The sequence below is a fragment of the Meriones unguiculatus genome, chromosome 3 (assembly GCF_030254825.1).
Source record: "Meriones unguiculatus strain TT.TT164.6M chromosome 3, Bangor_MerUng_6.1, whole genome shotgun sequence".
Lineage (NCBI taxonomy): Eukaryota > Metazoa > Chordata > Mammalia > Rodentia > Muridae > Meriones > Meriones unguiculatus.
The window spans coordinates 14,308,112-14,366,682 of NC_083351.1; the positions used below are offsets into that span (position 1 = coordinate 14,308,112).

The following is a 58,571-nucleotide window of genomic DNA, read 5'->3' on the forward strand; positions in this document are numbered from 1 at the left end:
ATTAATTATTAAAATACAAGAAGAAATGAAAACAAACCCAGACATTCTTGGGGTTTGGCACCCGGCTCCAGTCCTGGCCCTGAATTCACCGATGAGTCACATGCACTCTCTGGGCCTTGATTTTCCTCCTGTACAATGGGCTCAATAGAGAAGGTTCCTGAGCCTAAGACAGGCTCAGGCTGGGCTTGGTCAATGCTGGGGTGTAGGTGCTGAGGAAGAAAGGGAAACCTGTGAGCCTTGCTTTCAGATCTCTGGGTGTTGGGGATTAAAGGCAGGAACAGTTATTGGCAGCCTCCATTGCCGGTAAGGAGACCCTCCTCTTAGGAGGAAATGAGGAGGCATTCAAACGGGCCTCCAGGAGCTTTCGGCAGGAAAAGGATCAGAACTTTAAACTCAGTCTGGCTCTCACGGGAAGGGAGGTGGTGGTCCCTGGGGGACGGGGTGAGGCCCGCAGGCACCCAGCGGCTGCCTTTCCTCTCCCATTGATCTAGAATTTGTTTCCTATTCATTTTCCAAACCCGGTCTCTTATGATTCCTCCCCCCTCCACACACACAAAGGCAAGGGAAACCGGGGGAGAGTGTCTGCCTGTTACAGAGCACTGGCCAGCCCCCGAGGTCACCAGAGCAGTATTATCGGCCTGGACAGTCTGGCTCCGCTGCCTGGGAAGTGGTCTGCCCCGGGCAGGTCCTGGGGCCTCTGGCTGGGACAGACAGAAAGTTCTGAGTCCCTGTGTCTCAAGACAATAGGAAGGGCCCTGCTTGAGGGGTCTCTCTCTGCTTTCTCCTACCTGAGCTAAGGGCAAAAAAAAAGGAAAGTGGGTAGAAAAAGGGTAGGGGTGTGAAGCTAGGAGGACATGGAGGTAAAGACAGAGAGACACATGGAGACTTAAGGGAAGCCAAATGGGTACACAGACTCCCAGATAGACGCACAGGGACAGGCGCAGGAAGATAGTCATCCAGGGACAAAGACTCCTACTGAGAAATCAAAGATAAAGGCGGCAGCCGGCTGCTCCATGAGGCCAGGATCAGCGATAGGGAGAGAGAGAGAGAGGGAGGGAGGGAAAGAGGAAGAGAGAGAGAGAGAGAGAGAGGAGAGTGGAAGAGGGAGAGAGGAGAAAGAGAGAGAGAAGAAAGAGAGAGAAAGAGAGAGAGAGAGAGAGAGAGAGAGGCAAGGCTGGCCACCCTGCCTGCCTACAGCAGCCCCGCGGGCCGGGTCGAGCGCCGCGTTCCCGGCAGGGGGCGCCCTGGCAATGCAGAGGCACCGGCCTGGGACTTCGCGGCGCGGGCCGGGGGCGGGGCGGCCGGGGGCGGGGAGGCCGGCGGGTGCTCGGGCCCGGCCGCCTTCATAAGCTGGCGGGGGAGGTGGCCGCCAGAGTCCGCTCCCGCCACTGCGCTCCCCAAGGCCGCCGCTCGCGCGCCGGGACCGACCCTCCCCACCGGTGCCTGCAGGTAAGGAAAGCGTGCCGCGCTCGCGGCTGGCCGGACTCCCGCGCGCGCGCTCCGCTGGCCCCGCAGGGACTGTCCCAGCCTCGGTGCGGGGACATATGGAAGGTTAGGCGCCCCGGGACCCACGACCACTCGCCCCGCTCCGGCCCTCCGCGCGCATCTCTCGGGGCCTGGCTGGATGATGGACGTGGCGCCCGCGGAGCCGCTACCCAGGACCTCACCCTCGAGGCTAAGCACCTGCTCTCGGTGCCCACGCGGCGCCGTAGCCACAGCTGCGCCCTTCGTGGTTCCAAGCCACTCTGTTCCTTCGGTGTCCAAAGTAGTTAGGGAGCAGCTTGGGAGACACGTGCTGGGATCCTTGGCGGGAGAGATTGGAGACCGCGTGCTAGTATCTGTCTGGGAGTGGGGGAGCCCAGGAAACGGAAGGAGCCTGCAACCGGCTCCGGCCTGCCTGCGGGTTTGAGAGCGGGGCTGCTGCCATACCCAGCCTGGGTAAGAAAGGGTTAAAGGCACAGTCACAGCGGCGGCAAGGACCCGAGGCGGAGGAAAACCTCATTCTCACCCCACATTGTCCATGGTAATCTTTTTCAACCTGTGATGAGTCTGGAGGAGGAGGCATTGCAAAGGACCCGGGTGTGCCTGTGAATCCCTGATTTAAAAAGAGAGGGTTGGCGTGATGACGCTGGCAGTCTGGAAGCTGAGGATCGCTGGGTTCGAGGCCGCCCTGGCTACCTAGGGAGACGGTATCTCAAAATCATACGTGCATACATAAATAGATACATACATACACACATACATGTCCGTGATGGCCCCATCTCTGTGTTAGGACCACAGTGAACCAAAAGACCCAGCAGGCCAGAATGGTGGGTGCCTTCAGTCCGCCCAGACTTACCCGGCATGGCCTTTGTTCTAAGCACAGTAAACAGCGAAGTCCCCCTCCTGAGGTAACACTGGCATAACAATTTTTTCAGTCTCTGAAAGTTCCAGAGTCACAAAGCAGAATGAAAATGAAGTAATTCCCAAAGAAAGGGCCAAAGATGTAACGCGTTCTGTCACGGCGAGCAGCCTGCATGTACTTGGTGGGGTACCTAGCTGTGTGACCAGGGCACAGCCCTGGCCTCCCGCTGTGGCTCGAGTTCTCTGTGGGGTTGTACAGGAGGTCGTGGGTCTGTAGAACCTCCAGGTAGGGAGGACTCTCTGAGTGCTCCCAGGTGTTAGGCAGGTTCGCGTGCTTTAGAATGGTGCATGCCTGTGATCCCAACACTCAGGGAGGCAGAGGCAGGCGGATCTCTGTGAGTTCAAGGCCAGCCTGGTCTACAGCGTGAGTTCAGGAGAGCCAAGGCTACACAGAGAAACCCTGTCTTGAGGAGAAGAAGAAGAAGAAGAAGAAGAAGAAGAAGAAGAAGAAGAAGAAGAAGAAGAAAGCAGCTGCTGTTCCCAGCTCCAAACCCCACAGCAGCTGCCTCAGAGCCTGCATACTGAGTTATGTGATTGCCTCTGAACCCTGCGAGCCTGTCAGCCACCTTTGCCCAGGCTCTGCTCATTCCCTGATGGGCTGTGCCATGAGGGAGTACACTGCCCTCCTTATTGTTACTCAGATGCTGCCTTTTCCCTCCTGAAGAAGGACACATCCCTTCCCTCCTGGACACATCCTGGGAAGGGAGCCTGGAGCTCTGGGCTGGGAACAGCCCTGGAATCTTTCGCCCATCACCAGGCCCTATCCTGTTCTATCCTGCAAAGATAGGAGATGTCATCCTTCCCTGCATGTGAAGAAATTTCTTGAAAGGACAGTGACTTGCCCTGGGGACATACAGAAGCCACCTGGGCATCCAGGGCTGGGCTCAAGGACCTACAATTTCAGGTTCCGTGATCTTCCTGCCATACCATCTGTGGGCTTCAGGCTTCCGGGGAAGGGTCGATGGGGTGAGAAGGCAGAATCCATGGGGGTGGGGGGTTGAAACTCTCAGCATGAAGTCTATCTGACTGGGCTTCTTAACACAAAACCCTGGAGCTTGAGAAGAGCCTGTGGGAAGTGGAGTTAGCGGGGCTGAGAACTGGTGCTCAGAGTTCTCCACGTGGCCACAGGAATGCTGACTGAGCTCCCCAGCACAACAGCCCCATCGTCATTGGCACACCAGGGCTGGGCTGTGTGGTATCTTTGTTATTTTGGCTTTTTTTTCTCTGCTTCTTTTTTTGGAGCTGTTCTAACCTTCAGAATACAGTGGGAGGCAGTAGGTTGAAAATTCATTATCTGTGCTGCTGGGCGACCCTGGACAAGCCTCTTTCCTCCCAAACCCTCAGTTTCCTCATCTGTGACGTGGAGTAAACATGGGTACCAATTGCTGAGGGCCATAGGTTTGACCTATATGGATTGTAAAAGAGTCAGTGCCTTAAGCCAAACTGTGGTGGCGCCTGCTTTAATCTCAGCATTTGGGAGGCAGAGGCTGGTAGATCTTTGCGTTTGAGGCCAGCCTGGTCTACAGAGTGAGTTTCAGGGCAGAGACAAGGCTACACAGAGAAACCCTGTCTCAGTGCCTCCCCCCACCCCCATAACGATCCTCGGCTGTGTGACTTGGAACAAATTGCTTTCCCTCTCTGAGTGTGGCATCAAGGTGGGCATCATTATTGATGTTCCATGTCCAAAGAACACTCCAAAGCGCCCTCTATATTTATCTGCCGTCTCATGGCCCCTCCTCCAACATTTTGTAATTGCTCCCAGAAAAAGCCCATGCTTAAAGTTTTCCATGCTGCAAAACCCCAGCCTTGCTGTGGCATGAAATCAATTGTTTGCATTTGATTTAACTTCTCAAATGAAGGGGTAAAATTTAAGATGAGGGTAGGGGCTGGGTGGGGGGAGATGAAGTTAAAGCAGATGTGTTTTTGTTTAACTGTAGGATGGTGGTTAAACGCCCCCCCCCCCCATGTTATTACCATGGTCCCTTTTGAATTCCAGTAACCAAGAGTCGGGTTTCTCTAAAAACTGTGGTGTTCTTTCCTGGCTGGTGTGGACTTGCCCGCCCAGTATTATTATTATTATTGCTTTATAGTCGTCGGAGGCCGCAAAGTGCTGGCTGTAGGGAAGACCTCAGAGATGCCTAGAATTGTAGGCCAGCCAGGCCTTCAGACGCTGGCTATGCCTGTTGGTAGTGTTGAGGCCCAGGGAGGGAAGGAGGCTTTCCCAGGGGCACACAGCTGCTTAGGCGCAGCCTCCTGACTCTTCGGATTTTTCAAAGTTGATCACCTCCAATACCATGTCCCTCTTGGACTCGGTGTGTTACTTCCACGGTGTGTCCTTAATTTACTTTTATTTATTTACGTATTTATTTGAAGCAGGGTCTCATGTAGCCCAGGCTGGCCTTGAAACTTCCTCTGTAGCAGAGGATGGCCTTGAACTTTCCTGATCCTCCTGCCTCTGCCGCCCGAGTTCTGGGATTACAGGTGTGCACCTCCAGGCATGGCTCCTGTGCTGGGCCTAGAACTGGGGGCTTCCTGCACCCTGGACAAGCACTCTACTGACTGAGCCACAGTTACCTTTGTTTGGAAAGCTGTAACCACTGGAGGGAGGGTGAAGTGTGAGGTGGGAGAGATCTGTGCTGATAAACCATCTGGGAGGCCTTGGACAAGTCACCTCTCCGGCCTCACTTTCCCCATCTGTAAACCAAGATGTCTAAAGAGGGGGGAGGATGGGATTTTCTTAAACTTGCAATGGATCTCACAGAGGTCCCTGACATCTGGCCTGCTGTGTCCTGGGAGGTTGGCGGTCAGGAGACTTGGCCCATACACTGAGTTAAAAGCTTCAATTTAGTTGCTGGTGATGTTAAACCCGGGTGGTTTCGTTTTACATAAAAACACTGGTTTCTGCCTTCTCTGGAAAGATCAGAAGATGTAGGCTCTACAGGGCCACACCCCAGCCTGGCCACAAAGGCCAGAGCTGAGTGGCAGCTGCTCCAGCCATTTAACTGCAGACCCTGAGGTCCTCCTGTCCTCCAGACCTTGCCTCACCAAGGCGACCAGCTGCCTCTGAGGTTGTAGTGTAGGGGCAGAGTTAGAGAGGCATCCTATTTGAATGACTATGGGTGGCTGGGGCCAGCCTGCAGGGGCTGGGGCGGGGCCGTGGATACATTCCCAACTGGTCCGGTTCTATGGCCTAGATACTTTTCTGAAAGAAGCTCGGCTCCTGGCCGTGAGCGGCACAGAAAGGGGCTCCTGGTGGTATTTGTCACCTCAAATCGTCTCTGTTTCATATAACCTTGCTCACAGCTCTCTTTATCCCTTTGCTAGCACCAACAAGTCTTTGATGACAGGTGGATGGCAAAGTGGCCTCAGTTGGAGTCTCAGGATCGCTGTGTGAGCTAGAGGGCAGCATGGAGGCCTTGGGGCCTGGTGGATTAATATGGGGTTCTTGGGGTATACCCAGGCACGAGATTCTAGGCCTGCATGAATAAGCTGTTGCGGGGACACACAGTGAACTGGGAGGTGTTAGTATTTATATGAAAATGCCATGTATACAACTTATCTTACATGAAAGAGGTTTATTGAATGGAGATGGAGAGAGAGAGAGGGAAGGGGAGAGAGACAGGGAGAAAAAGAGAGACAGAGACATGGTGGGAGAGGGGGTACCCCAAAAGAGAGAGGGAAGAGCAGGAGAGGAGGAGAGAGCGAGAGCAAGAGGGGGGAGGGGAGTGGCGGACCGGTCACTATGTACCCAGGCCAGATGATGTCATAGGTCACAGATACTGACATAGGACCTTGTCAGGACCTGAAAGTTCCCTAAGGAAAGGCCAGTCGAATTGCCTGCACAGCACAACGGGGGGGGGGGGGCACCTCAATTCTTTAAGTGATGTCAGGTCCCTGCTCCTTGCACTTGCAGAGGTTGACACACGCCTTTGTGTGTAACACCATGCTTTGATCCACCCTGAGCTCCCATCATGCACTACTCCATTCTCCCCTCTGGCTGCTGCTGAGGTTCAGGTGTTGTGAGCTCTGGGCAGAGCCCCAACCCAGCTGTGGAGACCCTGCTGTGTGTGTGTGTGTGTGTGTGTGTGTGTCCCATCTCTCACACACTGGCAACCCACAAATTTGCTATTGTTCTGGTTTGGTTTTTTGACACTAGGCTGGCCTCACACTTTTGGCAGTCCTGCCTCAGCCTGCCAAATACTGTAATTACACCAGCCTCACCTGGTCTTATGTCTGAGCCTTGTCTTCACCCTCTGGGATGTCTGGGTGGAAGAGTGAGGTGCTGTCACTCAATGGGCTGCTGGGCAGACCTCTGCCAGCATTTTCATGGACCTTTAGATATCTTCAAGGGCCAGGGCGAATTGGTTTTATTTGGAAAACCCTAAGTGCGACATTTATAAAGATCTGCCCGGTAGGTTTATTTTACTTTATTATTTTGCAGGACAGGGAAAAGGACCCAGAACCTTATTCAGGCTAGGCCTGCCCCAGCTGCTGAGTTCCACCCTGGCAGCAGGTTCCTTTGTCAGCGACACAGCAGGCATCCTTAGGTGAGACTCTTTCCCTTGGAATCTCTTCAGCCACTTGGCTGCGGCTCTGCAGGCCAAGCTCATCTCCTCCCTCCCTACCCCAGCATGACTTACCTGACTTTGGTGCCAAGTCAAGGCTCTGTCAGTGCCTCAAGAGTCCGGCTCCCTTTCCCCAACGCCTTCCTTCTAGGCATGCCCATTGCCGCATCACCTGTTTCCTCCAGTCTCCACCAGGCGGGGGGGGGGGGGTGTCTCAGTCGGTAGAACGCTTGACTAAGATGCTGGAAGGCCATCCTCAATGCTGTGTAAACTGTGCGTGGCAGCATGTTGAGGCCAGCACGCACAAGGTCAGGGTTCCCTTAGCTATTTTGAGGCTAACCTGGGTTACATTAAAAGAAAGAAAGAAAGAAAGAAAGAAAAGGGCCTGAGGTAGGCCGATAATCCCAGTTAAATTTGGAGCTGAGGCAGGAGGATAGTAAGTTCAAAACCTGCCTGGACAGTAGGTGAGTGGCTGTGTTAGAGTGCTGGAGCTTATCTCAGTGAGAGAGAGAGAGAGGGGTTTTCCTTAGCATATGTGAGTCCCTGGATTCAGTCCCCAGGAACACACACTCCCTCCTTCCCCTAGTCCCTAACTGCTGATGACTCCGGGGCACCTCATTTGGTCCTGTGACAGCCTTAGAGATGGGTAGTGAGGCACAAATTGGGAAATGGAAAACAGACATCTCTCCTTGTCACTGCAATCTACGCATTCAAGCTGGTTGGCTCTCTGAGCCACAGTGGCCTAAGTCACCTTGCTGGAAGAGTCGGTTCTTTCTTTATGCTGAAATAATGAAGTTTGGTACCTCAGTGCCTGGCCAGTGTGGCTGGGCTATCAAGCGCCCCTTTTTGCAGCCTGTTCAAGCCCTTATCTTCCAGACCATATATCTTTTGCAAAGAATATTATTTAGTGTTTTTGACCCATCCTTATACCTAATTGTAAGGGCTTATTCTGGGCCAGAAGCTGGGCTAATTACCTTACCTATCTTCATTGTATTTAACTTGCCGTTTTGTCTCAGAGACAAATCTGAAAATCAAGGTTACAAAGTGTCTGTACCACGTGTTTAGGTTTCACACTTACTCAGATTAGGAAACTGACTGGAGTTTTTAATGTTTAGATGCAAATCTGCAGGGGACTTACCTGTCCGCACTATTTTCGGTTGAGCCATCTGTCCCTGGGGTTTGCAACACAGGGTTGGGGTCCCCAAAGGGAGGGAACCCAGCACCACCCAGACTTAGGTCTGCAGCCGCATCTGTTCTGCCAGACAAATGATTTCAGCCTGGTCACATCCCTTCCGGGTCCAGAAGGCCAGTGCAGTCTTAAGAGGAATCATCATCCTTAGCACCCAGAGGGCACGGATTTGAATCCTTGCTGAGTAGCCTTGTTTTTGTCCTGGTGTCTCTGGCTTCTAGCATGTTTCCTGAAGACCATCATTCATGCAAATGAAACAGGGTCTTAGGGCTCTCCGAGTCCCTTGGTGACACAAAGCTGACACTCCCCTACCCTGTACCTGTCTCAGACATCATTAATCAGCCGATGGTCTTTTTCCTGCTGAGGTTCCTTGAACCACACCGTGGTACTCCAGACAGCCGTGAGTCACACAGGAGGAAAGACCAGCCCAGAACCAGATTAACTTAGCAATGTCCTGAGCCGGGAATGGGAAACAGGGCAGGTCCAGGTGGGGCAGGTCCAGGTGGCGCCGGCCCAGGTGGCGCCGGCCCAGTGTCATGGTGCTTCTTGGTCAGAGTGCAGGAAGGATTCCATGGCAGACTGTGCCCAAATTGGCTTTTGGTGTGGTGGAAGACCTTTCATGGGGCCACGGTGGGTCCCCACATTTAGCCTAAAGAGGGATTCGGGTTTGTGGGCCTGGTAACTCTCCCGGCTTAGGTAAGAGGGGTAACGGAGGGGCTGTTTCAGGCTTTCCTGGAAAGAGTTGAAGGTTCCCTTCCCCTCCCGAATAATAGCAACAAAAGTAACAAGAATAGTAACAGAGAGGATCACCTACTGCGTGTCTCATTCTCTGCTAGCCTTGTATACATCCGTGCTCCTAATTATTAGAAGAGCCCCGCACTCTAGCCAAAAAAGTGTGTAGCTACATCCCAGTCAGTCCTGGGACAGCCACGCTCTATGCTAGCACTTCCTGGGTCACCAGTGTCACTACTGAGGTGACATTCTTTGTAAGCAGAGGGGAGTGAGTTCTACCGTTGGTGGAGCTGGGAGCAGAACCCAAGGCCTCACCACATTCTAAGCATGTGCTCCATCTCAAAGTTACACCTCAGTCCAGGCCCCTCCCCGGACTCACAAGGAGACCCCTGCAAATGAGGAATTGAGGCTTAAGAGAGGGAGTATGGTGGGCCAGGGGTCACATAGGGAGTGTCCTGCTTGTCCTTTGAGTCTGGGGTTGGGTAGGGGTTCAGGAGGGTTAATTGAACAGGAGTGGGGTTGGGCCTGCCCAGTTGTCTGTATGGACGCATCCCAGGTTTATTTCAGTCTACCGTACAACATGGATTTGCCACTTTAACACCCTTAGGCTCAGTTTCCTATCTCTTACCATATTTTAAAGACATTTCTTCTTCTTCTTTTTTTTTTTTTTTTTTTGGTTTGTTTGCATTTGAGACAGTGTCTCACTGTGTAGATCAGTGGACTGACGAGATCCGCTTGCCTCTGCCTCTGGAGAACCGCCATTAAAGGTGTGGCACTATCCTGGTTATTAAAGCCATTTCTTATTTATGCGCTCTGAGCACCTTACAGGCTATGTCCAGGCTGCAGCCCACACGCTGCTGTGGCACACGGCTTAGGACAGCTAAGAAAGTGGCCCAAAATTAAGGAATTTTTTGCAATTAAAAGAAAAAAGTAATTGGACTGGGCATGGTGCCTCACGCCTTTAATCTCAGCCCTCAGGAGGCAGAGGCAGGCACATCTCTGTGATGTTGAGGCCAGCCTGGTCTACAAAGTGAGTCCAGGACATCCAGACCTCTGTTACACAAGAGAAACCCTGCCTTGAAAACCTAAGTAAATAAATAGTTAGTTGTGTGGCTTTCAAATGTGAACTTTTTGGATGGCAGTGTCTTGTCTCACTGTCAAAAGGTTGGCCGTGCCTAAAAGTAATGTCTTCATTTAGCAAGAGGGAAAACTGAGGCTCAGAGAGGCAAGGCAGCTTGCTGGAGGTCAGATTGATGACAAAAACCACTCTCAAATTTAAGTCAGGAGCCCAACCAAAGGCCTTCCCAGGTGAGTTCAAATTTAAGTCAGGAGCCCAACCAAAGGCCTTCCCAGGTGAGTTCACCAGCTCTTTTAGCTCTGTCCTTCCCTGTCTAGCCTCCCTGCCTGGTGCCTTCAGGCCTGTGGTCCCTCTAATATCAGGCTGTCTTCTAGACCTCGGTCAGCGATCTTGAGCCTGATGGGTAAGATCTGACCTCATACAGGTGCCTGGCTGAGATTGTGAGCTTCAGGAAGGCAGGACCTCACAGAAAGTACCAATGAGACCCCGCCCCGCCCCGCCCTGCCCCCCCACCCCCACCCCTCTCAGCCACCTTTCCGCGCACTTCCATAGCCCTCCACCTGTGGCCTGAGGACCTGTGAGGCTTACAATTATCACCCGAGCCACTCCTGGCCTCAAACAGCCACCCTTCCCCTCACTTCACAGCGGTCCTGTTTGCTCCATCCATGACATAGGCTCTCCATAGCCTCGGCGGTCCTGTTTGCTCCATCCATGACATAGGCTCTCCATAGCCTCGGCGTGTCCATTGGAATGTAGAGGCGGGAAGAGAGAGGAGAGTTCAGGCAAGCCTGGGAGACAGAGCAAAACCCTGGTTTGCTAAACCAAAAATAGATAGATAGATAGATAGATAGATAGATAGATAGATAGACAGACAGATAGTAGTTCTAGGGATCATTTGCTGAACCCACCTGTACCTGCTCCCTGGGGCATGGTAGGCACTTCATACATACTTGTCAAATATTGAATTTTTAAGTGCCCTGTGTGGCTTCTGGGTCTCAGTTCCCATGAAATGATGAACTCCACCATAGGCCTGGAGAGGAGCAATTGGTCATACATCGGAGTATGCTCACTTAAGCTACAGTGCATCTTAAGCCCAGCTTTGCCCTAAGCCCATCACAGATATTTATCATTTGCTTCTTGCAACCCAGGCTCAGAGAGCTTGGGGACATCTCCTCCAGGTCAGACAGGTGCCACCGAGAACAGAGTCTGACCATCCCTAAGTCCACGTGTGCTCTGGGAGCACCCTACAGGAGCCCCGCCCCACTCCGCCCCCCTTAACTCAGAGCCCCGCCCCAGACTCAAGAGGTCAAGTATGAGAGCATGAAGGTTCGAGGTGAGCACTCTTGCTGCCCCGGATGGTGAAACTTCTCCAAGAAAACACACCCTGCCCAGTGCGGAGCACATGCTAGATCTTGTGACCATCGTCAGAGGAACAGGGAGCAGCGGTGCCCGGGGTAGAAGCTGGCGGGGGGGACCATCCACAAACCAGGAACACTGTCAGAAAGAGGAAGGGCCTCACTCACTGTCAGAGCCGCTGTGACCTGGGGTAGGTGCAGTGTCTTAGTGACCCCTCCTTGCCTCTTTCGGGGGAGGGGGATCCTGCTGTCACTATTTCTGCTCTCACATGGGGACCTGGCCGGGAAATGGTGAATGACCGGTAGGTCTGAGTGTGCACTCCAGCTGTTAGGCTGTGGCATCTGTCTGGAGGATTCTGGAAGCTTCCAGCTGGCTTCCAGGCACCTCACTGGGCGGGCCCCAGACAGGCAGGTCGGTGTAAGAGCATAGCCAGAGCCCTGTGTAATGCATGGGGGAAAAGCAGTATCCTCACTTCCTTGAGGCCTCTCGCTTATTTTCCTGGAGGCTGGGTCCAGAGAGAAGGCGACTGACCCGTCACTTCACCCCATCTGGGGCAAACCCAGCACGTCAGCTTCTGGCTGGCACCACCCAGAGCTGACCATGCCCCGACTGCCATCTCTCTAAGCTTGGGAAGGAAGGTCTCACTCTCACAGTTTCAAGGTGGGTGGGAGCCATGGTGTGTGTCACACAGAAACAGGAACCCTGATGCCAGGGTGACAGCTGCCTAATGGCGGTGCTGGGATTCGAACCCAGGGCCTGGTCTTTTTCTGCTTGTTTCCTGGGTTAGTTTGTAAAAGTCTGGGCTTGACTTTGGGGAAGAGATGCTCTGTCTCCCTTGGGAATATTTGGGGCTGAGCTCCCAACCTGGTTCTCCTTAATCTGCTTACTAGTGTTGTGACTGCTGAGGGCTGTCATTTACTAAAGCCCCAGACAGTGCAGGCTGCTAAGACGCCTTGTTACCTGTCCTTTCTCATTAGCATCAAATGCCTCCAAGAGGTAGGTTCTGGAATCCCTTTCCTCAAAGGTGACGGTGCACAGAGGAAGGGAAGAGATACGTCCAAGGTCATGCAGCTGAAACGTTAACCTAAAATTGAACGCCAGCAGACTGGCTCTGGATTCCGGGCCAGGCTCGCTCAGAGCCTCTGGAGAAATCTTTGTGGGCTGGATGCCTGAACGCTGGAACCTGTTGCTTCTTCTGGAGCCAGACTTAGGGGGGACAGGAGTTGAGCAAGCAGCGAGATTAGACTACATAACACTCCAGGGGGTCACTGAGCCACCCCAGGCCCCGAGCTGACAGGAAGCGTTTACCTGCACCCTGGGATGCCTGCTGGGGAGGGTGGAGGCCCTGTAGGGCAATCCTGGTGTCTCCGGGTCAGGGGGAGGCCACTGCAAGCCCAGGAGTCTGGGTGGCGGTACTGGCCAAGCCTCCAGCCGGGGCTCTGGCCTTGGGCCTGATTCTGCAGAGATTCTGTCTCTTGCTTCCAGAGTCCTCTGGGCTGGGGGAATCTCCCTGCAGTGACTTATGCAAGAGTTTTGCTCTCCAATTTCCTCCTCCTCCGCCATGGGCTCCCAGGCTGTGCCGGGCTGGCTGCCCTGCTTCCCTGTGGGGGGAAGTGCTGCCTTTCCCCTGGGCAGCTACCCCATCGGAATAATCAAGTGCTTCCCCATGGCCCTTGGCCAAGCAGTGCTCACAGAGCAGACCTCTGCCAGCCTCCGGGTCCTGTGGCACATTCCAGCTGCCCAGGGTAGACTCCAGGGAAAATGCCCATTCCAGGGGCGGTGGCAGCCTAGCCCACATGCCGCCTGGCACAGAGGCAGCCCTGCTAGGTAGGGCTTTGTTCCTCTCAGCCTGGAGTGGCTCCAGCAAGGCACCCATGTCCCAAGAAATTCCTGCTGGAGTGGCATTTCAGCGGCCTCTCAGTGGTGCCAGTGTTCTGGTCCCTGTGAATGCAGAGAAGAGTTGGGGAGTAGGGAGGGTAGACAGCCTTCATTTAGCCATTCAACAAACATATAGTTTTATGTTACTTATTTATTTTTAAATTTTGTTGTATTGTTTGATATCTGTGGGTGTTTTTGCCTGCACATGACTCTGTGCACCACTTGTAGGGCCGGTGCCCCGAGAGGCCAGAAGCGGGTGCTAGATTCCCCTGGAACTGGAATTACAGATGGTTGTGGGCACTACGTGGATGCTGGGAACTGAACCTGGATCCTCTTCAAGAACAGCCAGTGCTCTCAACCAATGAGCCGTCTCTCCAGCCCCTACTTTTATCTTTTGAGACAGGCTCTCTAACATAGACTGGCCTCAAACTCATGATGTAGCTGACTGTGACCTTTTCCTCCTGATCCTCCTGCCTCGGCTTCCCCAGTCCTGGGCTCACAGTTGTGTATCTGGTGTATGCGGTGTTCCAGATGGGCTTCGGGGCCTTGTGCATTCTAGCCAAAGTGCTCCTCAGCCTCTCCACAGATTTTTCTTTAGCCCACTGCCTACAAGGCCTTGGGGTAGTATGTTCGTTCTCAAGTTGGAGGGGTTGACCAGGTTCAGCAACCTACACAAAACCAGTGCTTCTGGTGGAGGAAGTACAAGAAAGGCCACATAACCAACCGTTTGTGGCAGCATGGACAGAAATGACCCCCAGGGTAGGTGGCTCTTATCCTATAGACAAGTCTGGTTCAGGAGTCACAGTAGTGCTTGGCTCTCTGCCTGAGCTCTGTCTCCTGGGAAAAGACAGCAGAAGTTAACTGTTTCTTTCCAATAGGAGCAGGGAAGACCAGGAACAGGCTTATGAAAGATTAAAGGACTCCCTGGGCTGCCAACTCTGGAACTGGGGTAAGGGTAAGGGGACTCTGGAGGTGGTGGCCTTTGAACTGGAGGGTGAGAGAGGAGCCCCACAAAGAGTGTTCTAGGAAGTCAAGGGCAAACCCTAAACCATAAGAAGAGAATAAACCAGGCACAGTGACACAGACCTATAATCCCAGCATTGCGAGGCCAGAAGGTCGGACATTCAAGGTCATCTTCACCTATATAGTAAGTTGGAGGCCAATTTCGGTTACATGAGACCCTACCTCAAAAACAATTCAGAAATAGAACAAAGCAAAAGTAAGGGGTAAAAGGTTAAGGGAAGAGAAATTGGCACAGAAGTCAGAGGGATGGAGCTAGGGGTGATGTCAGAAAGATGGGGAGGACCTGGGACATGTGGCCTTTGACCCAGATGGATGGTGAATGGACAGGACCTGCCAGGCCACTGTGGAGGTGGGAGGTCTCTTGTTTGTTGGTGGCCCCTTAACAACAGCTGGAAATTGAACTCAGGACCTCTGGAAGAGCAGACAGTGCTCTTAACCTGTGAGCTACCTCTCCAGCCCGAGCAGCATTTCTTACGTCTGCCTGGCATGGTGCACATGCTTGCTGAGGGTCTCGTTACTGTGTTTTATAGACTGGTATCTATCTATTTATGGTTAATGGCCAACCTGTCTCCAAGCGCTCTTATCACTGCTCCGTAACTGAGTTGCTTATGTAGATAAATTCATGTCTTAATTAGGGTTGATATTGCTGTGATGAAGCACCAGGACAGCAACCCTGGGGGACAGGGTTTATGTGCCTTACAGTTCACATCATCCCTCGTCATGGAAGGAAGTCAGGACAGGAACTGGAACAGGGCAGGAGCCTGGAGGCAGGGGCTGTGGAGTAATGCTGCTCACTGGCTTGCTCACCATGGCTTGCTCAGCCTGCTTTCTTACAGAAACCAGGACCACCGGCCTAGGGATGACATCACCCACAATGGGCTGGGCCCTCCCCCATCAATCACAAGAAAATGCCCTCCAGGCTTGTCTACAGCCCGATCTTAGGGAGGCATTTTCTCCATTGAGGGTCCCTCCTCTCTGACCAAAGCTTCTGTCAAGCTGACATAAAACCAGCCAGACGGCTGACCTCTTGTCAGCCTGACGCACAGACACAGCACTGTTAAGCCACGGCCTTTCCTTTCTTGCTCACCCCAAAGAGCACACATTAATATGAACCTCACAGTAGAAAACATTTCACAAACTTACAAAGTCCCACAAGTTCAAACACTTTTAAAACTTGTCTCTTTAAAAAGAAATTCAGTCTCTTTAAAAATCCAAATTCAGGGCTGGAGAGATGGCTCAGCGGTTAAGAGCACCGTCTGCTCTCCCAAAGGTCCTGAGTTCAATTCCCGGCAACCACATGGTGGCTTACAACCATCTGTAATGTGAACTAATTCCATCTTCTGGCAGGTGTAAATGTAGATTAGAACACTCATATACATAAAATAAATAAATCTTAAAAATCCAAATTCTTTATAAATGCCAAACTCCCTTAGGGGGGAAAAAGTTTAAATTAGTCTTTCAGCTGTGGGCTGCTGAGCTAGCCCGTTTTTGAGACAGTGTCTCATATAGTCCAGGTTGGCTTCAAACTCACTATGTAGCAGAGGCTGACCTCAATGAACTCCTGATCCTCCTGCCTCCACCTGTCCTGTGCTGGAATTGCAGGTGTGTGCTGTGACATCCAGCTCTCTTGCTTTTTCACCATTAGTATTTATTTATTTATTTAGACAGTCTCACTGTCTTCACACGCCGGGATTAAAGGCAAGCACCACCGTGCTCGGCCTGTTGATCTTTGTTGTTATTTATTAGTATTAATACAGTACATTTATAGGTTGACGCCGTGTATATGGCTTCTCATCACTCACACATGTATGTTGGTATGCATGCATGTGTGTATATGTGTGTGTGCTTAGTGTGGGTGTCTGAGTGCATATGGGTGCGTGCACACGTGTATGCACTCATGTGGAGGTCAGAGGTCGGCCTCGGGTGTCTTCCTCGATTGCTCTCCACCTTTCTTCTTTGCAAGAGGTCTCTCGCTGAGCCTAGAGCTCAGAATGGCTGGCCGGTGAGCTTCAGGAATTTTCCTGTCTCTGTCTCCCCTCCACTGGGTTGCTGCGTGCTTTCCAGAGGGTTCTGAGCAGCTGAGCTCACTGAGCTTTCTCCCATGCTCCGCTCTTCCTTTGGAGCTAGTATTTAGAATCATGTGTATGTAGGTGTGTGTACAAAATACATGCTTGACTTCATGAGAGAGTGTCATGCTGCATGTAAATTTCTTTTTTAAATATTTATTTATTTATTATGAGTGCTCTGTCTTTACACACGCCCGAAGAGAAAATCGGATCCCGTTACATTTGGTTGTGAGCCACCATGTGGTTGCTGGTGATTGACCTCAGGAGCTCTGGAAGAGCAGTCAGTGCTCTTAACCGCTGAGCCGTCTCTCCAGCCCCGCCGTACGTGAATTCTAACTGTCCTCTCTCAATCTTCCATTGCTGGGGTTCAGCCAGAGTTTTGCATGTATCTGTGACTCGCATCCTCAGGTCTGTAAAGTGTCTCCCGTGGATGACTAGTCCACAATATTTGTTTCTTTTACCTAGTGCTGAGGATGGGATCCAGAGTTTCAAGCTTGCAGACACTCCTCCCTGGAGCTGTCCTCCAGCCTCCATTCACACTTGTTGGCTTTGCTTCTCAGACTTTTGCTGATGTGGAAAGAAGCCCTGATGAGCGCGGGGCTGGGCAGCGAAGTGCCTGCCGCGCACTGAGTTCAGCCCCTGGGCCTGTGAAGGAAGGGGCTTGGTGAGAGAGACGTGTAATCCCAGCATTGTTAAACGCGAAGCAGGCTGATCCTGGAGCTTGCTGGCCAGGCTAATCAGAGACCCCAGCTTCCAGTGAGAGAGAGGTTGAGGTGTGAGAAGGCATTTGCCTCCAAGCCTGAATGAAGACAGGTGTTTAATCCTCGGGTCCTACATGGTGGAAGGAGGGGACCAACACACACACACACACACACACACACACACACACACACAAGTATGTACAGTGGTTGCACTAGGTGTCTTGAACTCCATAGGTGACCTTAAAAGTTCTGATCTTCCTGCCCTCTGCTCCCAGGTGCTGGGGCCACAGTAAGCCACCTCCCCCATCTGATGCGGTGCTGGCATGGAACCCAGGGCCCTGGGCCTGCTAGGCAAGCACTCTAGCAACTGAGCTACACCCCTAGCCCCTACTGGGAGATTTTAAAAGAATCTTAATTTGTGTTTGGAGTGATTAATGCCGTTTAAATGATTCCGAGATGCTTGATATAATTATATGGCTTTTCTTGTTTAATCTGTTAATGTCGTTCATCATATAAAAGACTTTCCCGTGAAAAGCCTCTGAACTTGCGCTTCTGGGAGCAACCTGGCTGCTTTGCCAAGAGTGTATTCAACTTGCACTGGTGACACATTGTCTCGAATCGTCCATTTCCCTGGGCTTGAGGGTTGTGGTGACCATGGTCATCATACTAGATGGTGGTTTCTTTACTCTCCCTCTGCCAAAGTTTGAGTAAAATCAAGAACATTTGTTTCTTGAAATTTGGTAGCATTTACTGGTGAGGTCATCTTCAGCCTTTTCTTTGTGGAAAGTTTTTTCTCTGTGATCTCTGTTTCTTTATTTAGGTTCTTCTCGTCTGCCTATGTAGGCGTTGGTGAGTTCTAGTCTTAGGAATGTGTGCATTTAATCTACATTTTAACATGTCTTTACATAAAGGTTTAGCATTTACTCACTGTTGTAGTTCTCTTGTCTATGATAGGAGTCTCTGTCTGTCTCTCTCTGCCTTGCACAGTAAACTCTGCCACTCTTTCATATTTCTGAGATGCAGTCCCTGCCTGTTGGGTCAGAAGCCCCTTTTTCTATTGTGAGGTTGGTCCGGGTGGCAGTGACCCATGACTCATTCATTTGTTACAAACAGCCCAGACTGGCAGGTTGAAACATTTAAAGCCAGCCTCCTTTAAATGCCCTTGTAGGAATCTTTATGCAGAAAGACTTTCATTTCTTCCAGTAAGTACTTATAGTGGAATTGCTGGTCACATGGTTCACGTATGTCAAACCTCCTAAGGAAGTGCAGACCTCCCCAGAACCCATGTCAAGTTGGATGCTGTAGCGTCTGCCTGTAATCCAGCACTCCTACAGGCTGCGACAGGAGAACCTTGGAAGCTCACAGGCTAGCCAGCTTGGTGTACACAGTGGCAATGGGACCCTGTCCCAAATGTCGAGGCCGTCAGTAGCCGTCACACGTGTTCTGTGAATGTGTACACTCATACACATGAGTATGTGTGATGGTGCTGGCCATAATAGTGCACATGTGTGATCCCAGCAGTCAGGAGGCAGAGGTGGGAGCATCTTCTGTAAGTTTAAGGCTCACCTAGTCTACGTAGAGACATCCAGGCCAGCTAGGGCTACGCAGGGAGACCCGGTCTAAAAAAAGCCGCAATGCTGTCGGATGCTGCTGTCACCAATATGCAATAATTCTAAGCTCGTCTCTAGTCTTGTTAATGATTGGTCTTGCTAGTTGATTTATTCTGTCTTATTTTATCGTACATATATATATTTTTAGTTTTGTCATTTTGAATCTTTTTTTATATAGTTTTATTTTTTTTTATTTTTTATGTACGTTGGTGATTTTTCTGAGTGTTTGTCTACGTGAGCGTGTCAGATCTTGGAGTTACAGACAGTTGTGAGCCTCCATGTGGGTGCTGGGAGTTGAACTCAGGTCCTCCGGAAGAGCCGTCAGTTCTCTTAACGGCTGAGCTATCTCTCCAGCTCCATACATATATTTTTAAGATGAAGGTCTCGCTATTTCAGTGCTGCCTGGCTTGGAACTCGGGTATGTAGATCAGGTAGGCCAGGCTGGCCTCAGACTCACAGAGATATGCCTGTCTCTGTCTCCTGGGTGCTGGGCCACACCCAATCTTATTTATCTGTTTGTTTGTGTAGCCTTGGCTGTCCTGGCACTCACTCGGTAGACCAGGCTGGCCTCAAATTCAGAGGTCCACCTGCGGCTGCTTCCCGACACCTGGGATTAAAGGTGTGTGCCACCACCGCCCAGCGTGGGGTTGTGCATTTTATTATCAGCCCCAGGGAGTGCCTTTTTGACTAGTTAGCAGTCCTGTCGGCCACACCTGGTGTCAACATTTAATCCCATCTTGCAGTTTGTCTGTCGGTTTCTTAAATGTCTTTAGATTTAAATTTCATTTTATTTAGCATGTGTATGCATGTACACACTTCAAGGGAGGCAGAACCTGTGTGACGTCAGAGGACAGCTTTGGGGAGCTAATCCTGTGCTTCTGACATGTGGGGGTCCCAGGATCGAATTCAGTGGCAATGGCCTATTTTCTCTTAGCCATCTTGACTGTCCTCTAAAATAGCTTTTAAAGAACGTGCATTTTACAGTTTTCCTTTTCTGAGACAGGGTTTCTCTGTGTAGCCTTGGCTGTCCTGGACTCACTTTGTAGACCAGGCTGGCCTCAAACTCACAGAGATCCACCTGCCTCTGCCTCCCTGAGCTCTGGGATTACAGGCGTGCGCCACTGGGCCCAGCTGCATTTTACGACTTTAATCAAGTCCAATTGTCCAATTGATCATTGTGTGTATGTGTGTATTTGTGTGTGTATGTGTGTGTGTGTGTGTGTGTAATAACAAAACCACCCTTTTATGGTTTTCTCTAGAGGCTTCATGATTCTTTTACAGTTAAGTTGAAGCTGTAGTTCACACTAGCTGAGCAGGCCTTCACCTGCTGAGCTATCTCACTCCATTCCCTCCCGGAAGTCAGGACTGTTCCCTGGGGCTCCCCTGGCTCCTGCCTGGATGGCTTTGAATTTGTAGTTTCTCATGTTGCTTATTTCGGTAAGTTGCTTCTGCAGCCTATTCCTTCCAGGGTTCCTTTCTTTCTTTGATTTTTAGCGTTTACAGGATCCTGTTTTGTGTTGCTGAGATTCCTCCCCTCTTCCCTTCTGGGTTCCCACTGCTTATTTGGAGTCGCTTGTCCCCCACACAGCCGATTCCAGTGTTCTCTCTGATGGCTATCTGCGTTTCCAAGTCACCGTGCTCTGTGGGTACCGGCTCTTTAGCTGGGGTGCATTATTTAGGGCTCACCTGCTTTTCGGGTTCTGTGTTTGGAGATGAAGGAGTAGGCTTAGCTCCTTCACCCCAAAGAAGAGGACAGACCACGATAGAGACCTGGCCCATGGGCTGGCTTGGCGCTCAGGTTTGGTGTGGTAGGTTCCTTCTACAGGCTGCTGGGAGCTCAGGCCTGCGCCTCACTGTCTCACCCCAAGGAGGAGCCCTGAGACAGAGGGACATCCACCCAGATCAGAGCCCTTCCTTGTCCTGTAGGGCACGCGTGGGGTGACTGTGTGGGCCCCTTCTCCTTCCCGTGACCCCGCAAGCCTTTGATGTTGCCTAGGCTGCGTATTCCAAAGGGTACCCAGCTCTGGTGGTCCAGGGACAGTGGCTGCCTGTCCCGGTCTATGGGCATCCTGGTGCAAAAGGAGAGCCGAGAATTCACTCTGGCTCTCCTGTGGCCCTTCCCCCACTCTTGCAGGTGCGTGTGCTGCGAGCTTCAGTTTGCTTGCAGTCGCCTAAGCCAGTCACATCTACTCTGTGGTTATCTGGGGTCGGCTTCAGAGTGGGCATGCAGCAACCAACCCCTGCTAGTTGTTGTTGTTTGTCTTTTTAGTTGCTTTATATTTGCGCGCTTGTTGGTTTATCTTAAAGACAGGGTCTGATAGAACCCAATCTGGGCTAGCTATATAGGCAAGGAGGACCTGGATCTTGTGAGTCTCCCGGGTGCTGAGATTACAGGCATGCGTCACTGCGTCACCACGGCCTGCTTGTGTGATGCTGGGGATGCAGCTCTCAGCCTGTTACGTGCTAGGGAGCATGCTACCAACTGAGCTACATCCCCAGTCCCGTTCTGTTCATTGTTGACCAAGGTGTGCAGGCCCTGGCCTGCCCCACCACACCCGGAGCACAGTGACCTGACCTCCAAAACAGAGTCACAAGCTGGTCACAGACCCACTGGAGTCAGCACCCTGGCCTCTAGTTCAACCTAGAAGAGACTGACCTGGGCCTTTATTTAATTAATTAATTTTTGCAGTGCCAAGATGGAGCCCAGGGCCGGTGCTCTACCACTGAACTGTGCCTTGAATTTTAAACATTACAAAATGTTTAAAATTAAAACAACAAAACAACAGCAGAAGAGAAGAACACGAGCAAATCAAACCAGAATGAGAGAACAATGGTTCACATCTGTAATCCCAGCCCTTGGGAGGCCAAGGCAGGAGAATTAAGAGGTCAAGACCATGAAGACAATCTCTTGAGTTTGAGGCCGGCCTGATCTACATAGTGAGTTCCAGGACAGCCAGGGCTGTAGAGAGACCCTGTCTCAATAATAATAAAAATAAATGATGATGATGATAAGGATGAGAAGAAGAGGAAGAAGAAGAAGAAAGTCAAGGCAGCCCATCTCACAAAACCAAAACCAAACACACCTCTCCCAAATCCCGAAAATTCCAAACATACATGCACTCGCACATGTGCACACACGCACACACACACAGAGTCAACCTCCTCACTTGCTGCTCCCAGCCAGACACACACTGGATCACTCACAATTCCTTCCATCCTTCATGGCCCCTGGGCCTTTGCACGGCTGCTTCCTCTTCATCAGTCTTTCCGCAGGACTCCTTCATCCCCCTGGTGACAGGAACCCCTGGGTACTTGTCCCCATTTTTCAACATGCTGTCTGTGCGATGTTGTGAGGGCCACATAACCGCTTCAGACTTTAGGCTCCTTCTGGGGAGAAGCCCGAAAACCCCGGGCTGCCTCCTTTGGGGCCAGTGTTGGGTGTTAAGTGTCTTAGTGACAACAGGATAGCAAACTGCTTGAACTTAGAGTCAAACAGTTTAGACCCAGCTCCACCACTCCTGTGCTGCGTGACCTTAACATCTCTGTATACCCTAAAGTGAAGATGAGTGTGCCAGTACCTATGTCAAAGTACAGGTGGTACGGCTCAGTAGTAGAGTGTTTGCCTGTCAGGGGCCGGGCCCTGGGTTTCATCCCAACACTGCAAAAACAAGTAAATAGTAACACCTGGCAAGCACATACATCCTATTGACTGAGCCTTTAGTTGAATCAGGGTGGGCCCTGCTGTCGAATCAGGACTGCGGGACAGGGTGGGTATAGCAGGGACCCAGGTCTGAGGCCTCCAGGACCAAGATCCTCCTTCACCCACACCCGGGGCTGGGAAGACTAGCAGCTGAGCCAAGATGGAGGAGCTCGTTGGAAGCCCCCACCCCACATGTGTGCTCCAGCTGTGCGCCCTGGGCGTGTGCCGACCGCTTTGGTAGGCTTCGGGCAAATAGGCCTTTAGAGATGGGCCAGAAGTTAATGGAGGAGACAGGACAAGAGTGGGCTGGTAGTTTGGGGCTCACGTGGTCTGAGAGAGAGCCCGACGGGCTTTGAGGCCATGGAGTGAGACTGAAGGAGACCCCAGGAAAGGAGGCCCCAGCCTGGCTGGAAAGACGGGCTGGGTCCAGAGGCAGTTCCAGGAGCCCGCTCTGCAACGCGTGTGCGCTCTGTGTTGCCAGGCTCGTGGCTGGCTTCTCAGCTTCCGTTTCCTTTCCTGCAGGAGGTGTGAGTGCAGCCAGCCCCGGTGAGTGTCATGGTGTGTGCTGTAGAGCCATGGGAGATGGGTTCTGGTGAGCCCTCTCTGAGCCCTTCCTCCCTCCATCCCTCCCTCTCTTCCTACTTCCCTCCTTCCTTCCATCCCTCCCTCCCTTCCCTTCTCTTCTGCTCTTTTTGTACCACACTGACCTGGCTTTCCCTTAGCAAGGTTCATTTCCTTGTTAGTTACCTTACCACTGACAGGGGTTTGACCTATTTTGTTGGCCCCTGGTGGGCAGTAGCGGCTCAGTCAACAGCAGCCCAGGGCCCATTGTTTGAATACCAGAGAGGAGGCCCTGAGACACAGGAGGTATGAAGTCCACATCAGCTGGGTCTCAGGAGTGCAGGGCAGACTTGTGAGAAAGGCTGGGTACTTCATCTGGGATGACAGGGCTTCCAGGAAATCCTCTGAGGCCCAGATGCCCAGGCTGCTGGGCAGCAAAACAGTGAGCTGTCTGTGGGAGACTGTTGCTGATGTCCCTGAGCTCTGGGACAAGCAAGGATCCGGGACACTGTATCTGCTCCTTTTAACTTTTTAAACTGCTTTGAAGGCTGTCAGGTGAAACCAACAGCCTCAGAGGAATGACAGCCCAGCTCCACCCCTGCTACCCAGTGACCAGGGGCAAAGATCTCCCCATGCTCGTGGCCAGGAACATCTGGGATGTGGCTTATCCCTCCCCTCTGTAGCTTAGGGGCCTTTGGGCAAGTCATGTCACCCCTCCGTGCCTCTGCTTTCTCGCCTGAGATGAATGTTATACAGTTCTGTACCAGTGACGTCCTGAGGACTGAGTGACTCCTAGGCTGGAGGACCGCGTGGGCAGGGTGGACACTTCTGCCCTAGCTGAAGGTGCGCAGGGCTTGGTGCACAAAGGTAAATGGAGCCTGTGACAGCCTGAGGGAAGGTGTGTGTCTCTAACTGTGCTGGCCAATCCTGCCCACACATTCCCCTCTAACTCTTCTCCTTCCCTCCTTCTCTCCCTCCCTGCCTGCGTTCTCTTTCTTTTCTTTTTCTTTCTTCCTTTCTCTCTCTCTCTCTCTCTCTCTTTTGTGACAAGGTTTCACTGTACAGTCCTGGCGGTCCTGGAACTTGCTTTGTAGCCCAGGCTAGCCTTGAACTTGAGCACTCCTCTCGCCTCTGCCTCCAGAGTACTGGGATCACAGACATGCATCACCATGAACGGCCATGGATTCCACATTTGTGGGTCCCACCCCTGTGCCATTCACACACAGTGTGTCCACGCACTTTTAGCTTGTTTGTTCCATTTCTTCCCTTTGGTGGAAATAACCAGCCAAGTGTGAAAGACCTGGTGTGATTGTTTACAGTGTGAAGAGCTGAGGGAAACCCTCTGGACTGGGGTTCTGAGGGCAGAGTCTGGGCTCCAGGCAACAGAAGGGCCAAAGCAAACATTAGGAGGTGGCTCCCATTCAGAGGTGAACTCCCGGCATGCTGTGTCTGGGGTCTGGACAGCATGGTCCAACAGCTCACGGTTTTCCTGCAGGTTTCCAGTCTACAGGCCATTGCTCCCCTCACGGTTCCCCACCTCACATCCACAGCGCCTTGCCATCCAGATGGAGACAGTCCCAGCATCTGCTGGTCGCCCTGCCCCCGGCAGCTGAAGGGAGTGAGGCTTCTGTTGGGAAGGGGAATGGACTCAGAGTAGTCACTGTGAGGGCAGCTGAGAGCACCGAAGAGGTCCTGCCTCGTGAGCTGATGCTGGAAGCTCTGTGGAGCGATCACCCTGTGTTAGGGATGAGAAGCCAGCCTTGGGTAGTCCCTGTGGCTCCCTCTCTCTGTAGAATGGTACCAAGGAGGAGCAGAGCAAGGCAGGTGTGGGTGCTACCAACCCTTGACACATTCAAGGCAGGAGCGGCCAGATGAGAACCTGAGTGGCCTGAATTGAGTGTTTCTTTCTGTCAGAACCCCCCAGCCCAGGCTGAGCCTGGGGACTCTGCTGTCATGGGGATCCTGTGTCACAGCTCTTGCCTGTGTAGAGGCGGTCCTGTTACCTAGGACCCTTTGCTAGGTGGCAAAGGCATTGCCTGAGCGGTCCACCAGGGCTAGCCAGCTCCCTGCTCCCTCATATGGCTGTGGGAGCCCTGGGCTTTCGCTATTGTAGGTTCTGAGAGTTCTGCCCACACCAGGTCCTAGGGAGATGGCATAGAAGGCTTTGAGCACATAGTAGGTGCTTTAAGCACAGAGTAGGTAGGTGCCCTGTGTGACTTGGCCAACTAACTTATTTCACTGCTCGGTGCCCTGGGAGCAAGGACAGCCTCCACCCATCTGAACTGTGCTGCCTGAGCTGCTGTCACTTATCACAACTGGTGACTCTCATTGTCTTCGTCCTGTTGAGTTTTCACTTCTTCAGCAATGGCAGGAGTGGTCAGTATGATCATGTAGTCCAGGCTGGCTCTGAACTGACTATATAGCAAGTCCTGGTCTTCCTGCTTCTACTGCCCAAGTGCTAGGACAACAGGCCTGTGACACCACGCCTACTCTGTTCCGGCCCCTCTCGCCCCCCCACTGCTAGGAGCTTCAAACACCCCAGTTGCTGGGAGCCTGACGCTGACAGCTGGTCCCAGGCTCGAGTGGAATGTGGAGAGGATGCCGTGACACCCCCGGCTGCCAGCTTCCAGCATCTGCGCGCTCCCTGCCTGTGCCACCGGGACTATGCTTGTGTCAGGCCCACCCAGCGAGATTTCCACAGCAGAGCCTCCTCAGTGCCCCCCCCCCCCGCCTGCAGGGTTGTCTGGGGGACTAACCAGGTCCTCCCAGGGGGACCGCAGCCAGGACAGAGCTGGGGGGGTGGTGGAGTGTGTCTGAGAGTCCTAGGAGGATGGACTGAAGCTGGGGATTGTGGGAGAGGTAGGGTGTATCCAGGGGCAACATCCTGCCCAAGTCTCACGGGATTTCCACAGCCCAGCTGGTCACAGGTGCTAGGTCAGGGGCCCCGACCCAGCCTGTCCTAGGAGTGACTCTCTCAGGCGGGTAACCTCATCTCTGTCTGGGGTGAGGGGGACCCCTCCCCCAGGAGTCCAAGACAAGCATGCCAAGTGAGATTTGGAAAGAGTGAGTCACCTGGAATCATCCAGTCCCTGTTGCGTACGTATTGCGCAGAAAAAGTTGCGGCTCATTTCCAGCCAGGCAGGGTGCTGCTTTAGGAGTTTAGGCTTGGGCCCCAGAGGACTCCCAAAAGCAGAAAAACACCCCCATGGAAGGCTGTATTCTAACCATGCCTACTCGCTGCTTGACTCCGGGCACGCTACTTAACCTCCCTGCGCTCTTGTTTTCCCACCTGCAGAATGGGAAGAGCTTTCGTGTTTATCTTGCAGGTTATTGGAGGATTAAAGGAGTTAAGAGTAGGAAAAGTTACCCTGGCTGGCCTGGGACTCGTTATGTAGACCAGGATAGCTCTGAAGTCAGAGAGATCCACCTGCCTCTGCCTCCGAGTTCTGCGATGAAAGACACACATCAGCTCATTCCACCTGCGTGGAGCTCTCTGGACTGGCCAGGGCTTCACAGTCTGACCCTGTGAGTTCGGGGCAGGGTGAGGCTGGTGTTTGACGTGTTCTCTTCAGTCGATGTCCGTAAGGTACAGTTTCAGAACACCGCCGCCGTCTGCGTCGAGACTTGCAGACCGCCTACGCCTCTAATAAGGGGATCTGTCAGTGTGCTGTGTGATGCCCGGAGGTCACTGACCCTCTCTGTGCCTTTCAGTTTTTGATGTTAGGATGGCACTGTCATGTTTCCTTGGGTGGGCGTGGGGGAGAGGTACCTCATGGGAAAGAGCAGGGGCCTGAAACACACCTCGGGGACTCATGGCTTGTGTGCCTCCTTCAGCCTCTTCCCTGCTCAGCTTCCAGGCCCACGGGGCAGGATGTGTCCTCTCTGTGGGTGGGAGGAAGCCTGTGTACCTATAAAGTGGTGTCCGGGGCCCTCCACCTCCGTCCTGGCCTGCCTGCCTCCCGCTGTGGCCCTTTGCCTTAGGCCACAGCCCACGGGGCTGTCTGTCCTGGTGAGTGAGTCTCTGGCGGCTCCAGAACTCTGCACCCTGTGATTCCAGCACCAGCGGCTATGCCCTCACTTATGAAGTAGGGCTGGTGACAATGGTGAGTGGAGGCACACGCCAGACCCTGCCTTGACTCCTTTGGGGCCCCTCCAGGATGCTCTGCTGTCGGACACCTGCTGTCTGCTTGGCCACTGTCCCTGGCTGAGATTCTTCTGATTCTCTTAGATTCTGATCCTCCTGGCTGCTCCTCTCTCCTAGCCACAGTGCCAGGCTTCCCGGTGTGACCTTTGCTTGAGGTTACCCTTAATAGTCTGTCCTCTTAGATGGGAAAGAGCCTCACGCTGCCTGGAAGTTGTTTCTTCCCAGTGTGATGAGACAGGACTGGGGACAGGGACCTGTGACCGCCTCGCTCCAGATACTGAATTTTGCTTTGAGCATTGTACAGGAGGAGAGGCCGTTCCAGCCTCAGGTAAGCAGGCATGGGGGCAGGCTGCGTGTGCGTGCGTGTGTATGTGTGTGTGTGTAGATGAGCACATGTCCACCCATCCCTCCTCTGTCTCCCTACTCTCTGCCCACTGCTCTGCATTCCTAGCTGCTACTGCCCCACAACCCCTTACACCTGCCTGTGCCAAGTTCAGGCTGAGCCTTTGCCACAGATAAAATGGACACTCCAGCAGGGAGTTGCTGGACGTAGGTGGGGTGAGGTTTTTCACCCCAGGTTATGCAGCTTGCGGGGCAGAGACGGGCTCACCCCTGCAGCCTGGCCCGGTATTGCCCCTGTGCTGCCAGGCTGCCTCTTCCAACACCCACCGCTGGCCTGGCAGGCCTTCCCTGCCTCCTGGCTGCTGTACCGACCTCTCCAGCCACAGACTGCCCAAGGGCAGAGAAACTCTCGCCGCGTTAGGACGAGGTGATGCCTGGCTGGGCCTGGGCTGAGGGAAGCTGACAGGCAGAGCTGAGGGCCAAGTGGAAAGGGGACAAGCGGAGTCCTTGGGTGGACTTCAGAGAGCTTTCCAGAGCAGGGAGAGCGGTATACGGCTGTGCTGGGGAGGAGGGTGATCCCTTCAGGGCCCACGACAAAGTGCTCTCCCCTCAGCCTTGTCCTCCCGGGTCTGTTTCCTTCTGAGAAGGGATGTCAGCAGCCGGAGACGTGAAGTGTCTCTCCAGAGTCTGGTTTTCCTCATCTACGGAAGTTCTTTTTGCATCTGCCTTCGTCCCACTCTGTTTGTTTGCTTGAGACGGCTACTCTGTGTAGCCTTGGATGTCTGTCCTGTACTCTGTGTAGACCAGGCTGGCCTTGAGCTCAGAGATCCGCCTGCCTCTGCTTCCCTGAGTGCTGAGATTACAGGTGTGCGCCACTGTGCCCAGCCCCACAGCCCACTCTTCCCCGTACACATACCTTTCCAAGCCCTTCACGGCAGCCTAAATAACTCCAGTGTGTAAATGACAATGCCCTGGGCAGAAAGGACTCTCAGAGACGCCTGGCTTGGTAGAAAGACAGGTCCCAGGTCCCCTCCTAGGGGCCTCAGCCAAAGCTGGTCTTGGCACAGGGGCTGCTGTAAGCCTTTTCTCCCTGCTACACCTTCCCCGGCCTTGCATCAAGGAGAGCCTCCAGGGACCTGCCTCCAGCCGCACCTCTGTTCTTCCTGGGGCCCCTGAAGGTGGCTAGCTGGGGGACACTAGCCTCCCAGATGCTGGGACTACAGCTGCATGGGAGGCTAGATGGGGGACAGGCCGTCCCTCGGGTGGCCTACCTCCAGCCTGTGTGGATTTTCAGGTGACTGCCAGCTTTGGGCCTGAAAAGCCTGGTGCTGTTCCTGTTCTGAGGCTGGCAGGTTTGGGTTCAAATTCCATCCATACCGTTGGCCCTGTTTCCTCATCTGCAAATGGAGATGCTGGTATTTGGGTCACGTGGTGTTGGGCACACAGTAGGTACTTTATTCTGGACTTGACTTGTGAATGGGGTAAAGGTGGACAACAGTTGATGTTATGTTCGTTAGGCTCCCGTCAGGGTTTCCTTCCCTTCCAAGCTTTATTGATTATTAATTTTCTAATTTTTGGTTTTCTGGGACAAGGTCGTACGTAGTCCAGGTTGCTTCACTCTGTAGGCACCTTAGCTTCTTTTACTGTTGCTGCAATAGAAATATCCTGACAAAAGCAATTTAAAGGAAGTGTTAGCAGGCATGGTGGTACATGCCTTTCTCCCTGCTTTACATGCCTGTAATCCCAGCACTTGGTGGGCAGAGGCAGGTGGATCTCTGTGGAATTCAAGGCCAGCCTGGTCTACAGAGCCAGTCTAGGACAGCGGGGGCTCTGTTACACAGAGAAAACCTGCCTCAGAAAACAAAAAAACACATTTTTTTAAAAAAGGTTTAATTTTAGCTCACAGTTCTGGGCACAGCCCATCATGGTGGGAGATTGTTGGCAGCAGGAGCCTGAGGCAGCCAGTTGCATTGAACCCACAGGCAGGAAACAGAGAGGTGAATGGAAACTGTTGCTCTATTCTATCTCCATCCGACCCAGTCCGGGACTCCTGCTTGGTGTCATCAGATCTTCCAAATTCCATTTAATGATGATAACCCCCCATGGGAGCACTCAGGCCAGTCTGATAGGTGAGTCTAGAGTCTGTCGACAATTAACACTAGCTGTCACAGAAGCTGAGGATGACCTTGATCTCCTGACCCCTCTGTAGTCACCCCCAGTACTGGAATGACAGTCGGACCCTATCACGGCTGGTTTATGCTGCGACGTGGGTGGAGTCCAGGGCTTTCTACATTCTAGGCGGGCACTCCACCGTGGGAGCCACACCCCTGGCCCTCCTTAGCTCTTATCTCACAAAGTGCCTGGCACGTGGAAGGTGCTTTGTCTGTACTGGCTGGTCAGCAGTCTCTCTAGAACCTAGAAGAGAGTTGGGTATACAGCAGGTAGGTGCGCAGCAAATGTTCTGAAGTGACCAGTGAATGGACAAAGCTGAATGAATAGCATCATTCACAGCCCTCCCCACAACCTCTCCCAGGACCGGAGTGGGGGAGGGGAACTTTGTGGGTTCCATGTCATCCTACCTGCCTAATCCCAGGGGATTAACCCAGGAGTAAGGCTCTGTCACAGCCACTGACCTCAGGCTTCAGAGCCAGCAGGTTTGTGTAGCAACCACATCTGAAGGCCCTCTTTACTCCAAGATGGACTTCCTCTCGCCCACTCTGGACATGGTACTCACGGCGGTTGGTAGCCTCCTCCTGTTCATGCTGGCCCTGGGCCTGCTCTGCTTCTTCACCTGTCGCCTGGCCAGGCCACTCAGGTAGGAGACCCTAACCGCTGCCCCTGCCAAGTGCCCTGCCCCAGATGACTTCCTGTGGGACGGAAAAACGGTGGGTACTAGTCTTTCTCCCCTTCCTGGTTGGGAAACTGAGGCCAGAAGGGGACGATTCCCCTCAATGAAGAAAAAAAAAAAAAAAAGAAAAAGAGCCTGGGTGTGTATGAGGTTGTCAGCTAGCTGGATCTCAGCCCAGTTCTCTGAACTGTGATGTGAGGTCATGAGTAACTGGCTGGCAGGCTGTGGGAGTTCTCAGGTAGACATGATGGAGTGCCTGGTAAATGAGCATCCTCAGCCCTGTCTTTCAGATTGTCCTGGCTCTATTGACACTGGCCGGAGACTGGCGTTCTGCCATGCTCTGGAACCACTGCCTCAGAATGCCATTGTTAGGGTCCAGGCCCAGCCCCTCAGTCTCTCTTCCATCCTGCCAAGTAGCTGCTTCCTCACCCAGAGCCTGAGCAGCCAGAGAACCATTGCGTTCCTGTCCTAAATAATCAGATCACGTAGCTGGAAGCCTGGCAGAGAGGCCTGGCTAGGCAGTGGGAGGGAACTGTGGGCCAGCGTCCACTCCAACAATGGGTGGTGGGAGGCCAAGACTCCCCGAGACTGGGCCCAGCAGATTCCCTCACCCTCTCAGGGGTGGGGAAAGGGAGGAGTCTGAGCGGAGACAGGAGGCTGAAGGATTTCCTGGGTTGTCTCCCCTTACCCCTCCTCCCCACCTCCCCAGTGCCACACAGATCTATTTCCCAGACAGGCTATCTCCATGCAGGGCCCTGGGACTAGAGTTCAGCATTCTAGCTGGACCATCTATCTCACTGTAGGCTTCAGGCTTCGAGATCCGGATGTGCAGTTTCTAGAGACTCAGCCCCACAGACTAACCATGGAGGCCGCAGGAGCCCTTTGAATGCCCCGCCCCCTATTCTTTTGTGTTGGATGCTAGGTACAGAGAGGAAAGAATTCTGTTTCTCAGGCCACAATGCCGCAGCCTAGCATCCACCCTTTTCTGTTCCTGTCCCCTTCATCACCTACAGCTTGTGGTCCTTCCTCAAACTCTGTCCGTGCTGCAGGTGTGACAAGCTAATTTTGCCACTCCCGATGCATCACATGTTGCTGTAGACATGTTACTGACATGTTTTCCTTACTACGGACAGGAGCTTGCTGGGTAATAAGCCAGTGTTACAGAGAACTCGCCGGAGTTTCTGTCAGGTTTTGACATAAGGCTTTCATCATTTTACCAACTTGAAATTCTTTTGGGGGCCAGTTAGAATGGTGTTTTGGGGCCTCACCCAAATGAAGCCTGGGGTGCTAGCTAGAAGGAAGGAGGGAGGGAGGAGGAAAGAAAGAAAATAAATCCCACAGTTCTTTTCAGCCTGGCTTTCTGAGGATTGCCATCACATCATCTCTATGCCCTGTTCCCTCTCATAGATGATCTCATCAAGGTTGTATCAGTCCCTGACATCCTTGATCCTTAAATTTATGCCTCTAGCCAAGACCTTCCCGTCTCATCTCCAGCTGTCTGTTCTTCCCAATGACACTTCAAAGCCACCATGTCAAATCCAAGTCCCTGAGTTGTCCCCACAAAGTCTACTCCGCCTCACTCTTACAAATGCCACCTCACTGCTGAAAGATGAATTCTTTCACCCTAAGACTAGAAAGGAAAAGGCAGAACTTTTTTTTTCCGCTTAAAAATGATTATGTTTTATTCACTATGTGTGTTTGTGTGGGTGGGTCAGAGGAGCCTTCCAGGTATCAACCTGTTCTCTCCTTCCCCAGGATCCCACTCAAGATTGGCAGGCTTGGTGGCAAGTGCCCTTACCACAGAACCATCTTGCTAGCCCTTAGGCACTTGGTAAATTACATGCTTGTCTACATAGAAAATGCCAAGGAATCCCTACACGTATACACAAAACTCTTATAATTTAAGTGAGTTCAGAATATTAAAAATAAACAAACAGGTGTTTTATAGTAGCATTAAAGAAACAAAGGCGTGTACAATAATTCCCGTCCACGAGAGAACTATAGGTAAGAGTGCAGCAGACCCTAAGTTCTATTCGCTGATCAGAGCACCAGAAGAACGGAGAGAGGTCCTGAGTTCATGCACCACACAGGCGTCAGCTCTCCCCACACTAATCAGTGGCTTCCTTCCTTCCTTCCTTCCTTCCTTCCTTCCTTCTTTCTTTCTTTCTTTCTTTCTTCCTTTCTCTCTTTCTCTTTCTCTCTCTCTTTCTTTTCCCTCCCTCCCTCCCTCCCTCCCTCCCTCCTTTCTTTCTTTCTTTCTTTCTTTCTTTCTTTCTTTCTTTCTCCTTTTGGTTTTTTTTTTTTTTTTCAAGACAGGGTTTCTCTGTGTGGCCCTGGCTGTCCTGGAACTTATTCTGTAGACCAGGCTGGTCTTGAACTCAGAGATCCATCTGCCTCTGCCTCCCAAGTGCTGGGATTAAAAGTGTGCGCCACCACCTCCCCACTAGCTTTCTTTATATATATTAAACTTTTATATTATGTGTATGAGTGCTTTGTCTGTATGTAGGTCTGTGCGTTCTACGTGTGTCTGGTACCCTCAGCGTTCAAAAGAGGCCATCAGAGCCCCTGGAGCTGGAGTTACGGACAGTGCTGAGCTGCCATGTGGGTGCTGGGAATTGAACTCAGGTCCTCTGCGAGAGCAGCCACTGCTCGTAACCAGTGGGCCATATCTCCAGCCCCTATATTGATTTAAGCTTATTTATGCTGATTTTGTGTGTGAGACTGTGTGTGTGCATGTGCCACTGTGCACATGTGAGGTCAGAGGACAACTTGCAGGAGTCACTCTCCCACCTCGTGGGTTCCAGGTTTCGAACTGAGGTCATCAAGCGTGGCAAAGTGCCTCTATCTGCTGCGCCATCTCACCAGCTGAATCAATCGGTTTTATACAGCGCTGGCCTCGTGGTGGTAGACGACAGATCAGGGGCAGCCGGGTTTAGCGACAGGGACTGCTTGGTTTCAGAGAGACCATGCCGGCTTGGGTGGCAAGGCAGGTCTCTCCTAATCATGGCCGCACTGGAGGACTCTATTCTTGCGTCACACTTGAGGAAACACAGGGGTTGGCGTTACCATAGCAATCTTGGTGCTATTTCTGGAATCAGAAGCCCTGTGGTCAAGGGTCAGCTTTGCCACCTGCTTGTTGTAAGCACGGGCTAGTCATGTCCCCTCTCAGAGCCTTGGTCTTCTCGTCCGTCACGGGAGACGGTAGTTTCCTCTTTCCTGCAGAAGTTGTTAATTAGACCTTCCTCGGAAATCCCACACTGGGCAGTCTAAATTGACTCCGTTCCCAGAGGGCAGCTCTGACCTTAGAGACGGTAACACATGTGGAGAAGTCCCATACCATAAAGTAAGAGATTGCGATTTTTGAGCCAAGCCCACTCCTCGGCAGTAAACAGCACGTGCGCCTCAGACGTTCCCAGGGGTCCCCTGCAGGCTCCGCACCCACACCTTGGTACTGTCTTGCTCTACTCTCTGTGTGCGTATCTAGTGCCCTAGTGCTGGGATTAAAGCTGTGCACCGCCACACCCAGCCACGGAAAGAGTTATTTTGGAAACAGGAAAACCATGCCAGTGGCTGAGGTGTTGTGAGGCTGGGGAAAATGTGTTGGAATTCATCCTAAAAGATTGGCGATTTTGGATTTAAACTACCGTGAATAGTATTATAATGCAATAATATTTTATGTCAGCTTAATGACTTTTTCTGATTTTAGGGTTTGCTATGAAATTACTTGGCACCTGAAGTAGAATAAAAAAATTAGGCACTGAGCAGTGCTGGTGCACACCTTTGATCCACGCACTTAGGAGGCAGAGGCAGGGGGAGCTCTCTGAGTTCGAGGCCAGCCTGGTCTACAGAGCAAGTTCCAGGACAGTAAGGGCCACACAGAGAAACACTTTCTCAAAACAAAACAAAAGATTAGACTTTGGGGTTGGGATGGCAGCTCCGTGGGCAAAGTGCATGCTGTGAGGATAAAGCTTGGACATGAGGAAAGCCGGGCGTGGCGGTGCATGGGGATACCCTGGCACTGGGGTGGGGGAGGGTGGAGACAGGGGGAGCCCTGGGGCTTGCTACCCAGCTAGTCCAACCGACCAGTGAGCACCACATCCAGAAACCGATACGGAGAGCAACAGAGGTGGGCACTCAGTGTCAGCCTCCGGCCTCTACAGATATGTGCAATCCACATACGTGTGTACACGAACATACATATGGTATGCACATAGTTTGTTTGTCTTTTTAACTGTGTCTTTATTGATGTGTGTGAGGGGGCCATTTAGCAACCACCTGAAATTGACACTTGATGGAAGAGGTTTCCGCTCCTTCCCTACCCTCCTCTGCCCACCATTGCTGCACCGGAGCCTTACCGTTAAAGTTCTTTATTCTGGTGGTAAACTGATGGCTCCTCTGTCCTTTCTCACCGTAGTAGAATTTCTGCCATCCCCGTTTCCCACAACAAATGGGGTAATCACATCCTGGCTTGTTCCGGCAGGGTAACATTGCCAAGGAAACTCGATATTTAAAAATCACACCTCTTCCCGTAAGATCCACACCCAGGCGGCTGGGCATTCCTGCAGCAAGCCGCCAGTGGGGCTGTCTTGTGTGATCGCAGCTACACGACCACAGTTTAAAAACACCCTTAAGCCATTCATACGCACTCATTTTAGGCAACTTGGAAAGAATTTCAAGAGGAAATAATCATACCGAGTCTTGCCGCCCAGGGCAAACCACCAATTAATGTTTGCTGTGTTTCCTTCGGTCTCTTAAAAAAAAAAATTCCTCCTTTAAAAAAAAATGTTTTAAAAAATTTTAAGGTGAGCTGAGGGTGTAGCTGTAGGAAACGTCCCTGAAACCCTGGGTTTGGCCCTGGGGGGAGGGGGTTGTGGAGCAGAAGCAGAATATTCTTCAGATTTACTGTTGTTGTTGTTGTTGTATAGATAATCAAAAGTCAGTTCCCTCCTTCCACTTTGTGGGTCTATTCAGGGACTGAATGATGCCATCGGCCTGAGGCAAGGTGCCGTTACCCCCTGAGCCACCGCCACAGTTCCAGGGGACAGCTTTCAATGTCGGTCCTCTTATCTGTAGGTTCCCAGGCGCCCGACTCCTGACCCAAGGCTTGATTGACAAATGCTTTTACTTGCTAAACCATCTCCCCAGCTCCAAGGCAGAATATCTCAACAGATAGGCCAATATAGAAGGTGTACCTGTGGCCAAGGAGCCCGTGGGGAGATGCTTAACATGTTAGTTGTTAGGGAAAATAAATGCAAGCTCAGACCTAGAGAACCTGAGTTCTAACTCAGCGGCAGAGCGATCAGATCAAACCCGAGAGGCTCCGGGTTTGAACCCCATCACTAAAAAAAAAAAAAAGAGTGAAGATCATTTTTTTAAAAAAATTCAAAGCAAGTCAGCTGCTGAGGCACACCCGGGTAAGCCCAGCACTTGGAGGACATAGGCAGAAGGATCAGAAATTCAAGGTCATCCTCAGCCAGTCTGGGCTACCTAGGTACTTCTGCTTATTTTATCATGTACCAAAAACTGGTAAGTTCTCCGAGAAAAATGGAGCAAATACTGGTGTCCTGGACACAGACATCTGGCCTTTTTATCCCTGCCGTGTGGAGGCAGAAGGCTATGGACTCAGTTGGAGGCTTTACTTCCTGAGGTGTGCCCATGGGCCAGCTGCAGCCAGAGCATCTCCTGAGCTCTTGGAGAACGGAGACTCTGGGCTGGACCAAGGGTTGCCTTGACCACAGCCCTCCAGGAGACCCCAATCCTGGCTTCCATGGAAAGTAGAGCATGAGACGCCTGCCCTCAGGGGTGGTTTCTGTTTGCAATACAGCCTCATTGATGCTTGCACAACTGTTGGTGTGGTTTTGTTCCCAGGGTGGTGGCTCAACGATGGCTTTTTGGTACTCAACAAGTTCCTGCCGAGTGAATAGAGGAAGAACGAAACTATTCCGGGATTGCACCCACATACCTTTTCCCTTCTTTCCTGACTCCTAGGATCGGAGCTTCGATTAACGGCTGACACTGCCAGCCCACCTCTTCCTACCCACCCGGGCTCTGGAAAGGAACGGACACCGGGGTACGCCATGATCTCACCATTCTTAGTACTGGCCATCGGCACCTGTCTCGCCAACTCTTTAGTGCCAGGTAGGAGGACTTCGGGACTCAGGTGGAAGGAGGGGGTAGGCAGGGTTGGGTGAGAGTATGATTTGGGTTCAAGGTCATGGATTCATCCAGCGTATTTAAGAACTGGGAACCAAGTACTTAAAGCTTAAAGCAAGACCCCTTCGTTTGCTTTCAAACTTCAGTGGGAAGAGTTAAGTGCGCTTGCATGGGTGCGTGTGTGTGTGTGTGTGTGTGTGTGTGTGTGCAAGCAGAGGCCAGAAGGGTACACCCTATCCCCTGGAGCTGGAGTTAAAAGTAGTTGTAAGCCAGCCTGCATGGGTGCTGGGAACCCAGCTCCGGTCCTCTGCAAGGGCAGCGCACATTCCTAACTGCTGATCCACGTTCCTATGGGAATTTCTTTGTTTTACACATGGAAGCATCTGAAGTGTTATTGTGTTTAATCCTCTCCATGCCTCAGGTGATGCACTAATTCTAATTGAGTTCTTGTACTAATGTTTTATGCGCTGAATTCAGATCTCTGGCTCAAACATAGGCTGCCTCTCCCATCTCTTGCCTGTAAGTCTATGTGCTGTGTGCGTGCAGTGACCATGGAGACCAGAAAAGAGAGGGACAATTATCAGGAGATACAGACAATTGCGAGCTACCGTGTGGGTGCTGGGAATTGAACTGGGATCCTCCAGAAGGGCAGCTAGTGCTGCTAACCACTGAGCCACCTCTCCAGCCCTCCACCTGATTGCTGAGATGATTGTTCAGTCTCTCACTGAACCCGGAGTTCAAATTTTTAACTAAAGTGACTAGCCAGAAAACCCCATGACCTGCCTGTCTCAGTTTCCCAGCCCTGGGGTTACAGCGGCATATTGGGGACCTGAACTCAGGTCTCCTTGCTTGCACAGCAAACACTTTAGCCCTGAGCCATCACCTCAGCTCATCTTTCCTGGCATTTCTGCAGTAGACTCAGCAAGGGGAGTCCTCCTTGGCTCCATCCATCATGTGGCTGAATATCCTGCCTTTCCCTCCATGAGCCTCAATTTCCCCACATATCTGTTGGAGATAATACCCCTCCTCTTTGGAGCCGCTGAAGGGTTTCAGGACCTGACTAGTATCTCACAGAAATGAGGGCGCCGAGAATGTTGCTTTCTTCTCTTAGGGAGTCTCTTATTTTAGCAGAGGAGATATGGGGGGTGAGAGCGTTTGCTCCAGCAGTAGTGGGGTTCTCAGACTAACATGTTCTCTGGGGTCCAATGAGGCCCATCCATGGGAATCCAGATTCACCTGGACAGGGTTTCTGCTTCTCGGCACTCACAATCCACTTGGGTGTGAGAGTTGAGGCAGAGAGAGAAAAGGAAGAGATAAACAAAACCAAGGAAACAAAAAAAAAAAAAACAGATGGGGCTGGGGAGGTGTCAGTGCTCAAAGAGTGTCAGCTGCTCTTCCAGAGGACCCAAGTTTGACTCCCAGCACCTACACATCAGCTAATAACCATCTGTGACTTTTGTTTGTGGGCATCCCATAGCCCCTTCTGGGTTCTGCGGGCCCCAGACACAGATGTGGTACCCAGACATACATGCAGCATATACTTTTGTTCTTTTGTTGTTGTTTCAGCAACAGATAAAAGCCAGGCATGGTGGCACACACCTGTAATCCTAGCATCTGGGAGGCAGAGGCAGTGGATCTCTGTGAGTTCGAGGCCAGCCTGCTCTACAGACTGAGTTCTAGGACAGCCAAGGCTACACAGAGAAACCCTGTCTCAAAAAAACAAAACGAAACAAAACAAACAAAAAAAAAAGCAACAGATAAAAAATTTACAAGCATTCAATTTTCGTTTCCCTTTCTAGCCACTTAAATTTTAATTTCAGTTTATTTGTGTGTGTGTGGGTGTGTGAGCACACTTGCGTGTTCTCGTGCGGAGATCAGCAAACGACAACCCGTATGAGCCAGTTCTCTGCTTTTGCTTTATAGGTCACAGACATCAAACTCGGATCGGCTGGCTTGCCAGCAAGTGCTTCTGCCCACTGACCCATCCCACCAGCCCTGTTCCAGCCATTCTCTAGGGAGAATTGCTGTGTTGTTACACTGTCTGCTTTTCACAATTAATGATAGCTCACAGTGAAGAACACAAATCTTTGATGTCCGGAATATATGTATTTGTGTTTGTGAAGCCACCGACCAGATTTGGGGTGGCATTCCCAGGCACAGGACAGAGGCCAGCTTCTCAGTGCCTCTCCCAACAACCCCTTCCTGGTGCCAGGCGTCGCTCAGTATGTTCTGGGCCCTCTATGAGTGGATTTGTGCAGAAGGTACTAATCAGTACCTTAGGACATAATGTCACATCCTGGGCTGGTTGTCCCCTGAAACAATGGTCTCCTGGTATTTAGTCATCCCAAACCGTTATTGCTTCATCTCTGGTACTCGCTCAGGCCTTTTTAGAAACAGGCCCCGGAGTCTTCATTGGATTCCCAATCTAGCAGAGACCAGCTAGAATGGTGGCAGAGTTGGTATTGAGAAAGACATGACATGAGACAGACTGGCGTCAGTCAGGCCCGGTGTCTGCCTGGCTGCTGGGGGTAATGGGCTTGTGGTTAGAATGGGCTGAAGTTCTTCAGTCCCCAAGTAGCGTTCAAGTGACTGTAGAGGCTCTTGACCGAAGGCCTTCTGGTATGTGCAAAGGAGAGACTGGGAATCAGCCAGGTTTGCAGACCTGGTGATTTAAACCAATGTTCTGGGGGCTGCACAGATGAGGGCTCAGTTGGATCAGGGTTTGTGAAGAAGCTGGTTGTAGGGGCATAGTCTTGTAATCTCAGGGCGGTGGGGCTGGAGGAGTCCAGTGCTTGCTGTCCAGCACAGCCAAATCAAGTGAGCACCAGGTCCACTCACCCAGGCCAGAAACTAGAGCAAAGAACTTACCCAGAGGCCAGGGCTGGACAGCAAGACCCAGGCCTCCAGCTTCTCCTGAGGGGAGAGGCACTCTCCCTTGAGGTCTGAAACTGTGGTCCCAGCAGATGGCTTCTGGAAGAGGAGGGCTGGAGCTCAGGGATGAAGAGAGCAGGCAGTGTTTGGGATGCATGCCACAAGAGAAGAGAGCTGGAGGCCTGGGGGCTGAGATGGAGTGTGCCCCCCTCCTCAGCTTGTCTGTAGTGGCCATCACTTGATTTGAACATTCCCAGCTCCTCCTCAGCTCCTCATTTTTGATCTCTTCCCTTCCTGCTGGGAAGAGAGCCACCTTGAGGAGAAGCCACAGAAGGTGCGTGTGTTTGGAACTCTTGGCACACAGACCAGGATTCGTTCATGTGCCAGGACAGAGAGGCTTCTCAGCATGTTACCCTGAGAGGCAAGTGTGGGCCTGAACAGGCTGGAGCACGTGACCGTGTCTCCAGCCCACAGACATCCTCTGTGGCCTGGACCAGACCCTTCACCTCTTCTGGCCTCTGCCTCTGCCTCACCCTGGCTGAAGTGGAAGGTCTCTGAAGAAGGCTTCCACTAGGGGCCTCCAATCTTGGGCTTCCAGTTCTGTGAGCAGGTCTCCTGGGGCCAGAAAAAAGTAGAGGGGAAGCCTTGTAAACAGTGGAGACCCTTTGCCTCCTCCAGAGATGGGACCCTGTGATGTCCTTGGAATTCAGGGATGGGAAAAGGCGGAAGGGAGACTTTGGACAATCTCTGTGAATCCGGTCACTTCCACCTTTAGTGTGGTCCTCAAAAAAACCCTGAGTCAGAGTGCAGACAACCCATTTGACAGGCAGGGAAACTGGGGCTGGGAGAAGTGATTTGTCCAGCCTACGAAGGCTATGGATTAGTTACTACAGGAGATAGAGGTGGAGGAAGAGGTGGGACTCCAGTTCCTACTTTATCCCCAAACTCTTAAGATAATGGCCCGAGGGTAGTAGTGAGTGTTAGAGACTGAGGAATGGAGATGGAGCAGCCCATGCCTTCCCATCTACCCCAACAGGAGCGCCTTGTACGGTGCATTCAGCCAAGGGCTAAGCTTGCTTTCTTAGGCTTCTCAACTGGAAGCCAGCCCCCTACCCCATCCTGCTGTAATGAACAAGCCAGGCAGAGTTTATCATTGATTGCTAGATACCTTTAGGGACTTCTGTGAAGAGGTTAAATATTTACCCTGCTACCTGCTGGCAATGGCTGCTCCTGTTCAGTGCTGGTGGAGGGCAAGCATGGGTCTGGCAGGGCAATCTAACTCTGCCAAAGTCTGTGCATGCTTGGTGTCTTTGGGGAGCCACTCGGTCTCTCTGTTTTTTACTTTCTCTATTTTGAGATGCGTGAAGTTGCCAGTACCCTCAGGCTTGTTTGTAGGGTATTCCTGGAACTGGTTCACAACCTTTCCCTCACTCCTCCGTGTTTAGATCACCCAGCCTCCAACAATGAGCGATTGGGGTGTCTGTAATTCTGGAGACAGGCAGCTAATTCCCCACCTTGCCTCTCTGCAGAGAAAGAGAAAGACCCCAATTATTGGCGACAGCAAGCTCAAGAGACCTTGAAAAATGCCCTGAAACTCCAAAAGCTCAACACCAATGTGGCCAAGAATGTCATCATGTTCCTGGGAGATGGTGAGGCTGGGAATGGAGGGGCTGGGGACAGTGAGGCTGGGGACAGCGAGGCTGGGAATGGAGGGGCTGGGGACAGTGAGGCTGGGAATGGAGGGGCTGGGAACGGTGAGGCTGTGGAATGGAGGGGCTGGGGATGGTGAGGCTGGGAATGGAGGGGCTGGGGACAGTGAGGCTGGGAATGGAGGGGCTGGGAATGGAGGGGCTGGGGACAGTGAAGTTGGAAATAGAGGGGCTGGGGACAGTGGCCATGGGAATGGAGGAGCTGGTGACAGTGAGGCTGGGAATGGAGGGGCTGGGGACTGTAGTTGTAGGAATCAAGGGACTGGGGACAGTGACTCTAGGAATGGAGAGGCTGGGGACAGTGAGGCTGGGAATGGAGGGGCTGGGGACAATGAGGCTGGGGACAGCGAGGCTGGGAATGGAGGGGCTGGGGACAGTGAGGCTGGGAATGGAGGGGCTGGGGACAGTGAGGCTGGGGACAGCGAGGCTGGGAATGGAGGGGCTGGGGACAGTGAGGCTGGGAATGGAGGGGCTGGGGACAGTGAGGCTGGGAATGGAGGGGCTGGGGACAGTGACTCTGGGAATGGAGGGGCTGGGGACAGTGAAGTTGGGAATGGAGGGGCTGGGAACGGTGAGGCTGGGAATGGAGGAGCTGGGGATGGTGAGGCTGGGAATGGAGGGGCTGGGGATGGTGAGGCTGGGAATGGAGGGGCTGGGGACAGTGAGGCTGGGAATGGAGGGGCTGGGAATGGAGGGGCTGGGGACAGTGAAGTTGGAAATAGAGGGGCTGGGGACAGTGGCCATGGGAATGGAGGAGCTGGTGACAGTGAGGCTGGGAATGGAGGGGCTGGGGACTGTAGTTGTAGGAATCAAGGGACTGGGGACAGTGACTCTAGGAATGGAGAGGCTGGGGACAGTGAGGCTAGGAATGGAGGGGCTGGGGACAATGAACCTGGAAATAGAGGGCCTGGGTGCTGTGGTCCTGGTAATGAAGAGGCCAGGGGCAGTGAAGCTGAGAATGGCAGAGGAGCCTTGAGGCTGGGGATTTTGGAGCCTGAGGCAATGGGTGGCTTGAAGGTCTGATTCCTGGTAGCAGATCAGAGGCCATGTGGAAGAGGGCTCCGAGGGATCGATGAGGAGAGGGGTCCCAACCTGTTGCCCCTGAGCTTATGAAAGGACAGAGAGAAATTGTATGTCCTCTACCTGCTGCCACTGCCCTTGCCTCTCTCAGCACTGAAGTAGAGAGCTCTGGGTGCCTGGGAAAGCCGATTGAAGGGCTTGGGAGTCTGAACTCTGTCTCCCCACAGGGATGGGCGTCTCCACAGTCACTGCCTCCCGTATCCTTAAGGGCCAGCTACACCACAAAACAGGGGAGGAGACACAGCTGGAAATGGACAAGTTTCCCTTTGTGGCCCTCTCCAAGGTGAGTCCTGTCCTGGCTCCATTCTCCACCTGGTGGACTGCAAGCCCGTCAGACCTCCTGGGTCCTGTGGTTTCACCATGAAACCAGGACAGAAGCAGCCATTCCCAGGGTTGTCGAGGCTTTTAGTTCATCCATCTAGAACCCCCTGTGTGTGTAAAACACCCAGGAAAAGGTGCACACGCTACAGCGGGAATTATAACTACACCTGCATGTTGCAACTGAACATGGACCTGCTGTCCCCTGAGCCCTGTCTAGTCCTTGTCCCTTCCCCCGCTGACGGCAGCTGCTGCCCCTGACCCCCACACCATCGATTGCCTGTGACTGCTCTTTTGTTTTCTGTAAACAGAGTCAGCCTAGTTCATACCTCCCAGGTGAATTATCCGGTAGCCCGCATGCTGTGGGCAGCCATGTTCACTGGGGGAGGGTTTGGGGGCAGTGTGTATAACAGGCACACCATAGCCACCCAGAGTCAGGCCCCTGCCATCCTCTAAGGGAAGAGTGAGGGCTGTAGTTCCTAGACCCCTGGCAAGCTCTCAGGCTCATGGGGGCCAGGGCGGTAGGCCTGCCCACAGGATGTCCCTGGGAAGTCTGGACATTTGCAGGGGCAGCAGAGAAGCCAGACCCACGCACCCCTCCCAGTATCCCTTCCCCTCCGGGACGTACACTCGTCCTCTGCGGACCCAACTGCCCCCGCCCCCACCCCCGGCTGGGTCGACAGTCCCACACGCAGAAGACACCTTGAGTTATGCCAGGGCAGGAAGCAGGCAGCTCAGTCAGGTGACCCTGTGATCCTGGAGGAACCTCAGTGGGCAGCGGCGTCCCTCACACCCTGTTCCCTCGGTGGAAGTGGGGCGGCCGTGGCGGGTGCCCATCCCCTGACTCTCGCTCCCATCTGCAGACATACAACACCAACGCTCAGGTCCCTGACAGCGCGGGCACCGCCACTGCCTACTTGTGTGGCGTGAAGGCCAATGAAGGCACTGTGGGAGTGAGCGCGGCCACTGAGCGCGCGCACTGCAACACCACTCAGGGGAATGAGGTCACCTCCATCCTGCGCTGGGCCAAGGATGCCGGTGAGCCACCCCTGGCGGCCTTCTGTGACCGTCTGGGTCTTAGTCCTCCCAGCCGTGCGTGGCTGGGCGGAAGCAGGCACTGCAGAGCTTCTCGCTCCCCTGCTCAGAGGAGTAGAGGAGCCGGGATGCTTCTCCTGAACTGAGGAGGGTGCTTTGGAGTGCCTGGGTCCGTGCGCTCCGGAGTGCGCACGCGCACGGCAGGAAGCCCCGCCCCCGCCCTCCAGCTCTGAGTGGAGGTCTAAGCACCAGCCCAGGGCCAGCCTGCAGAGGAGAGGTTCAGAGTGCCAGCTCCTTCCTTCTGCCCCCGGGGACTTTGAAGGCAGGGTGACAGAGCCCTTCTCTCCACCTGCGGTCCCTTTGGGGCCGCCTAGGGCTTCTTATAAGCGTTGGCTCCACGAGTCACGGATGGAGGAGGGGACCCCAGCCTACCTCGGGTACAGGGAGAGGTGTTCAGCTGCATCTGCCTTCGTGCAAACTAGGGAAACTGAGACCCAGGCAACCAAAGGAACTAATGGGAGGCAGTCTGGCAGGGAGGGGGAGGTAGAAGTCCTCAGGGACCCCCCTCATCTACAAGGGGTGCTGACCTCTCCTGCCCCACACTCCAGGGAAGTCCGTGGGCATCGTGACCACCACACGGGTGAACCACGCCACCCCCAGCGCAGCCTACGCGCACTCGGCCGATCGGGACTGGTACTCGGATAACGAGATGCCGCCGGAGGCTCTGAGCCAGGGCTGCAAAGACATCGCCTATCAGCTGATGCACAACATCAGGGACATTGAGGTGAGTGGGAGTGCGGGGGTGATGGGGGCGGGGGGCGGAGGTGGCTTGGGAAAGGCCTGGGTTCCCCGCATACCTGGGAGACACTGTAGGGTTTCTGTGCTGTGGGGGTGCCAGGAGAACCCTCATGTGGCCGCCACACCCCAAGACCTGAGTGCCCAGGGATCATTCCATAAACTAGAACCTGATCCTACACCCCCTCGCCACCCCCCAGTATGTCCTGATACCTCCCATATACACAGGGTATACACTGACACACGCACACAGTCTGTAGTAGCATTCCCCAGTATACGCTGATATACACACACACTCTGCAATGACACCCCCCCACACACACTCACGGTACGGTCTTGGGAGGTGACCTGCCCTACACATTCACACTTGCCCCGAGCGGCACGTGCCCGCGCAAGCCGTGCCTTTCCCATCCTTGCTCTCCTTGCTGCCAGCGGTGTGGCTCTGGGCTGTTCCTTAACCTCTCTGAGCCTCTCCTGCTGCCAACTGGATCTGCTCCAGCAGCTCCCCGCAGGGCTAAGTCAGAGAACCCCAGCTGAGCTGGGCACAGAGCCTGGCCCCTGGGCGCGCTGGAGCGGCAGCCCTTACATGGAAGCCACCCGCCCTTGAATATGCCTCGACCCGCGAGCAGGTTCTCACATGCAGGCCTCGGCTGTTGGAGGGAATTGCTCGGTTTTTCCTTTTCTGCTGTGAGGCTTGACCGTGACTTAGACAGCCCCCCCCCCGCCCCGAGCTTGAAGTACGGGCTGAGTGAGACTCAGCGAAAGCCCTGGGGTCCAGGTGCCAGCTCTCCCTGCCCTCTTCAATGTCGTGTGTCCCCTGGCTCTTTCCCCAGTAGCCAGTGAAGTGCTGCCTTCAGGACCAGTGGTCTGCTGCCTCCTCAGAGGAAAGAGCCACCTGGGACACAGACACCCATCTGGCTCTCCCTCCACCTGCCAGGCACCCCTTCCTCCTTCCCCACCCGCCTGCCCCTCCTGCCAGCTCCCGGCTGCAGGAGGCTGGGATGAGGTCATGTGTGAGGACATTGGTCCCACCACACAGGGCTAATTACAGTAAGTCTTCAGTCACTTTGGGCCAGAGTGGCCGAGGCAGGGAGAGGCACTTTGGGAAAAGATGCTTTGGGGGTGGTGAGGGGAGCCGGGGTCTCCTCGCACCGTAAGGGCATGAGCCAGGGAGTGAAGGGAAAGTCCCAACGCCCCCTCTGCCTTTACTGTTCTCTTCCAGTTCCATTTGCCTCTCTCTGCACCACCACCCCGAAAGCCCACTCTGACCATTCATGAAATAAAAAAATCCTGGTGTCTACTCTGAAAATAAATATCTTTAGCTTTAAAGAGAGAGAAAGACACAAACCCAAACCCCAAAGGCAAACAGCAAGTCTGTTATTTGGGAATTTAATGAGCCCGTGTGAAGTCTCCGCTGGGCTGGGAACCATGCGCTCCCGGCAGGAAGATTGGGGGCTTCAGTTCCACCCTGAAAATGCCAAAGGGGTCAGGTTCTGTGGGAACAGGAGAAGGCGCCAGCGACCTGAAGTCCTTTTCTTCCAATTGAACTACCCAAGCTTCCCGCCACATAGTAGGGCTACAAACCTAGCCTCCTTGGGAGCGTATCTGTCCATCTCCATTGTTCCCTTCTGTGGGAACAATTTCCATTGTAGGAGCCGCCAGCAATACTGGATGATTGCCTTTCTTCTAGACAGTCCTTCCCATTTTATAGACCGGGAAACTGAGGCCCTGCAAGGTCAAAGAAATGGGCCCTTGGTTAACAAGCAGTAGAGTAGGGTCTTTACTTTGGTATCCTTGGCTTTCCTGGGTGCTGTGGCTGCCCCTGAGTACCTTCCCCCCATCCGCTGCCCGCCTGGACAGCCAGCTCTTTATGCCTTAGAACCCTGGTTTTGCCGTGGGAAATAGAGTAGCGTCCATCCGCTGCCCCATCTGGAGACAGTGGATCTCAGGTGTCAGCCAGGGGCAGCAACTTGGGCTGGTGCCCATGGTGACAGGAGGACACGGGACGGTGGTCACCATGGGCCGTGGCTGTTATGTTCTTGGCTCCTGCTTTAAAAATAGTTAGGACTTCAAACATGGATTCCCTAGGAAAACAAACAACCCCGCGTCCGTCTGCCCACGCATGCCAGCCACAGTGGATAAAATTAGCCTGGCGGTGACTCCACGGACGTGAGGCGGCCTGTGTTTGCCCAGGCAGTGGGCTGGTTCCCAGCTGGGCTGCCCCGAGACCTCCCTGGCCGAGGCCGCTCGGTGTGGAAGAAGAGTCTCCTGGAGGCCCCATCCTTGCCTCCTTGTGAACAGCAGAGCCCTCAGGGGGCTTCTGGTAGAGAAACCGTGGGTTCTGGATTGAAATCTATCTGTGCCGTGCACCACTGTGTACCTGAGAGGCGAGAAGTCACATCAGGTGCTCTTAAGTCTGCAGTGAGAAAATGCTGACTGCTTCCCTTGCAGCTAGGGTAGGAGGTTGAGTGAGTTACTGCCTTACCTGTTCAGGGTCTGGTGCACAGTAAATGGGCTTTCACACGGGTATGTAGGGGGTGTTGGCCACGTGGAATAAGCACTCGGGAACACTAATATTCCACCCAGAAGCCCCACACCACAGTTCTGCTAGGCCAGCAATTTCATCTTTGCAGTCTGAACAGAGGCTGAAAGAACACTGGCTCAGTCCTTACCTGTCTGGCAAGTGTCCACGCCTCCACCCTGACTCTGGTGTCAGCTTTCCAAGCCAAGACCCTGGGGGCTTCTGGACAATTTAGAACCCTGAGTGTCATGGCCCCTGTGTCCCTCAGGTGATCATGGGTGGCGGCCGGAAGTACATGTACCCGAAGAACAAAACTGATGTGGAATATGAGCTGGATGAGAAGGCCAGGGGCACGAGGCTAGATGGCCTGGACCTCGTCAGCATTTGGAAGAGCTTCAAGCCCAGACACAAGGTAGCCAATGGCTGCAGGTGGGGGTAACTATGGGACTTAGGGCCATGGGACCCCCATCCATGTTGCCCTCCAGTGAGGGTTCTGTTTGTTCCTTTGTTTGACCTACCCTTTGCAGACCTGTGACTGATACTCATGTTCCCTGCAGGGAGGGCACCGAGGGGGGACGGTGACAGGATCAGGGAGTCACTTGGATGGACCCCAGGCAGGCTGGGCACCGTGAGGAATGTCATATGGCTGGATGGCAGGAAGTTGGTTCCTGGAGGCGTATAGAGGGGGTACAGCAGAAGCCTGAGAAGTGGGAGGGCATGGGGAGGCAAGCTGGGCAGAAGTGGGTAAAGGGAAGTGGAAAGCCCTCAGTCCATCTCCTGGGCCAGGGCATGGGTGAGCTGAGAGGGAGGCTAGGGCTAAGGTAGGCCAGGCCTCTGAGAGGCCTCTGGCCCTTTAAATCTGCCACTGTGGGCCAGCCGGGCAGCTGGGTCTGGAAATGACTGTGGTCAGGGCTGAAGACAGTGGGGAGCAGCCTGGCAGCCGCTTTGATGTCACTGTAGGGTTGGGTTTCTCAGGGTTCCATGGCGGTCCCTGGGGAGGACTGGGATGAGGCTGAGCTAAGAGTGAGGTTGGGGCAGGGCTGGGGACAGCCCCATGGGTGAGGAGGGGGTGCGGAGGTGAGCAACTCTTGTTCTCCTTTTCCCTCTTGGACAAGCTTGGACAGACAAACCAAAGAGACTGTCTCCTTGCCTCAGTTTCTATGATCAGGGCCAGCAAGCCATCCTCCTTGCCCTGGGACTCTGTATAGACTCCTGGCATAGAGAGGGGCCTGTACAATAGTCATGAGCCCTGCCCAGTAGGGTTGCTTTTGGGTCCCAGATTCTGGGCACTGAGATAAGGAGCTAGAAGTGGTTCTCAATAATCCTTCTCTATGTGTGTACCTCAGCGTCCTCATCTGTAAAGTGGGGACAGTCTTAAGATACCGCTTGAGTGTTGCCTGAGACACAACAGGGCTCTGGGGTTCCTCTTCCTCCTCCCCCGGAGCAACCTAGAGGATTGGAGAAACCCCTCCTGAGGCCACTGCTCAGAGAAGGCAAGCAGGCTGATTTGAAGACACACAGCAAATTCCTCACAGCGCTGGGCCCAGCTCCCAGCTCTGGAGAATCCAGGCAGAGTCTCATTCTGTGTTTCTTTCCTCCTGAGGAGGCAGCGCCTCCTTTAGCCCCCCTCCCGGATGCGACTCCCAAGGCCCGGCCTCGGGACTTCACTCCCGCCTGGCTCTCCAGGGGCCCCCAAACACCACTCATTCCCTTCTTGGGCATTCCAGGTCTCTCTTACCCACACTCGTCTCAAGTCTGCCCTGTGACACCATCATAGGGAAAGCAGATGGATCAGTTCCTACTTTGCCATCAGGACCCCCCAAAAAGCTGTCACCCCTACCAGGAAGCCCTCCTTGATCCAGACCCGGGTACATGAAAATCGTTTCTTAAGTAGGGAGATGGTAGGTGCTCAGGGCAGGGTGGTAAATGAAGCAGGGGAACTGAACCGCCCTGACTCTGAGGCCAGCGGGGCTGTCCCAGGACTTCCAGGCCTGTGCTGACACAGCCCTTCCCGCCTCCCCCCAGCACTCCCACTACGTCTGGAACCGCACTGAACTGCTGGCCCTTGACCCGTCCAAGGTGGACTACCTCTTAGGTAAGCAGAGAAGGAGGGAGTCCATGGCTGGGGCTGTCGAAGGCAGCCCCCAGCTGCAGGGCCTCCGAGGGTGTCGAGGGAGGAAAGGAGGTTTGCTTTGTGGAGTGAAGCTGTGCAGGGAGATGAGCCCCAGTTGGCATAAAAAAAAAAAAATCCAAGATCAGAGAGGGGCAGGTACATGGCACAGCCAGGGCAGAACCAGCCAGGCAGCCTCTGCTGGTCCTCGGGGTGACCCATTCCCTGGAGAGTCGGAGCCGGCAAGGGGAGTGCGCACCCCAGAGGCTGATGGGCACAGAGGCCAGCTTGCCAGCACGGGGCTGAGCTGCAGGAGGCTGGTGGCTCGCACCGACTCGGAGTCCAGCTCCTGCTTGCTAGGTGGCGTGGCACAGAGTGCCCAGGACTCCTGTGGAGTTGCCGTTTGGCCCTCGCATGGTGATGGGGTGAGGGATGGCTCTCAGATGGGCGTAAACTGGGGACAATGACCCCGAAGTTTCTGCCGCTTCACTGCACAGGCTGCTGTGCCCGCAGACCTCACCTGTGAATACGCACTTGCATTGAGCCCGGTCCAGAGTCCACTGCCTCCGAGATACAGTGCTGTGTCCTCTTGGGTTTGAGTCACAGATCTGCCCTCTCACCTGCTGAAAACAGTGAGCTGTTAGGCCCCTCAGAGCCTCTGTACCCCCCCACCCCTTGTACCACTAATGAGCTGGGTGTAGGCTCTGTGCCCCTGGTGAAGTGAGCTGTAGGCCCCGTGCCCCTGGTGAGATGGGCCGTGAGAATAATGAAAACTATCAATCTAGTTCTGTATCCACAGAGCCTCCCAGGTAAGGGCCCTCTCTCCCAAGTTGAACGGAGGGAGTTTTGTGCCCTCTGTGACACCCGAGTTCCTTGGGGTCCTCCCAGCAGGCTCAGGACTTTGGGCACCCATATCCTCGCCTGTATCTGCAGGTCTCTTTGAGCCCGGGGACATGCAGTATGAGTTGAATAGAAACAACCTGACTGACCCTTCGCTCTCTGAGATGGTGGAGGTGGCCCTCAGGATCCTGATGAAGAACCCCAAAGGCTTCTTCCTGCTGGTGGAAGGTAGGGCCTGACGGAGACAGACCTTCCGGAAGCATGGTGTGGGGTGGGCGGTGGGATACTACAGCTTTCCAAGAGAACTGCCAGGTTGGGGGTGAACCTCCCAGCAAAGACGGTGGGGGTTGAGTAGGAAGGGAGACTGCCTATCCGCCAGCCCCGTCTGAGAGGGCTTCCTGGCAGGGGAGATGTTCTCTAAGCTCTGAATGGAGGGCCATTCAGTCTCTAAGCATCCCCTACGCAAAAACAGTTCCACCTGCCCTCTGACTGTCCGAAGCTGGGGAGGTGACCCTTGGGTTCTTGTCCTCATGCTTGCCCCCCCTTCTGTGGGACCTTCACCAAGTATTTTTGTAAAATGGGGCCTGAAATCATCCCCTGTCCTAAAGAGGTGACTCAGCTCCGTCATGCATAGAAGGAGAGAGCGAGGGCTAAGGATTGAGGGAGATGACTCATCCACACGAGCCTGGGGACCTGAGTTCAGATCCCAGAACCCTTCTGAAAAGTCGGGCCTGCTGATGAGGGCCTGTAATCTGTCACTGAAAGGGCGGAGACAGCTGGGTCCCTGAGGCGAGCAAGTGAGCCAGCCTAGCTGAATTCATAACCCTCAGGTTCAGGGAAAGACCCTGTCCCAAAAAATGAAGGTGGAGGGCCTGGAGAGATGGCTCAGCAGTTAAGACCCAGCTCAGTTCCCAGAAGACCCAAGTTCAGTTCCCAGGACCCATCTCAGGCAGCTCACAACCACCTGTAACTCCAGCTCTAGTCGGTGCAGAGCAGGCACAAGAGCCTGGAAGAAAGGTTGTGCGAATAATCGGGGCCCAGAAGGTTGATTAAAAACTGTGACGCGTGCTCGCATGTGCACACACACACACACACACATACACACGGGTGGGGAGAGTGGAAAAAATAAGCCAGGTGCCGTGCATGCCTTCAGTTCCAGCACTGAGAGAGAGAGAGGCAGGTGGATAACTGAGTTTGAGGCCAGCCTGTCGTAGTAAGTTCCAGGACAGCCAAGGCTACAACAGAGAAATCCTGTCTCAAAAAAACAAACAGCAACAACAAAAAGCAATAAATAAATAAATAAAATACTTTAAAATGAAATAAATAAAGGGGGGGCGATTGAGAAAGACACATGGCCTCATCGGTTTACACACACCCCCATGGCAAGCCAGGCACATACCCACAACTAGAGAGGACATAAGCCCTGGGGGAGCAGAGAGCTGAATTCCTCAGTGTTTCCATTCTGTCCTCTTAATTACATAGTAGCCAAAGCAACAATGGGAAGTAACAAGAGTTTCCAGAATCTTCCAGAATTTCTATAGCCCGTGCCTTCTGCGGTCCCTTGCATGACCCTGCTGCACTCAGCCCATGCAGACACATAGACATGCGTGCACACGCGCGCCTGCACACACAGGTCGCTGATAGACACACACCCGCTCAGGCCCCTCCACCCTCCAGAGGCCAGTGGCCACTAGCCCAGCTAGGCTGCCTTCTTGCCAAGCCCTGGGGTTCCCACCAGCACAGCAGCGGTCTCGGCCTGGCCCCAAGCAGGCCTCTGATCTGAGGAAGCGCCAGGAACCAGCAGTGGTGAACACGGGTCCCCCGGGAGTGGTCCTCTTTGTGAACAGGGCCAGGCCAGCCTGCCAGGCCAGCTGCTCCCAGAACCACAACAAAGGGAAGGCCAGCCTGCCCACCCTGCCAACCCACCAGCCAGGCCAGCAGTGAGGGTAAAGTTAGTGGAGAGGAAGCACCGCCTGGCGCCACAGCTCAGACCTGGGAGTGGCCACTAGGTGGCGTCCTGCTCCAAATCTAAGGGTCTACCTTTGGGGGATTCAGCGTTCCATTGGCCTTTCTGAAAGGCCACCAGGACACTGCCCAGGCACTGGGGGCCCGTGCCCCAGGGAAGATCGAGAAGTCCTTCTGCTTATGTGCTCATGGAAGAAACAAAATCATGGGCTCTGGAATGAGTCAGGCCTGAACCCCTACCCAGTACCCTCGTGGGAATAACATTCCCCCATTCTTCCTCAGTTGCTCTGTCTGTACACAGGGCTGAGATACCCCCTCTGCCCAGCGTTGCCTTGAAATCAAACGAGATGCCTCTCGGTCATGCCTAGCGCATAGTAGGGACTCGGGCATGCTCCCCTTCCCTCCACTGAAGCCTTCACCCTCCCCCCCCAAAAAAATGCTGAGAACACTGAGCTGGAAGCAGAGGGGCCAGGGAGAGATCCGAGATCCAGACACTCTGGGCCTGTGGTTCTCCCTTCGCTCGGTGGCTTGGCTTTCCCCACATGGGCCCCGGGAGCCACATTCTCCTTGCTCGCCCTCTGAAGGCCACTTGACTCTGTGAGATGCCTGAGGCGGACCTGACAGTCCCCAGTGACAGTGAAGGTCAATGCCATTCCCTATCAAGGAGATGTTAATCTGATGGCAAGTGTCCTGGGGCCTGTCGGGGATGGCTTCCTCCCCTGTCACCTCATGGGAGGCCCTTGTCTTGATGTCCCTAGGAGGCAGGATTGACCACGGACACCACGAGGGCAAGGCCAAGCAGGCACTGCATGAGGCGGTGGAGATGGACCAGGCCATCGGAAGGGCCGGCGCCATGACTTCTCAGAAAGACACCTTGACCGTGGTCACCGCGGATCATTCCCATGTTTTCACTTTCGGTGGATACACCCCCCGTGGCAACTCTATCTTTGGTGAGTAGGCCACAGACCCCAGGGAGCTTGGTTAAGGGGCCTGCTGGCCAGGCTGCCAGTTCTCTATTGGGAACTTGCCTCCCCACCCCTGCTTCTCTGCACAGGTCTGGCTCCCATGGTGAGTGACACGGACAAGAAACCCTTCACAGCCATCCTGTATGGCAATGGCCCTGGCTACAAGGTGGTGGATGGTGAACGAGAGAATGTCTCCATGGTGGATTATGGTGAGAACTCCAAAGCCGGGGCTGGTGGGGGTAAAGGGTCTCCATCCCACAGGGGTGGGCTGGTGTGGTCCTGGGGTAGCCCACATCGAGTCAGACCCTCAGTTTGGCTTCTCGCCTTTACCTTAGCAACTCTGACCTTGGACACATGGTTTCACCTTTCTCAGCTTTAATTTCTTCCACGAAAGGCTTCTGCCTTCTGGGAACTTTACCCTGGAAGATGCCACGGGTGCGATGAGCCTAAGTTGGTGCCTGGCCTGTGTAGGTGCCACGTGCATGGTCCTAGATGGATACTCCATCGGGGGCTGAGAGAGGTCGTCTGGGTCGGGCAGGCTTGGTTTGAACCCGATTGTCTCTGGTGACACGCCTCCCTGGGTGCTGAGCCCTGGCTTTCTCTCCTGAGAAAAGGGCCTTCAAGACAGCCTGGGGGTGAGGGGAAAGGGGGTGCTTCTCTGACAGCACTGAGGTCCAGGCAAACACTCAGAAGATGTTTCCGCCCTACAGCTCACAACAACTACCAGGCCCAGTCTGCCGTCCCGCTGCGCCACGAGACCCACGGCGGGGAAGACGTGGCGGTCTTCGCCAAGGGCCCCATGGCACACCTGCTTCACGGCGTCCATGAGCAGAACTACATCCCCCACGTGATGGCCTACGCCTCCTGTATCGGGGCCAACCTTGACCACTGTGCCTGGGCCAGCTCCGCGAGCAGCCCCACCCTGGGGCCCCTGCTGCTCCTGCTGGCTCTGCTCCCCCTAAGCACCCTGTTCTGAGGGCTCAGGTCCCACAAGCCCACAGTGGATGGCCAGCTCCCCTCCCTATGTGACCCGCCACCTGGGCAGCCCACACTCAAGGGAGAGGCCCAGGCAGCCTCCAGCAGGAACAGAGTTCGCTACCTGCCTCTCTTCTGTCCGGATCCCTCCATGGGACAGAAGATTCCCAGCTCTGCCTTTACTCCCTACTCACTGCCCTTTGGCCAGCGGGGTAGGTTCCTCTCTTGGGCAGGCAGGACACACACCGCACAGATTCCCAAAGCACCTTATTTTTCTACCAAATATATTCTCCAGACCCTGAAACCTCCATGGAACATTCCAGATCTGACCTTCCCTTCCCTTCCCTCTGGAACACTGGGCCCCATGGTCATGGCCAGCCCCCAAGCCCAGCCCTCCCTGAAGGGGAGACCAGGTCTGCTCAGGATGAGACTCCCAGGAAGCCGCCTCTGGGCTTGGCTGTCTACCCAGGGTGGCCGGGCTGGGAAGACCAGCCCAGCCGGACAGGACGCACTCTCCCCACCCAGCGCCAGAGACTCTCGCCAACCCTTCACTGAAGCGGCTCTCCTGTTTGGAACAGCAAAAAACGAAAAAAAATTAATTTCTCTTTTTGGTGTTGGTTAAAAGGGAACACAAGACATTTAAATAAAACGTCCCAAATATTTCTGAGGCCAGAGCTGAGTCTTTGTGGTCAGTGGGAAAGAGACCAAAATAGGCGCATCGCTCAGGAAAGAACTGGAGTCTGGATCCCAGGGAGAGGGCATGGGGAGCAGGGGTGTCGGGGTTCCTGCCAGCCGGGGGTGACGGGCGACCTCACTGTCCTCAGGTGCTGTGGTGTGCATGTGTGGTGTCTCAGTGCCCCTGTGTATGGTACTGAGAGACAGTGTGGGTCACTGAGAGAGAGAGAGAGAGCCCTTTGTCCTTTAACCCGCAACAAGGAGAGCTTTGGTGCCTGCGGCACCTTCACAGCATGATGTCTGCAGGATATGCTACGTTTAGCGTGCGTGCACCTGCTCACGCATGCCTTCATCGGCAAATCCTGAGCACGTGCCAGGCACCGTGTGAAGCCTCCCCTATCGCACGGCGGTGCACGTTGGGGCCGTGTGAGCATAGCAGCTCAAGTTTGACTCCCCAGAACCCACGGAAGGTAGGACGCCTCCATGTTGTCCTCCGACCTCCCACACGAGTGCTGTGAAATACGCTCACACGCACGATCACACCTAGGGGCTCTTGGCAAACGGGGAGCGCAAGAGCCTTCCCTTGCAGTGACTCTGGCCTGATGCTTTGCCTATAGTCATTCAGCTTTTGTGAGTGAGGACACCCACAGTGTAGGAGGCCATGACTGTCAAGGACCCCCACGTTGCAGACGGGGACTTGAATCCAGATTTGCTCGATGCCAACGTCCTTGTACTTAATGACGTCTTTTATTTGTTTATAATACATTTCCAAATTCCTGCCCACTCAGCCCCAGCCAAGGCCAATGACTCACAATTCAGGCCAGTTAAACAGGAACCGAGACTGAATATCTGGAGTGGGCATCCTCCGGTTTTGAAAGGACACTGAGCAAACGTCTCCCCGAGCTTCCTAGCAGTCAAGGGGAAGCCAGCTAAGCTGATCCTACACTGAGGAAATTAAGTTGTGTGGAGTCTCTCGAGGACAGAGATCCATGCCTTGTCTTGAACTGTGTATCACAGTGCCTTGAGGTGTGGGCATACCTTTGCAGCCTTCGCCATCCCTCTCGAGACTGTCATTTAAGCTGCTCCTTCTATTCACGTGGAAGCAGTTCATTTTTAAACAGCCCCCAGTAGTTCCTGCAGCCCACCAATGTTAACAGCTAAGAACATGATTGTCACAAGGCCTGGAGATGAGGCACATGTGAACCGTGGCTTTGTGTCTCTGGCTGAACTGAGCATGAGTTATTTAACTGTGGGGAAGTGGAGACAGAAAAAAGGAAGAGAACAAGGGAGTTGTGTGACTAGGCAGCAGAGTGCGAGAGGTACACCTCAGAGCCACCTCCAGGGTGTGGAGGAAGTGGAATGTTTACTCTCCATCTCCCCTCCCTCACTGGCAAAGGGCTGTACCACAGACAGGCCGCACTGAGCTTCCAGCTTGCCTCTTTGAAGGGCTGAAACCCCCAAACCAGGTACTGGAATCTGGACCTAGAGGGCGCAGACACTTCTGCTGAGCCTTGGGATGTGCTCAAGGAGAGACGCATGACCGAATCAGAACCACGGAGGCCACACCGTCCTCAGCTCTGCGGACTGGGACAGGGTCTTGTGGCCCTTTGACGCCCCAGCGTCGCCTGCTGTGGGCACCGAAGACCCCGCTGTGAACACTGGGTGCTTCCTCTTCAGGTCAAAGACGCCAGGTGCGCCCGCTCCAGAGGGCTGGGTCCTGCCACTCGCAGTCAGGTTGGCTGCTGATCACGTGGGTTCTGGGTCCCAATCTGAGTCAGGGTCTACGCAGCGGAACTAACTCTGTCCCCAGCAACTACAGCCATCATAACTGGCCTCCTTTGGCTCACAATGTCCTTCGGTTTCTCAGACAAGAAGGACAAAGACGAGCTGCCAGGTCCTCTTCACAACACATTGTGAGCCTATTCCATGTGAACACATGGGTACCCTGGCTGAGCGGCACAAACCCGGGCTCTTCCCATCAAAAACAACCTCCTCTACGTGCTGGGATTTCTTTCTATCTTCCTAGGAGAGCGAGCAGCCTGCTTTACAACCTGAGCGTTTCTACTCCATTGGTAGAAACTGATCATGTGCCCACCCGCTGCAAAGCATGCTGGGAAATGTAGTTTTTTGTTGGACAGCCCCCTCTTACCAACACATCTGATTCTCACCCTTGGCATACTGACACTGAGGACCAGGTGATTGCAGTGGGGGCTGGGAGCATATCCCTGGCTTCTAATCGCTAGATTTCTGGAGGAAAAGGAATTGCTTCCTGTGCCACCTGAGGGAGGTGGGAAGTTTGAGGGACAGCTCCACTAAGCTCAGTGTCACTCTCCATTTCTTTTTCTTTTATTTATTATGAATACAATATTCTGCCTGCATGTGTGTCAGCAGGTCAGAAAAGGGCACCAGATCTCATTAGAGATGGTCATGAACTACCGTGTGGTTGCAGGGAATTGAACTCAGGACCTCTGGAAGAGCAGTCAGTGCTCTTAACCTCTGAGCCATCTCTCCAACACAACACCCTCCATTTCTTTTTTATTTTTTCTTTTTTTTAAGATTTTATTTATTTATTTATTTACTTACTTACTTAATGCATATAAGAGGGCAGTAGAGGGTATAGATGGTTGTGAGCCACCATGTGGGTGCTGGGAATTGAACTCAGGACCTCTGGAAGAGCAGACAGTACTCCTAACCACTGAGCCATCTCTCCAGCCCCTCCATTTCAATGCTCTGAATGTCTCTGGAAAACCTGAGTCTCTGGCTTCTTGGAAAAACTAGGCGGGGGGGGGGGCAGCAGCAGGCAGAAGAGGCACCTGTCAGTAGTTTAACCATCAGCTAAGAGCTGAGGGACTCCTTACCAGTGTTCTAACTGCCCGTTTGCCAACCCTGGCATCTCCCATGTCCTGCTGCTTGGCTCCTTCAGAAGTTACTGTGGGAGCAGAGCTTTTGACCCTTGCCTCATGGACACCATGGCCTGTGCTGCACCTGGGCAGCCAAACAGAGAACAAACTCACTGTCCTCAAGTTCCTGCCCAGCAACACCACCCTTGAGTAGGGAGGACAAGGAGCCTGAGTGCCAGGAAGGTGATCTCTAACTAGTTGGGGAATCAAGGGGGTAGGCGAAGGCAAGGAGGACAGAGAAGAAGGATCATGAGCTGAGAGCTGATATAGGGAGGGCTTGGGGCCTACAGTCTAATTGAGTTCAGAAGCGGCATCATGGGAAGAGGTGAGTTGGGACAGCGGGGCAGCAGGGCTTCAGGTGCCATTCTGAGAATGGCAAGCCTGCTGGTTGCCCATGAAGACCTGGCGAGCCACAGAGAGTGCTGTGAAGAGCGCCATTGCTGAAACATCCTCTCAGCAGCCAGTTTTGAGGAGCCTTCTATGATGCTGGAGGCCGGGCGGCCACAGGGGCTGTGGGAAGGAGGTGGGAAAAGGCCCAGACGTGGCCCTCAGCAATCTGGCTCCTGGTTATTGAGGAGGAGTTTACGCGTGTGCCCGAATGATGTCAGCACACCAAATGCCCTGAGATGGAGAGCAGGAGGCAGCAAGACACCTACGGGTGTGCCACACACCGTACTCAGCGGCCCAGACATGGAAGTGAGTTGCTGCCTAGAGGACACGCTTTGCCATGTGACCCACCGTCACCTACAGAGGGGAAAGCTGAGGTTCGAAGGGCGGGCTAGCCTGCTGCAGACCCCATCAGCTGTAGCTGGTTGGCACAAGTTGTGCCAAGCTCCCACCCCCTCCCTTGCTTCTAAGGTGTTAATCTAGCCAAGGACAAGTGCCCCAGCCCCACAAGCCACAGGACTGTGGGTTCCTTGGGAGAGTTGGGGGAGAGACCCAGACGGCAACACTTGTAATTACCCCCCGGGGTAAACTAGAGCCTCCCACTGGATGCTCCCTGAGGTGCAGGGGGCGAGGACCATGGTGATTAAGCGTTTAAGGGAGGATCTGGGCTCCCGGTCCCCACGTGGCTCCTTCTGCCTCCGCCGTAGTGCTGGGCCCTTTCCCGGCTGCTCGGGGTCACCTGAGTGACCCTCAGGAGGGCTGGGCATGAACGCTGACAGCAGAGACAGGACAAAACCTGTGGCTAGGGCCACAGGCTGGACCACCTCTACCCTGCCTGTGGGAACACAGGCACAGGTTCCACACACAGTAGGCCTCCCGCACAGCAGGAGCGTAAACGCGCTCACGAGTATTCCCAGTTCCAGCCATCACTGTCCATGACGACCCCTGAGTCTCAGGCGCTGTTCAAAAGTGCTCCTTGACATGCCCGGGCTTTTTTATTTTTTACCACCCACCCTTGGCGGAGGGCCAGGGCCATTATCCCCATTTTACGGAGGAATCAGAAGGATCAGACAAGA

At 53.6% G+C, this 58,571-nt stretch overlaps 1 protein-coding gene across 12 annotated transcripts; it reads left to right on the forward strand.

The window, feature by feature from the left end:
* The first annotated feature begins 1,305 nt into the window (after nt 1–1,305).
* Nucleotides 1,306–54,195, forward strand: Alpl (alkaline phosphatase, biomineralization associated). Of its 12 annotated transcripts, none has more exons than XM_021630803.2 (13): nt 1,365–1,449; nt 6,845–6,950; nt 36,185–36,334; nt 40,750–40,869; nt 42,177–42,292; nt 43,191–43,365; nt 43,971–44,146; nt 46,947–47,090; nt 48,704–48,773; nt 49,722–49,856; nt 52,352–52,543; nt 52,648–52,767; nt 53,269–54,195. In XM_021630803.2, the coding sequence occupies exons 3-13, from the start codon at nt 36,274–36,276 to the stop codon at nt 53,532–53,534; spliced, it is 1,575 nt and encodes a 524-aa protein (XP_021486478.1). In that variant the 5' UTR covers nt 1,365–1,449; nt 6,845–6,950; nt 36,185–36,273; the 3' UTR covers nt 53,535–54,195. The 12 variants fall into 12 exon arrangements, with proteins under 12 accessions (XP_021486475.1, XP_021486478.1, XP_021486477.1 ...); XM_021630804.2 differs by lacking the exons at nt 1,365–1,449; nt 6,845–6,950 and adding exons at nt 11,421–11,513; nt 14,080–14,150; XM_021630800.1 differs by lacking the exon at nt 6,845–6,950 and having other exon boundaries at nt 1,306–1,449.
* The last annotated feature ends 4,376 nt before the right edge of the window (nt 54,196–58,571 follow it).

Bases quoted from the DNA above. Each gene is read 5' to 3' on its own strand.
- Alpl (XM_021630800.1), top strand. From the start codon at position 36,274: ATGATCTCACCATTCTTAGTACTGGCCATCGGCACCTGTCTCGCCAAC. The intron at 52,544-52,647 runs GTGAGTAGGCCA...TTCTCTGCACAG, and splicing joins CCGTGGCAACTCTATCTTTG to GTCTGGCTCCCATGGTGAGT. The intron at 52,768-53,268 runs GTGAGAACTCCA...TCCGCCCTACAG, and splicing joins TGTCTCCATGGTGGATTATG to CTCACAACAACTACCAGGCC.